We start from the raw sequence: 70,133 nt of genomic DNA, 5'->3' as shown, positions 1-70,133 counted from the left end.
CCTTAATTGGGTAGGAGAGCCTGTGGCAATGCTTGCAGAGTGGGTTTTCTTTCAGGAGAAGCTAATTTTAAATGTAGAAACCTTGCATTGTTCCAGGAAATTAACTTCAGCAGAATTGTGGACTAACTTTCCCAGGTTTAATGGAATGAACTTGATAAACTGGAACTCTTAAAATTCAAAAGAAAAATGGCATCTCAGGAATGTTTAGGCCCCACACCCTGTGAACCCTAAGGGAGATCGTGGAGAAATCAACAAATGCTTTAAAATCATCCGAACATAAAAATCAGGAAGTGAATAAAAGTTAATTAGGGGGGAAAAACTGATGGCAGTAACTATAATCAACTACTTCTACTGAAAAGGTCAAATTAGAGGCTGACGTTTTCAAAGCCTGATAAAGGATTTGGGTGGCCAATTAAAATTAATGGGAATTGTGTGTCCAAATCCCAGCTACAGTATCCTTATGAAGGAAGGACTAGAGGTGGAAAAGGGGCTTGGAAGATCTTAGAGGGGTTCGAGAGCTCAATTTCTCAATGTACCTGACTGTTTGACTGTAACTATTTTGGTTTGTCTCCTCTGTAACTGAACAGCTATTTCACTGCGTTGTTTCTTTCTGACTCAGGTTTACTTAAAAGCAAGGGCTGAGGACAAGGTGAAGCATGAAAAGAATGTCAGTCAGCTGAAAAGCGAAGTTCGTTACATGCAAGAGGTAGCTTTTTGGTTTCAGAATTAATGTACAATGTGTTGCTGACTTAACCCAACGAAAGTCTGGATTCACAGCTGCCTGTTGGAGGCTTATCTCAAGTTTTGGTGCCCTCAGCTTCCAGTGGCAATGTTTGAAGTATCTGTGTCATGGCAGAAGTATTCTCTTTGCATACAGGAATCTTCCTTCACCCCCCCCAAAAAAGAGTAGAAAATCGTGTAGCTGTTTTTCCTAAGACTAACACTGCCATAGAGTAGAGGCATTTTGCAGTGTTACATTGGATAAAGTGCAAGTCAGCTGTGTGAGAGCTGCATGACTTTTGCCTAAGCTCTCCCCAGCCACACCCAGGCATGTCACCCAGAGCCGCCTCTTAGTAGGCAGTTTTGTAGGCAAGGCTGCACCTGCCTACGGAAGTCTGATGTCAGACACTTCAAAGGTTAACCCTTCCAGTTGGCGGCCGTTATGGGACTGGACTGGGTTGCGGGTGGGAGATAGCTGGTTGTAATTTAAACCATTTCCATATTTTGCAGTAGTGGGGTCTAGGCTGGTCTGTCTGGCTTCACTTTTAAATGAAACTTAAATGTCTCCATAATGGTCTATTGTGGGGGTTTCTTGCATCTTCTCTGGGAGATGGGATATTAGGTCAGATAGCCCAACATCTGAGCAGGTAGGACAGTTCCTATGCCTCCATTCTACATTATCTTTCAGAATCTTGGCTTCTAGCTTCTCAGCCCAAATGCATTTCCCCCAAAGAAAATAAAAATATTTCCTGCTGTCTCTTCACTGTGGTAATCATACTACAGACCTGGTTGGACTGTTTGAAAGCTCTTGGAAATTAATTGAAAAGCACAAAGGCTTTAGCCGTCTTGGCTATTAGAGATAAATTGCAATGGCTCCAAGTCACCAAGATGCTTTAATCTTGGAATGCATGTGCTAAGTCTCTGGGATTTCAATTTTATTAACCACTCTTCACTTGTTACAATGAGTTCTCATTGGGTGTGTATTGGTCAGGGTGTCCCTCACTTCCAGTGATGTGCATTTGGTATAAGTGACAAGTTTCAAGAAACAGTCATGTTAATGGTGTGACTTAGGCCTCATCTAAACACAAGTTGTAGCACTTTAACTCTGTCTGTATGGGAAGGGGAATAAGCTATACCAGTAGAATAAGGAAGGATGGTCCAATGGTCAGGGCACTGGCCTAAGATGTGGGAGTGTTTAATGCCCTGCTCTGCCATAGACTTTCTGTGTGACCTTAAGAAAGTCACTTAGCCTCTCTGTGCCTCAGTTCCCTCATCGGTTAAATGGTGTTAATGCTTCCCAACCTCATAGTGGTGTTGAGAATAAATACATTAAAAGACTGAAGCGTTTTGAGAACTGCTGATGAAAACTGCTATAGCAGAAATAGGCATGGAACTGCATTTGCACTAGGGGTTGTACTGGTATAACTATATCAATAAATAAACCCCTAACAGACATAATTATTATACCCATAGAATATATTATATCCATAGAAAAACTCTGCAGAATAGGCCTTTTACCTATTACCATAGTTGAAGCAGCTCTTGTGCTTTATAAGAATCCTGAATCAGTGACTGGTGTCATCATGATATCACATGCCACGCAGCATAATCACACTTGCTGTATGATCTTGGCTCTTCGGTGCCGCAGATTTCTCTTCTACGATGAGTCAATACATATCTCGCAGAGGGGGATTGAGAGCTTTAAAGCTAGGAAAGTGCTTGGCGGTCCTTGTATGAAAAGTGTTTATCGATGCAGAAAGTAAATGCTGAAATATCAGCATTTTAGCCTTGATGTCACTATCGCTGGGTAGTGACCCTGTAAAAGTTACTGGATTCATTTTCTCTAGTGACTAATTCTGTATCACAGGTGCAATTCAAGACGTGTACTTGTCAGTAAACTCCCATATGGCTGAAGACACATGGGCATAAGATGTATGGAATAACAAGGATCTGTTAGTCACTTCTGTTTGTTGTAGTTTTCAATGTACTCTTCCAAAGAAAATTAAACGTAAATGAAAAATCAGCATACACATTGGTAGTCCCTCTTCTGTCCTTTATACTTTAGCTTTAACTATACACAGCAAGACACTTGTAGTCAATGCTGTTTGCTGGTGAATATCAAGTAAATCAGGGACTTTAGTGGCAGGTTTGATACGAGACAAAGATCTGCTTGCTTGTCTGACCTCAAATCCTGGCATGTAATGTCTTTACACCCTGTTTTTGGGACCTAACCTACATGTGCGTTTGATGTATATTGAAAAGAATAACTGACACTGTTGTCCATACAGACGAAGCTAAATTGACTTGCATTTACCAGGCTAGAAGTTCTTTGAAGAAGCTGCGGGAAGATATAAGTAGTAAACTTGAGAGCAGACAAGAAGTTAAGCCTAACCTGCAATGTGCAAAGGTAACAGGAACATTTCTTGAGTCAACTTACAGCGGCACTTCCCTTCCCCAGGGGAGAGATACCACCTTTCGATAAAAGTAACAGCAAAATATGGCCTAGAAATAAAATCCCCATGGCTGATTAAAAGCCCATTAAAAGACCTTCTTTAGAGGAAGAACTGAGAAATATGTGAACCAAACGAGAAGGATTCAGCAAGCTAAATGTATTGGCTGTTCGAATGCACTAGTGCACTTTCATTCTTTCTGAACCTGCTACAAAGAATACATTGCTTTTTTTTTTTTTTAAAGCTGTTACAGCAATACAAAGATAACGCTGATGGAAGTGTTCTGTCTGTAACGTCTGAGTCTGGTTTTATGAGGGAGGGTCACAGTTCTTGATGTTTTTGTTTTTTTTAAAATAGGTAATTTTAGAAAAACAGAATGGAATCTGGCGGTACCCTGATGGCTTGCATAGGAACTCCTTGGAGGATCAGGTATGAAACAAAAAAAAAGAAACTATATTTTGAGCTGTTAGATTTGGTTTCTTTTAAATCTTCGCTTCAGGGGCAACTTCAAACCTATAACTGCTCTAAGATCTTCCTTGCATTCCAAAGCTCTCTGATACTGTTCCGGGTTTGGTTAGAAGTTGTCTGATTTTTACATGCAATTAAGCCAGCTGCTCTGGTAATGAGCTCACATTCTTTTTAAATCTCTGCAAGCACAAGGGTCCTTTTCACATGAGCCTTTTGGATGCAGGGATAATTAAGGAGTCCATCTGGTCTGAAGTTTGTGCAGTTAGCTGTATATTGCTCAGTTTTCTGCAAACTCAGCCTGTCTCTACCGTAGTGGCATTCCATACTGCAGACTGGCACAATACAATGCTGCAGGTCTTAGCCAATAGTTTGAAAGCCATAACTAAGGGTGGCAGGATTCAGTAATCAGTCAGTGTTGTAAGCTGTCATGACTTGGTGGTTTTGGAGTACATAAGGGTGGCTCATGGCAACATTCTGAAAACACCATGGCAGGGTCTGAAAGGAGACCGAAGAAAATCACGTGAAAATGCATTATTTTAAGGGCCCCAAGAAACTGACTGTGTGGGTTGAGAATTGGTTCTTTTACTTGTTAGTTTTATTTAGACAACTTCTGCAGCTTTTTTGTAGTTACTTTTGGCCAACAACTTATAATATTATTGGCTCTTCCACATGCAGAAAAAAGAATGCATCTGTTCTTAGTGTCCAACTTGAGACAAATAAAGCTTTCATGCTGTGTTTGCAGGAGGATGATTATTCAGCAGAAGACATAGAAAAAATTCGTGAGACAGCAAAGAGATTGTTCACGAAACTGCAGGAGGCTGAGAAGCGACATCAGTCAGACAAGACAGCTTTTGAGGTGAATACACAGTAGTAATGAGTCCTTCAACCATGAATTCCCCTCCTCCTCCCCCCCCGCCCCCCCCCCCCGACAGTCTGAGATATGCTAACCCTTTCCAGGCACTGTTAGCAACATCCACATTTGTGGGTTTGTACAGCACCTAGCACAATGAGGCCATGATCCATAACTGGGGCTCCTGGCTGAAAGCACAATACAAAGAATACATTACAATTGAAACCAGGTTGGGGTTATGCAGTTGTGCTGGCCTGCGTGGTTGGGGGACGCTTCTGAAGAGATGCTGTTTAAGGTAGTTTTAAACCCAGAGAGTAGCTAGGCTTGAATGGCTTTTAACAATGATAGATTTTAAAAAATGGTGGCTAGTTCACACCAGCCAGCCCAACCAGCCTCTTCCCCAGGCGAGGTGGAAAGGTTAAATTAAACCTGGTGATTGCCATTAATGTCTTTACAGTTTACAGATTAACTAAATATGTACAATCAGTAAACACATTGCATTGGAATTTTCACTGACTGGTCTTAATTTATACAATGGCTATTTCCAGGAAATGTTAATTAAACAAAAGGTAAAATTGTAATGACTTTAATGGTGGCAAAGTGCTTGCTAAGACAAGTGGTGTTTTGGCCATTTTTGCTTAGCCTCCTCCAATTTCTACTTATCCTGTTAATTACGTACATAGGACGTCCTAGTGCTCATCACAATCATATAAGCATCTTGCATGTTGCAGTGAATTGCCTGGATCACTCAGGTGGTGGAGCATCAGATTCTTAAGCTGAGGGTCCAGGGTTCAAGTCCTTGTTCAAATGGTAGAACTCCTGCATTACGCAGGAGGTAAGACTAAGACGGTCACAGTAATCCCTTCTGGCCTTAGAACAAACTTTGATTTAGGGAAGTATTATCTCCATTTCACAGAAGGGGAAAGTGGGGTACAGAGGTGAAGTGACTTGAACAGGGTCACATAGGAAGTCTGAAGCAGAGCCAAGTATTGAAGCCAGCCAGATCTGTTGTCCAGTGTCTTCTCCACAACACAATCCTTCCTCTTACAGATAAATTTTTAGCTTGTTACATCAAGATCACGTGTTGGTGGTAAAGGGATGTGGCACAAGCTAGGCAGCAGGGATCCCACCATGTTTTCACATAAAATAACTTTTATGAAATGGAAACATGTGGGCAGGTTTATGAGATGGTGGCTGAATTCGTTTTCACCCAGCTGTGTTTGTATTTAGATATTGCTTTAGGGATGTAAGCAGATTTTGCAGTGAAAGTAACTTAAAATAACACTTCCTGTGTGCTTGGTGCTGACACAGCAGGATGTCTCCCGGTGCTCCTTTCCCCAGCTCTGGGGATTAATGGTCCCCTTTTGTTTAGGAAGAACGATCTGGGTTGCAGTGTGGCATTGTCATGTTGACATATGTATATATGGAGACTTCATTAAATGTAATGAGCTCTCGGGGATGAGGGGTCCTTGTGGGGGGATACTTTAGGTTTTAGTTCCATCATTTCAGTGGTTCCAGACTCCATTTCCTTTCATGGAACTTGAGTGAATTGTTATCTAAGAGAAATATCCCATTACCCCTGTGTGTGTGTGTGCTCCTAGAGGGAATCCTGCCCTCCTCTCCAAAGCAGGATGTGTGTTCGGGTGATTAAGAGCTAAAGGAACTAACAGGTGGGGAAACACAGGTAGAATACTTAGGTTGAGCTTAAATTTTAAGTGCAGATTAAGGCTCCTGAAAAGCCGGTGGCTGCCGCCTGCCACTCAGCTGGGACCAGGCAGGAAGCAGGCGGCTGCAGCCCGGCTTCCTGGGACTGTAGCAGCTGCCGCCTGCCTCCCAGCTGAAAGCTGTGACTGGGCAGGAAGCAGGGGAGCTGCCATCTGCCTTCCCCAGAAGCCGAGGGCTGCTGTACATCTCCCAGCTAGGATCTGGGATTGGGTGGGAAGTGGGCTGCTGCTGCCAGGCTTCCCCAGAAGTCAGCAGTTGCTGCCCGCCTCCCCTTCTCTTCCCCCCCCCCCCTCGAGTACTCCCTGCCTGTGTCTCGCATACGTATCACAGGTTGAGAAACTACGGCCTAGGGGATTGGGTGTTAAGAGCTGGTCTATACTGGGAACTTGCATTGGCATAGCTATGAAAAATCCACCCCCTGAATGACATAGTTAAGCTTCCCTAACCTCCAATGTAGACAGCACTAGGTTGACAGAAGACCTCTCCCATTGCCCTAGCTACCACCTCTCCGGGAGGTGAATTACCTATGCTAACAGGAGAACCCCTCTGGTCGGCATAGGTGGTGTCTATGCTGAAGTGCTGTGCAGCTGTGCAGTGCAGCTGTGCTGTTGTAGTGGTTCATCTGTGAAATGAGATGGTAAACGGCCATCCCGCTTCTGGCTGAGTGCTGATGCGTTTTCTGGCGTTTGGTGATTGTTGTCTCCTTTGCCATGGGATTTACGCATCCATTCGTCTGAAGTGCTTCAAAGACAGAGCTTTGTCGCGGGGCTCCTCTCTCTCGCACTGTGGGCTCTTGGCCAGAGGACGCCTGGCTTCCTTCAGCAAAATACACCTGCCGAGACGAAAAATGCCATCCCATCTTTAAAATGCAGTCACTCAGAGAGGCCTCCTCACAGTCTTTATTGACTGGGTGAGGATCAGAAACATCTTTCTTTTGTGTCCTGTGTTGCAGATGACGACCTCTCAGTACCAGAAAGAAGTGGCGCAAACCAGTGCGGCTCTGAAGAAGGCTGAGGAGGGCATGGCGGAGAAGGAAGTGAAGCTGGAGGAGCTGCAGAGGCTCATGTCAGGGATGGAGAAGGTACTGCTGCTTAGAGATCAACGTGGGGCTTGCCTGATGGCCTAAGTGGCCTGGCCGCTCTGTCAGGTGCTCGCTGAAGGGTTGAGTGCTTGCAACACGTAGGGTGCCGGATGCTGATCAGCTCTAGGGTGTCGCTGTTGTAGCACAAGTGCCTCCGCAGCAGCAGAAAACGTGCCAGCTGTCTGCCGAGTAGCCATTCGCTGATGGCTTCTGGGTAACAAGTTCCAGGGGATGAGTGTCCATGTAGTGGTAACCCCTAGCACAGCTGGCACCTGTGTTGGCATCCTTGGTGAAGGTGTGAGCCAGCCATGGAGACTGAGCTCCCCTATCCCCATCTAGGGCAAGGTTGAAGCACAGTGGTAGAGCGTGGTGTGGGGGAAACTTGCACTGCTGCCGCCCCTGTCCTGTAAGTAAATGGAGAATTTCCCTCTTCTTGTGTTTCCTTTCATGAGCACTAAGTTTCCATGAGATACGGGCTGCAGGATCAGCTTCTCTGCTGAAAGCCAAGGTGGACTCCTGGGACTGCCCAGTGCTACGGAGCCTGATGCCTTGTGTTTGCCCTGAAAGAGAGGCCAGAGCCTCTGTTGTAACTTGTCTTCTGATCTGCTGCAGGAACATCAGAATTTGCTGCTGAGGATGAAAGACAGTGAAGCAGAGCTGGAGAAACTGAGGAGCCTGCAAAATGACAAGCTTGTCGAACAGGATAGGTGAGGCTGAGCCTCGGACAGGGATGCCAAGACTCCTTCCCAACAGTCAACGATTTGGGAGAGAACCCAGGAGGCAGGCAGCTCGCTGGGGCATGACTTCACATTCTTGTGGAGGGCGGATGTAGCTGCTTGCAGAATGTCAGGGTTTTCTCAAGCAGATGACTAATCCTGATGTTCCTACTGCAACCTGCTGTGCCCCTTCCTTAGAGTTTGAGCACAGGCCTCAAGTACCCTTGTTTGGAAAAGCAAAACTCTCGCATCCAAAGCCTGGCCACGCCACTCCTGTCTCAGCTCCTTCCACTAGCTTCCTGTTTGCTCCAGGATCTAAGTGGAAGTGGCCTTGGTTTATTAGAGCACCTTACTCCAGGTAAACTGAGGCCTTGTCTTTCTCTGCTCAGTTAACATCATTGGCCTCTGTCCCTCCACTCAGTCTCTGCTCCTGTTGGTGCACCTGTTGTCTGGAGCAGCTGTCTTGTCTCTAGGACTCATTGTCTCATAGAACCCCATTTCCCTTTTACTGTCTCTACCTATTACTACTGATCCGTTTCTGGTAAGTGGCTGGGGTTCATGCATGTGTACAGAAGACACTGACTTCCATGGCAGAGTAAACACAGCTTTAGGGAGGCTCTGCAGCATCTTATTAGGGGATCCGGTGAGATGTCTATGGTGAAATGCTCAGTTCTTTCTTCCTCTGCTAATCAGGTAGATGGCTTTCTGACTCACTCGCATGTCTCCTTCCCAGGTCGGCCAAACTAGAGAAGGAAGTTGCCACCTTGCGGGAGAAGATCCATCATCTCGATGACATGCTGAAGAGTCAGCAGCGCAAAGTCCGGCAGATGATTGAGCAGGTGAGTGCCTTGCCATGGAGCCAGGGGTTAGCAAGGAATGGCTTCCCCCCCGTGTTTGTACAGCGCTGAGCACAATGGGGGCCTGGCCCATGACTAGGGCTCCTGGGGCTAAAGGAATACAAATAATACAAAAGATTGCTGAGTATGCAGAATTCGACTAGAGTGCCATAAAACTATTTTGAGACCATCTTTAAGGAAAGGCAATGCTTGCTTTTCATTGGGAGGAGGAAACCGGACCAAGGCAGTGCAAAGTGTGCTCAGTGTCTCTTGGCTGAGTTAGCATGAGCCGAACTCCATACAGAACCTCTTAGCTTGGTTCTGAATGTCTACCAGAGGGAGCTGTTTGAAAATATCACAAAGCAGTTTCCACCCTGCTGCCCTCCAGTGTGGTGATGGTCCTCAAGGGAGCCAGGTGTGAAAGGTCTGGTCTTCTAAAGGAACAGTCGCAATGATGGGAATTGGACGGGGGTGCCTGATGAGACCAGTCACTTGGAAATAAAACCAGTTGCTGTGTATATCAGCAGTGAATTTGGCCCATTGTCTGCAGTGGGGCCCAGCAATAGATCTCTGGCAGTGAAATAGTTAATTCTAGACCGTCGCCAAGGTCTGAGACTCCCTTGCCCAGAACTTTGAGTTCCTTTTCCCTGATCTAAAATGACGTAAAACCTGTAGTGAATATTATTTTTTGGCGTTAATCTGAAAAGACGGCAGGTTTAAATCTGTCCCGCTTTCTTGATAACTTGTCTAGCATAGGCACGTCTGAGATGTCTTTAGTCATCTTGATTAACTTCCCTTTGCAGCTCCAGAATTCAAAAACAGTGATTCAGGCGAAGGATGTGATTATTCAGGAGCTCAAAGAGAGAGTTGCCTATTTGGAAGCTGAGGTATGTTTGTTTCCTTAGATTAACTGAGCTGCTTTTATAGGCCTTTTGTTTTCTCAAAGTGCATGTTGGAGATAAAGCCTGCTTTAACCGATAATTGATAAGATCTATCCCCATAAACTTGAAATATGTCACATGATTATTTTGCAAGTCACTTTAACGTTGGAAACAACTAACTGGAATGTATGGCATGAACTTTGCTTTTGCTTTGCAAGCACTGTGGGCCACCCAGTCAGGGTGACAGAGACGCTGGCAAGACCTTAGCATGCAATGTGCCTGTTGCACAAGAAAGGACAGATCATGCTAGAGTTGAAAGTCTGTAGGTTTGTATGGTTTCTGCTGAACCATTTTCTTATGCTTTGCTGTGTCTTTTTTGTAGTGAAGCTGGATTAGTGCAGCAGCCACAATTTCGGTCTAGTCCGGAACAGTCTCAGAAAGCACATTTCCATAGCAATGAAGCTTTCATTTGATTTGCAAAGATGGCGTCCAAAAGGCATGTACATGCCAATAATAATATTGCAAAATGCAAAGTTGCATTCCAGGGTCCGTGATATTGGAATGTCACATTGATCTCCTTTCCCACTAAAACTGAGCATGTGCTGGCAGCTTTTAACCATTCTCTTCCCTTCATGGTGCCTTGGCATTTTGCTAATCAGTGCAGAGGAGAATGGGGCCCTGAGTGCATGTCACCCTTTTCTTGAACCTGAAGGCAGAAAACTTAAATGGCTGCCATTGGACCAGCAGAATATATTTGTCACTTCACTGTAAATATGAATGTAACTTGGATTTTAGATTAATCTCATATCTTCTTGTAGAACTGCCAAGCTATTGAAACCTTGATGGCGGGGATACTGGGGCATGAGCTCTGTTTGGATCATAAAAGCATCAAAGCACGTTCTAGGCTGCAGTTTGCATGGAGGAGGGTGAATTACAAAGCCCCAAGAAATTCATCTGCGCTTCCCCATCCCGACTCATCCTTGGGCCCCTAATTAACATGCAGTGTGTTCAAAGATGAGTTGACCTCAGGTCCTTGGCAAGTTTTACTCCCTGCATCTATTGTTTGTCCAGCATTGTGCCATGTGGTCTTCTGATGCAAAGGGTTAACATAGCGCACAGGTTCCCAAATTGTGGTAGACGCATCACCAGTGTGTACCACCATGATGGTCCATCAGTGCTGTTCACAACAATTTTTTAGGAAGGTAGTAAACCGATAACACATGGGGATTGCTGATATAGTGCTCTGCTCATTGGAGTTGATTATGCCACCACCCATGCCACCACTTTGGCCTTTCTCCCCAGACTGTACTGAAATCTTAGTCTGGTCTGTGTTTCAGAATCTGGAGATGCACGATCGTATTGAGCACCTGATCGAGAGGCAAACAAACCCTGGCAACCATAGCACCAGACCTCGCTCAAAATCAGAGTACGTGAGCAGGTAAGCAGGTGGCCTGCACTGACGTGTGGAGGAAGGCAGAGGCCAGGTTTTGTGGTGTCCAACTTCAAGCTGCTTCTCCTGCAGGGAGGTGTGAGCTAAGCACTGGCCTAGGAGGCAGGAGATTTGGGTTCTGATCCTGTCACTGCCTCTGTGTTTGCCCTGTACCAAGTCATTTTTTCACTCTGTGTGCCTCAGTGTCCCCATCTGTAAAATAGGGAGATACTTTTTTTTGTGGGAGTGCTTGTGAAGCTTTATTCACTGTTAAGCACCCAGGCCCCTGATGGAAGGCACTAGCAAGAGGCAAAGCAATCGTATCCCTCTGCTTTAGTTTCCTGGTCTGTAAAGGGGGTACAAGACTTGTCAACCTCGCAGGTGTTAGGATTGCCTAATGATCTTAGTGGCTGAAAAGTGCTGTTTATCTTAGGAGTCATCTGTTGCTGTAGCAGACGTTTTGCCATGTGTATTGTAGTGTAGTTGTTAGGGGAGCCACCGTCTTAATTAAGCATGAGATTTTTTTTTCCTAACTCTGGATAAAAATATTGGCAATAAGCCCACTGGTGGAATTGACTTCAGAAAACAAACCCTAGAAGGAAAGAGGGTCTGGTGGCTAGGCCACTAGATTGGTTTGGAGATGGGGATGGAGTTCCCAGCTCTGCCACTGCCTGCCTGTCTGACCTCTGCCAAGTCCCTGGGTCTCTATAGGCCTCCATTCCCCCACACAGTAAAATGGGGAAATATCCCTACCTCACGGGGGCGGAGGTTCAATGCATGAATATTTGGGAGATGATCAAAGATTGATGTGAGGGGGCATATAATAACCCAGATAGATCCAGAGAGTGCCTAAAGAACCCAGATTGATAGACATGCTTCAGAATTTGAGCCATAGCTCCCATGCATCGGGTTGATCAGCTCCTCAGCACTTTCCTTTCTTTGTTTTGTAGTAAAAGGCTGGCAAAGCCCCTTGGACCCAAGCCCCTCCCTCTCATCAGAGTGCTGGAAACATGAGCTCTCCTGGGCATGGCTTCTGAAATGAAGAAACTCACCATTTGCTACTGCTGCCTGAACTTTACTGCCGTTCCCTGGCCTGTGCATGCAGCCTATTGGACTGCCTCCCCCTGTGCTCCCCGGACAAACAGAGGGCAATGCCTCAAGAGAACTGAAGTGCTTCCAGGACCAAGCTGTCACCTGGGGGGAACTGGCAGAGCAGTGAGGCCTACTGAACTGACATCTCCATACTGCTGTCTGCAGTAGCTTTGTGATGAGTTATGGTATCTGATGTGGTGTCTGGCTGGGGAACATCCAACCCATGTGTGTATATAAAAGACAGACCAACTTACACCAAGCCCTAGAGTTAAACTAACTTTTCCTGGTACAAGCCTTTTTATTATTACTTCATTTGTTTAAGCTTACTGTTGCTCTGTGAGCAACTTACAGCGCTCTATGCCTTTCTTATGCCTCAGTGGAATCCTGCTTTTAAATTGTAATTAATCAATATGGACTTTAAGTTATCAATCTTCTTTTTTAAGAAAGATCAGCACCTAAAATCATGCTCTTGAAACCACAAAGATTCCCATGTTTCTCTCCCAATCTGCACCAAACCAGCTGACTCCAACTGACATCCTCTTAAGGTCCGGCTCCTCCCTCCTGTGGTCACAGCAAATGCTGCATGTGGCTGTGACTGGGATACATCCAACACGAGGCTTTTCAACAGCAGCATAGAGATGAATCTTACCCAGATCTGCAAAAGTATAAAAGCAGAGGTTGTCCAGTTCCCACTTGTATTTATATCAGTAAATTATTAGTGCCTTCAGATTAGCTTGGAAACGGGCACAAGTGCTAATGCCATAGTTTTATGTAGCATATTTAGTGCGTGCTTGTTTTTCTTATTTAAATGGAAGATAGTAACCAGTTTTCCTGCTGGGCTTGGAAGTTATTATATAACTTGTATATGATTTGAAAAGGAGCAGCCTTCTCTTTTTTTCTACGTCTCTGGCAGAGGAAAGATGTCAGCATATGACACGTATCTCTCTAAACTAGTATAGAGAGGCAAAACCAGTCCTGTAAAAGATACACCTATTGAATAATCTCTTAATGCAGAAAACCATATGCCTTACATAGCCGTCCAAATAATCTGTGGTGGATTTAATAAATGGTTAATAGTGCACATGTGATGGGATGTGTGGAATTTGTTCTGTTTTTATACATGAATTATGGGAATTTGGACGCAAGCTGGATCTAAACATTGGATGGGGACCACTGATCAGCATCCAATGGGAACAGTTTTCAGACAGTACTACCATGGATTCAAACCAGCACCCTGAAAGTGAATGGCTCCATGTCCCTATGCTGCAGCTTGTGCTGATGCATGTTGAAAGGTTTTAGGCTGATACCATTACCAATCGCCATGGCCAGCATACCTCTTGGTTAGCCTACACCTAATTCTTCCTAGAGGAGAGCCCCTGAGCTTCTTACGGGGGAAACTGTTGGGGGAGCACTGGCTGCCCTGTGCCAGGAATGTGTTTTCCCATCCAACTCTTCAGATTTTCAAGGGCTTTCGTCCCAGGGAGCACGGATACAGTGCAACAAAGGAAGGTACTCCCAGGTATCAAAGGGCCCAGAAGACTATAGAGCACCCCAGGCTGGGAGGACCTAGTGCTCAGCTGTAAAGAAAGAAGGGGAGGCCTGGCAAGTTTTTACACTTATTGGCTTGAATGTCAAGAGCTGGTGGGGATGGAGGCAGACAGGCTTTGCTGTATTGGCCGAGAACAGTGCGTAGGAAAATGGAGACTAGGTACCACGCAACTAGTACAGGCCATTGGCTGAAACAGACATGGACTCCAAATCATGTATGTGAATGGGGTGACAATGGCTTTCTGTACAAACTCTGATCTGATTTCTTGATCAAAGCCTCTTCTGAAATACAAATGAGGTTTTTTTTCTCCCTTCAAGCAAAAGACAGATACTGAACATTGGGAATGTCGCTGTGAATATCAGATTAGGCTCCTTTTAAGGAACAGCCCTTATGAGCCAACCTATTCTGTTCTCTAGCAATAATATAGTTCTTTGAATTCTAGAGGTTGTTTTAAAAATCCACTAGAAAGGATCTCAGTCTCTAAGGTAACTTTTAGAGCATCAGATGTTGGTTTCATCTGTTAGATTCTACAGAGTTTCTATTTAAAGGTTTACTTCATTGTAATAGTCCAAGTTCTTACTTGTTTCAGCAGACTGGTCCTCGTCTTCCTCTGTGTTTACTTCCACCTCCTTCCCAGTGCTGTGTTGCTGCCTCATCATCCCGTCACACCATTTCAGGGCTGTTGGTGCAAGAGCCTTCTCCGGGGCAATGGCAGCCGGTGAGCAGCCAGCCCCCAGATAGGCTTACAGAGCCCTGAGCATCCTGGAGCTGGGCCCCCAACTGCTGCCACCTCACGATGAAGAATAACTCACCAAACCTGGCCTGTTGCCCTTGCCCAAAAGCCTTTTGGCTGCTGTACTGTCTGCAGCGCCCCCTGCTGCTCCTCAGGTTCATGTAATACTTGGGGAGCTCTGAGTAGAGTTGACTCCCCGGCTTATAGAGTAATGGGCTAGGGTGGGATTCCAAGCTCGAGGAGAGGTGGGGGTGCTACCTCCCTACCCTGTGTGTGCCTATCAGAGATGCTATATACGCACTGGGGTGGCTAGGCCCTCCTGGCCACCATGACTATGTTGTATTTTTAATGAGCTAGTGTGGGAATGTCTCTCGCAAGCTCAGAATCACACCCCAGCTCCAAGTGTAGACGTGTAGCCTCAATCACTCGATTCTGTCCTTACAGCTAGCATGCCGGGGATGGCCAAAGGACCAGCCAGCAATCAGCTAAAGCTGGCTGCTCTTGGATTGTTCCTGAATGGATGTAGGGTCCAACCTCAAGAGCTTGAAGATCAGAAGGCAAGCCCCCAGAGTAATGAGATTTAAAACAAATACCAGGGCAAATGGAGTTCTTTATTAGTGCACTGTTAGGGGGTCACATTTTCTAGCTTTTCTCTGGAGTCCTGTGAACTAGAATTTTTAAGAATGCTGAGATTATCATGTAATCAGCTGGCTGCGGGCGTGGAGCCTTTAAGGAAACCCACCAAATATCTCAGGTTTTGCAATCAAACTGCAAGAGATGACTGTGCTGATGCTGTTGCTTTGATGAGTGATAGGGCATGGCAGGCAGCATTGGCTCTGTTGCGTTGGAGACCAAATGTTGAACCGAGCTCAGCTTATCTCTGAAACAGTTGGAAATAAGAAGACGGGGGAGGTGTTGACAGGGATCCTACAGGAAGGGTCTCGGCTCTGTGCAGAGGGGCTGGCCAAATTCTGACTAAACCAAAGCCGGGGGTGGGGGAGAGGAATTCTGCTGACAGCCAGGTGAGGGAAACTGAGGCAAACAGTTTCTGGCTCTTTAGTGCATCTGGCAAGAAGGCCTGTTCCCAAACTGCTGTTCCACAGACAGGGTGAGATCAGATGGCAATTCCTCTCCCTCCTCAGTGCCTTTTCTGCAATAACCCTGCAATTAGGCCCAGACTGAGTGGTCTTGTTTCACAGGAGACCATCTAGGGAAAAGAAGGGATTAAGTCAACTGGGTCGGGGAATAGGTTAAAGCAATGAAATGACCCTGCGGGAGGAAGGCATTTGCAGCAGGGATTCTCCAGCAACAGCCCCTGGATCATCCCATATGGGGACTAGGAAGAACACAATGGGAACTTGAGGGGAAGAGCTGGAGAGTGGGAGGGGAGACAGGTGCTGCAGAAGGCGTCACTTTGTGTCCCCCACTGTTACAAAGGGGTTCATAGAATGGCCGAGAATGAATCATCTGAATTTCTGGCCCTGATGCTCTGGAGCCAAGATTCATTCCTGGCTCTGGGTTGACTCTGTCCTTCATCTTTCTGAGGCAGCTGCACTGGCTTCCATGCTGCTTGCTCTTTCAGCATGATTCAGATAAGACCTTAGAGACTCAAGGCCTTGTCTGCTCTGTAGGGGTGTTTGTGATTCTATGGGGGCTTTCTGTAACAGCGGGGGCTTGCTCCAGTATCCTGGCCAAGGAGACCTTACCAAGGTGAGATGGTTAGTGGCAGTGCTAGGAATACAACCCAGGAGTCTCAGCTCCCAGTACCCTTACGCTTAGCTGCTGGACCGTATTCCCTCCAGATTGTGAGCAGAACCCAGGAGTCCTGGCTACTGTCCCCTGCTGTAACTGTTAGACCCCCTTCCTTCACAGGGTTAAGAACAGAACCCAGGAATCCTGGCTCCCAGTTTTCTGTTGTAACTACTAGACCCCACTCCCTGCCCAGAGTTGGGATGAGAACATGACAAACCAGGGGCTTCTCTGTTAGCTCACAGGCAAGGGGGCTGGTCTTCTGGAGTAGGATGATCTTGCGTTCTAGTCTTGCCCTGCCTAGAGTTTCCAGGTGGTCGCTCCTTGCAGCATAGTGACAACAGCACAGCTCCAGGTGGCTTCTGGCTGATTGACACGTTTATGGTTGCTCACTGGTTTCAGAGCGGCATGTCTGACGGTGCATAGCTCATGACCCCTGCTAGATGCACCACATGATGCAGCCTGGGAAGCTCTCCCCAGGCTGGTGCAGCTGGCATCATTTGCAAACATTAGTGGGATTCAGCCATATTAGTGCATATGTGTTGACAGTAAACACAGCAGCTGCCAACACCCACTTTTCTGTGTCTGTGGGTTTTTCTCTCTCTCTCTCTCTCTCTTTCTTTCCTGTTATTGTACAATGAGAACTTGTTGCTTCTCCTGGTGGAACAGGCTTTCTGAACTGTGGGCTCTGTTGCAATGGGTTTTTGTTGGGGGGATGGGGTGGGGTTCCCTGCCCCACTTGGTAAAGGGGGCTGGGAGGCTATATCAAAGTAAAAGGAATTTACCATCTTGCGATGTAAGAGCACGGCACCTCCTGGATGATGGGTGTGCTGAAAGGGGGGGACAGTCCAATAAATAGAGCCAAAGCAGCTGCAGCCATTTGGGAATTTTCTCGGTCACCTCATGGTGACCTCATGGAGGGGGCCTTTCCAAAGGGCTGGCCTACGGAGGAATATGGTGCCACCAGCCAGCAGGCTCTCTTGCCTCTTATGTCGTTTGTAAGCTCTGCGGGCAGGGCTCATCTATGTATCCTGTGTTTGTACAGCACCTACTGCCTGGGGTCCTGATCTGTGATGGGGGCTCCTAGGTGCTATTGCAATACAGATCATACAGAATATTAACGGGCTGTGATGGAAGCTGCAGGAGGTGGGATGCAGTGTACCAATCTCCTGGCGCAGCGCGGTGCAGGGGGAGGGCTGGATGTGCACCTGCTGCGCTGGTGTGGCGGTGGGGACATGGGGACGTGGTGATATTTTGAAAAGCCCCGGCATCGCAGCACCAGGGGACAAGGTCACGCCCCGCCGGGTCGTCAGCCCAGCCGTGTGACATCACAGTGGTTCATCATAGCAACAGGGTGACGTCATAACGTGTCGCCGCAACATGGAGCTTTTGTCACGGCGGTGTTCCACCACAATGGGCTGTCATGAGAGTAAAGGTGATGACATCACGGTGTGATGATACCTCAGTGTGGTTTGGTGACCTCATGGTTGCTATGGCAGTGAGTGACAGCTGCCATCACTGGTGAAAGGCTGAAGGGGAAGATGACCCCTGTCCTAGGGCGCCTCAGGTCAGGGCTCGCAGGCCCCAGCGAGTCCCCAAAACTACAACTCCCAGCAGCCACCTCTTCCCACACACTGGGTGGCCCTAGTAGTGGTGGTGGGGGGGTCTCTCCCAATGAACTACATCTCCCATGAGGCAGTGCCAGGGCCAGCTTGTAGAACTACAATTCCCATGAGCCTCTAGGACTGGGAGATGACTGAAATATCCCTCCCAGGATCCTTAGGCTCCCTTGCCTACATTTCCCATGGGGCCGCGCTCCCCTAGGATCCCCGGCCTACATTTCCCATGGAGCCGTGCGCCCCTCAGGCTCCCTGAACTACATTTCCCATGGGGCCGTGCGCCCCTCAGGCTCCCTGAACTACATTTCCCATGGGGCCGTGCGCTCCTCAGGCTTCCCATCCCCCCCGAACTACATTTCCCGTGGCGCTCGGCGGCTTGGCTACGGCGGCCCGCTGAGGGGATCGCGTGACGGCACGGCGGCGGCCGCGAAACTGCTCGCCAAGATGGCGGACGAGGAGGGTGAAGGGCTGCAGCGCTCGGCGCCGGCTCCGCATCGCAACGGGGGGGGCGGGCTCGGTCTGGGGGGGCCCCGCGTCGTCCGCATCGTCAAGTCGGAGTCCGGCTACGGCTTCAACGTGCGGGGCCAAGTGAGCGAGGGCGGCCAGCTGCGGAGCATCAACGGGGAGCTGTACGCGCCGCTGCAGCATGTCAGCGCCGTGCTGGGCGGGGGGGCGGCCGACCGCGCCGGGGTGCGCAAGGGGGACCGCATCCTGGAGGTGTGAGTACGGGGGGGCCGGGCAGAGAGAGAGACGCGGGGCGGGAGGACGGGCACCCCCCCTCAGAGCGAGCGGGACACTCCCCCCCGAGTGACGGGGGGCGGGGGAGCTCCCCCCTCAGAGAGACCCCGGGGAGGAGACTGCCCAGCGTGATGGGGGGCGGGAGGGGACACCCCCCCGCCCAGAGTGGCCCCGGGGGGGTGGTGGAAGGGGGACCCCCCCGCCCAGAGTGATGGGGGGGGATGGAGGAGGACACCCCCCCGCCCAGAGTGAGCACATACTGAGGGTGTGAGTACTTGAGGGCACTGGGCCACTCTGGGGAGAAGGGAAGCCCCTCAGAGAGCTGGGCTCGGGGGTGGGGGGAGCTGAGGGGGAGGGGCTCTCTCACAGAGGACCCTGGGGGAACCCTCGAAGGAGAGCCAGCCCCAGTAGAGATGTGTTGGGGGGTGAGGGAGGGGAAAGATTGCATACTGGAGCTGGGACTGGGGGGGACCTCGTGGAGGAGGATCTCCCCCCTCAAAGCCTTGGGGGAGCTGGTCCCTGGCAAGGGAGAGGTGCCATTTTGAGGTGGGGGAATTAAGGGGTGGATCCTTTGGGGCGGAAGTTGAGCCCTGAGATCTCTGGGCATGTAGGCTGGGGTGCACAAGTGGGGAGCATGAGGGAACTGCCTGATAGCAGGTGGGGAGAGGTGACCCCTCTGGCAGACCAGCAGGGGAGAGGATCACCCGGGGTGTATTTGTAGGTGTGAGTCGGGTGTGGAGACTACTGGATGAAGATATGGAGTAGGGCTCTGGCTGGGGGAGTGCAGAAGGGGTCAGAGAGACTTCTATGGGAGAGAGAACTGTGGTGTGCAAAGGGGTCTGAACATCCTGGAGAGCTGGAGCATATGCTGTTGGGAGAAGGCTAATACTTTCCTTTGGCAATGGGAATTTCCCTGACCAGGACCACAGAGAGACTTGCAGGGAGCGGAGGTGACCCTGTCCATATAGAGGGTTCCCAACCCTCTGGGACTGGAGGGAACATCGGTCAAAGTGTATAAGTGGGATTGCATCCCCTGGTAGAGAGAATGACATCCCAACCCGCCCACCCAAGCACACACTCCCTGGGGAGAAAGGAAATCCCTCTTTGGAAAGAAGTGTACATTTCCAGAATGGGGTTTCGATCCCCCTAGCCTGTACATAGACCAGGCTAAGAGTGCAGAGGGAGCTGTGTTCTGGAGGTGGGACTGTTTTTATTTCTCATTTCACATCAGTTGGACAATGGTACTGGACTATCATTGGTCCTATGCAGTGGAGTATTTAAATCCTGCAGGGGAAATGTTAAATACAACCCCCAACATCATCTCTGAATAGAGACAATTTTTTCTTTATTATATTGAGTCTGATCTCTTTTTTGGGGGGGAGGGGGGGCACAACTTTAAAATTTGAGCCTAAACTACTTGGCCGTGTCACCAATATTAATTGAGCCTCCTTTACAGCTTGTCCTTGACCTGTTGAGATTTTGAACTGAATTTCCCCCAGCACACTGCAGTTCTTCACACTGCGCCTCTGGCTGTTTGTAATATTTTCCCTAATTGTGTTCAGTTGTAAGATAAATTAAAAATATGTAAAGATCAATATGTCTGCAGAGTCAGTTAACTTGAAATACTTATTAATTATGAGTATTTTGTAGCAGTAAAAATGCCTTGATTTCCAGTCTTTTTGGATTTAAGTGTGTGAAGGAGGGAGGTGTTTGTGTTTTGTCCCACTGGATGGGAAATGTTCATGTACAGGCCCTCAGTTTCATGTTCATAACCTGTGCTGGGAGAACCGTGTGTTCACAACAGGCTTTCTGCTGTGTGACCCGAATATTTGTATTTTGATTTTCCTAGGCAGAGAACATATTCATTGGGTGAATTTTGCAGCCAGAGGATGTATTTAGAGAACAGCATTTATTGACTGAAGGAGTATTTGTATGCATTACAGGACACTGAGTCTAAAATCCTCCACCTCGTGCTCCCTGTGGAAATCAGTAAAGAGACCTGAGTATTTAAAATTATTGAGATAGGTTTCAAGGCTATGTGCTGGGTTTGAGAGCCAAGGATTTGCTCTTTGGCCAGGTGACTTGCGGGCAGATCCTCAGTTGGTGTAAATTGTCCAGTGGAGCCGTGACAGTTTACAACAGCTCCGGATCTGACCCCTGGTTTCTTTCACATGGCAACATGTAGTTTAGTGGTTAGAGAAGAGGCTTGTGAATCAGGACTTCTAGTGAGCTCTGCTTCAGCTCTTGAAGGGCCTTGTAGTCTAATAGCTAGAGCAGGAGACAGAGTCAGGACTTCTAGGTTCTAGAGCAGAGAACTGGGACTTGGAACTCCTGCTCCTGGCTCTGCCACTGACATACTGTGTGATCTTGGGGCAAATCACTTGACTCTCTCCCAGTGTCTCTGTTGTAGCACTTGTAAAATAGGGAAATATGAGGGTCCCCAATGCAAGAACGCAAATATCACATCTTACTTTTGTTAACTTAGGTGCAGAAATTGGCACCCCAAAAGTTGAATTGTTCCTGATTACTCCATCCTGACGAAATGCGGAGGACCCTATGTCTCTCCACACTCAGCTGGGTTATCGCTGGATCTGTTAATCCAACGCCTGGAAGTAATTCTAGTATTGCAGCGAGCTGGAGGAGAAACAATAACACTGACTCCAGAAATAGCATTGATTTCCCTTCCTCTCCACAGAAGCACCCTGAGTGCAATGGCTGGGAGTGGGGTTCCCTGGGAGGCACAGATTTGTACTAGGTGTGCAGTTTGCTGTTTTGGGGGCACATTGAATCCAATGCTTTCAAGTATGTTGACTCTGAAGAAATCGTTCATTCCATTACAGTGTAACCTGCTCTTAAGGAGTAATGTTAATTTCTGCAGAGGATCTTCTGATGCTGCAGAGATCGCACTGGAAGAGATGAACTGTTTTCAGACTTGGGTGTCTAAGCAAACTCATACTTAAGCACAGGAGTTGTGGAGTGCCATTTAAAGTGTGTGTGTGTGGGGGGGGGGGGGGGCATAGATTTGAACCCCCATCAGCCTGACTTCCCTGTCCATGGGCCTCTGCTCCCACCCCCTCCAAATTTGAGCAACGGCATTGCGATCTGGTGTGCAGGCTTGCAGTGCCACATCGGTTTGGCCCAATCAAAAAGTAGTTAGGCCATGACCTGGGTGACCCCCTACCCTCTCTCCCAGGCTCCTTGGCCTATGATTAGGCAATTAAATAAGGGTCCTGAGACTGAATAGGAATTTTTGAGTACTGACCAGCCCTGAAAATCAGGCCATTTATTTAGGTGCCTCAATGTGAGCACCCGTGTTTACAAACACTGATATGTTGTTTCACATCTTTGGAAGCACAGTTTTAGTGCTTTTAGAGTTGGGCCTTGTTTGGAACTCTCATAAGTTGAGGCAAATTCCCTGTGATTGAATTATAACAAAGCAAAGTAGTGTTCTTTTAGATCATGAAGCTGGGAGGAGGTCTCTTGGGTCCTTTTCCGAGCTGTTCCACTTCCTTGCTGTGTGCTCTTGATCAAGAGAGACAAGGTGGATGAGGTAATATTTTTTATTGGACCAATTTCTGTCCAATAATTAAGAAATTGGTCCAATAAAAGATATTGCCTTATCCACCTTGTCTCACTAATATCCTGGGATTGACATGGCTACAAGAACACAGCATATATGGTCATGATTAAGTCATTTTACTTTTTTGTGCACTAGCTTATCTATCTGTAAAATGAATATAAAATGTTAGAGTGGGTACCATTTAAAACAGGATATGTAGCACATGGGGTCATTAATTTGCTGCAGTATTCCTCATTCAAAGAATAGGGAATTCCATAGTAAAGAGAAATACTGGAGTGCTGTATTCATCCACTGTAAGCTTTTTGGGGTAGGGACAGTCTTTTTGTTCTGTATTTGTAGAACACCTAGTGCAATTGGCTCCTAGGTGCTAGCACAATAAAAATATTTTGCATGACATCTCTCTGAGGTTGTGAGGCTTAACATCTGTAAACTGCTTTGTGATCTGTGGGTAAGCATTATGGATTTCTAAGATGTTTATCAACAGCGTCTAATTGTGTTTTCTCTGCTTGTTATAAAGCGCTTATCTGCATGACACCTTGATATGAATCTCCCCTTTGTAACTTCTAGCTCAAAATGCTTGGTTTTGAAAGCTGATGTTGCAGTATAATGACTATGAAGTGCTTCTCTAATCTCCTTAGCATGTTGTCTGTTTATGGGAGTTGAGGGCACTGAAGGCAGACAAAGAAAGCAAATTTAGTTCCCTGATTATCACCTTGAATGACAGTCATAACTAGCTTTTAAAAAATGTCCCTCGCAGGTGTGCAAATCACAAGTTTGAACAAAGTTTGCTGGAGATGATCTAATAGATGTAGAAGGGGTCAGGTTTTAAGTATCAGTGAGCCATGTGCTGAAGAATTGCCTGGTGGTTAAGTCATTGGCCAAAGCTAAATTCAGTTCACAGACAGGAAGCAGTTGGCTTACCAGATCCAACAGGTGGTCCATCTGTGCTGGTGTCCTGTCTCCAACAGTGGTCGGTGTTTGCTATTTCAAAGGAATATGCAAAATAGCTTGAACTGTGCACTTATGGAATAATCTGCCCATAGGAAAAATTTCTTCCTAGTCCCTTTGGTGATTGGTTTATGCCCTGACACACAAGGGTTAAGAATCATTTAATCTTTCTCAGTTCCCTGTCTGTAATGTGGGGATAATACTTTCCTGCCTCATAGGGTGTTGTACGGATGAATCTGTTAATGTTGTAGGTGTTGGTAATTTGGGTCTGTATGAGCATCTAGATAGAGAAAATATTGTGGGTGTTCTGCTAATTGACTTTTCCAGTTATGCCCCTGGGATGACAACAGCCAAATAAATTATTCATAATAGGTGAGAAATTATCGGTGTCTGCAGGTTATTTAAAGACCTAGAGTACATCAGGGACAAACCCTCTGGGCTTGGCTGGACCTGTACATGTGGGTGCATACATGCTTGTGTTTTCTCAGTGTTGTCACATAGAAAGACTAGCTCCTCCTTGTTTGAATAAGATCACTTCTCTCTTTTCCCTGAAGTCTAACTTTGTGCATGGACTTGAGGCACAGAAAGCTGATTCTGCTTAGGAAAAGTATAGACACTGTCTCTAGAAAAACAAGGAGGCAGCTGTGCGCGCTGCTTTTTCAGTGTTGTGCTGCTTGCCCAAGGGCAGAATGCCAGAAAATCACCTTATGAAATGGTCAGCAGGCTGAACTCTCTTTAACTGTATGACTTTTCTGAGCCCTGCAGGGATCTGCTTTATTGCTCAATACTGTGGTAGGGGAGTGTTGTTATAGTCATCAAGTTCTTGCATTAGCATTCCCTGAATAGACCTCACTTTCTTCTTGAAATTTTGTGAATCAAAGTCTCGTAAACTTTAAAAAAAATCTTTCTGTAATTTTAGCTGATGAGACGCTTAAGGACATACCAGTGCTTTACACTGGTACAGTTATAGTGCTCAATTCCAGGCCTGTGGATGTATAAAATGAAGAAGAGGGATGCGGCGTGGTTTTGTGTTTTAACAGGAGACTGATTCACCATTTTCCTCTGTGTGGTTGCTGTTAGTCCTGTGTCGTTTGAAAGACTCCTCCACTTGTAAGTCTGTGTGCATAACTACTTGCACAGTGCATTAAGTCTGATTGTTTTACTCTCTTTGTTTCCTGTAAGAATACAAAACCAAAATCCCCCTCGACACCAGCTGATTGACTTTCTTCCTCCATAATTTACTGTTTTTATATTGCTGTGACAGTTTGTTTTTGTCTTTCTAGTAGTGTTTATAAATCCACTCAAATGAAGGGTTCTTGTGTTATGGGCTTTTCATCAAGTGTACAATTGAAAAAGCTCTTGCATTTATCCATATATGCTGACATAACATTTCCATAGTATATTTAAACAAAGTCCATATGTATGACTAGTAACACCTGAGGCTACTGAAGCTAAAATAATTTAAAGCCACTTTTCACCACTTATACAGAATTTTGCATTTGCTACAGGTTGGAAAAAGGAAACTATAGATTGGTCAGTTTCCCCTGGGTTTAGTCAGTTTCACTGTCTTGTTCTGGTATATTAGGATAGTACTGTTGTGTTTGGGCTTCCAACACTGCAAGGATGAAATGTTTTATTGAGAACATAAGAGCTCTGGGAAAACATTTTTCATATTAGGATTGAAATGTTTGTTTATTTACAAAGCCTGAACCCTAGGCTGAAAACTAACTTTATCCTTTTAAAACTAGCGCAGTATTCCAGTACTTTGCTAGCTTAATGCTAGACAGTAGTAATAAATGAAGAAGCTGGCGGGATGGGTGTCTCTAGGTACTTTTGTGGTCACAGGGTCTGGGCTATGCCCCAGCTTGTAAGTAGTCTCCTGGGAGTGATCTCTATAGTGTGCTGGTCCCCAAGGACCCACACAGTTCCACAGGGGCAGTCCCGTGGCCTCCAAGACTGGGCCTCTGGCCTCAAAGTTCCCCGTCTCTCTCCGTGGCTCCCTGCAGTGAATCCAGCGAAGCCAGAGTCCTGTGGAAGACTTGTGGGCCCCTTCTGGGCTCCGTGCTTTCAGGGAGTATTTGCAGTGATACAGGCAGCCTTTTTCAGAACAAGGGAACCATTGATGAGTCAGTCACCTGGCTACAGAAACTAAATGTCCTGGGTTAGCACAGAGAGGCAGAAACTACGCTGTAGTCCACCTTGGCTAAACCAGTGCCCTGATGAGCCAGCCAAGCTGTGATGGACTCCATCTCTGGCTCTCTTCCTGTGTTCTCCCTTTATCTCCCAAGCTCTGGGCTCCTGAGTCCCTCCAAAAGGGTCCCCCATCTTCCAGTCACCTGACACCTCTCCATTCCCACATCCAGCCTGCTGGGGTTTCCTGCTGTTAGATGTTGGGTGTTCAGAATTTAGGGCATCTTTGTTTAAGCTTAACCCTCCGTTGATTTGGGTTGGCTTGAGCCAGTTCTTCAGTGACTCTGTTCATTCCCCCAGACGGAGTGGGGGGATACACACAAGCCTCCTGCGCTATTCCAGCAGCAGTGTTCTCCCTTTTACACCCACTGGGTAGCAATACAACTTACAGAGGGAAACTGAGGCATGCCTAGGATTCATACAAATATTACAGAAAATTCCCATTTCATCACATGTGTCAAGAGCAAAATGTTGACATAAGATTTATTTTAAAAAATCCCCTCCTAAAAAAGGTTGCCTCTGAGAAGAGAATATCCGTCCATATTTGGGGAGCTGTGATGGAACTGAAAGTGGCGATGATACACTGCTAGCAGAAAGATGAGCATCAGGATGATTGAAGTCCTGTTCTCCAGTTTGTACTGCCTCTGAAGTTCTTCTGAGAACCCAATTTGTAGTTTCTGACCAAGTGAGGAGAATGCTATATATAAGGCATTCAGCCTAGGACTTTATCTACACTACAGATGCTTTACTGGTGTAGGTATACTGCTGCAGCCCTCTAGTCTGGACATAGCTTATGCCAACAGAAGGAATTTTCTGTCAACATGGTAATACCACCTCCTCAAAAGACATTGTTCATGCCAACAGAGGCACACTTCTGTTGGCATAATTTTGTCTACACTGGGCTACACATAGTTGTGTCTACGCATAGCTGTGTTGGCGAGGAGGGTGTGGTTTATTTTACACCCTGACCCATAGCGCCATGCTGACTAACTCTGTAGTGTGGACCTGTACTAAATGATGCTCTTTCCTTATTAGTGCGATTCTTTGTTTGCTTGTATAGGCTGAAAAAGTAATTGCTGTTGAGTTTCCAGAATTGATATCAAGCTTTCTTTCTGAAGTGTCCAAAAATATTTTCCCCTTTAATAAGACAAAGTATCCTTCCTTTGCTGAGTCAATACTTACTCATTTTATAGCAATATTTGTTTTTAAAGCCTTTTGAAATGTTACACAAAAAAAGCTTATGCTATGTTCTTCATAACCTTTCTCACTAGCATTAATTTAAAAAGTCTTTTTATTGCTTTCAAAATTGAAACGGAAGAATGGTAACCATATTATACTTTAGTGTTGAGCCTGTTAATGCACACACAGCTGTTAGAACTTCCTTAAATGGCTTGAGAAGCTTGTGTAAAAACAATTACAAAATGATCCAGGCCCTTTTGTCAGTGTAAGGAAAATACCAGCAGTGGGTAAAATCAGTGGACTTGAACTTGCTTATGCTGTCTCTACCTAATGAGTTTTTATCTTATTAGAAGAATGTTAAAACTAGGACTTTATTTTCAGCTCTAAAAGAGGAAGGTCAGCCTACAAGCTCTTCCTTTTGTTAAGAGCATACAAGTGCTTCCCTTTGTTAGGAGCATACTGGAGATGGGAAATACTGATTGTTTTAATTGAGCTGCCCTGGCAGGATTATGTTCTACTGTTTGTTCTCGAGTGCTCTATGTAGGGGTGCAGCAAACAGGTGGGAACTCCTGGAAGCAGTTCCCGTTGGTTTGCCTCCCCTCCCCTTGCAACTCCCAGCATTCCAGAGGTGAAGCTGTGAAAGAGGGTAGGGGACTTCAGCCATCTGTTCTTTCCAGCCACGGCAGCCTGTGGCTATGGCTTAGTGTTTTGGACGCTTCCTTCCCAGAGCCTCTGGGTGGTTGTCTTATTGTTAATTTGTTAGTGTAATTCCACCAGTCTGCTGCATCACCAGCATATCTCAGGGTGCTAATGTGTATGAGTTAGAGGCTTATGTTGAAAGAGGGGTAAGCACTCTTCATTCCTAAGTACCTCATTCTGCTGTTGTCTAGCACTCTTGGCCACCATGCGTGTTGAACTTGACTGACCTCGTCGGCTGGAACTACAGTGGGAAAATGTTGTCAGCACTGCTGGAGGGGAGCTGTTTTTGTTCTTCGCTGTCACTGATCATTTCCCTAATGAGACCTAAGAAAAGAATGGAGGGTGTGCAGGGAAGATCCTGGAGCATTTGTCATGGCATCGAGAGTCCCCATGGGCATGGGGGTGTTTAAGAAGGCTCTTCCTACTTGGATTAAATTATCTACTGCGTTAGCTGTTGAGACGCTTGAAGGTGGCACAAAGTTTGTAGACCACAAACTATTCTTTGTCCTTCTGTAATTGCTTCTATCTAAAGATTTCAACCAACAACTTTGCAAACATTCACTGAGCCTCCCAACCCCCCTGTGAAGTAGGGCTGTACGATCCATGTTTTACAGATGAGGAAATTGGGTATAGAGGGGAAGTGCTTTGCTCATAATCACACAGACACAGTTGCAGAGCTGAGAATAGAACCACCCTGGTTTCCAGACTCCTAGTCCCTTGATGTATCAGTTGAAAAAGCGTGGCCAGTTTTTGTCAGATGCACTTTGGGGCTGGCTGACATCTGGGAAAGGGCACCCTGTGGACTGCACGTGTCTGGCTGATGCCCCCCCAGCAGGTTGTGCTTTTCTCAGTGAGATAAAGGGGAACTTGTGCAGTTCTTGGTGCTGTAATTCCTTGCCATAGCAGATCATTTTGGTGCTCCAGCACATTGGGTCTTTCCATTTAAGGGTTCCACCTTAGGGCTCAGTCCAACCTTTTGTCTTGCAGATTAGATAGGAGCTGAATTGGAGGTTGAATAGTTCTCCTCTGGGACAGGGTGAGTCTGTGGAAGGATGAGGGGAACTTTGTAAAAATGATACAATGTCCAGACAAGGGTGGAAGTAAAAAAAACAAAACCCTCATGTCCAGAAAAATCCTTTAATGTCCAATTGTCTTAGGAACCAGTGTGTTTAAACTTTGTAAAACCAAACAGTTCTATCACTGAGTAAATGTTACATAGCTTGGCTATGCTGATCTCCCCCTTCTAGAGGCTTTTGATTTGTCCGGGCCATGTGATCAGGGATCCTAGAGATCTGTTTGCCGTGGAAAAATGTGGAATCTGCATTTTTACAGAGAATCTTTAGGTTTTTACATTTTGTGATTGAAAAAAACCCACGTGCAGTAGAACCCTGTTTATCCGAGCCTCCATTATCCGGCTCTGCATGTTAACCAAAATACTAGCCGCCTGGGGACCCAGCTGTCAGCCCCAGCTGGCTAGGGCTGACAGCCTGAGCCCCACAGCTGTCAGCCCCGGGTGGCCTGCGGTTCAGTTAATATGGAGAGCTGGATAAACAGGGTGCTATAGTATATCAGTAAAACATTGTGTTCAACTGATACCTGAATATATTGTGGCTAGGGAAACTAAAATTCAGCATTTCATTTTAATCATGGAAAAATGCCGATTTTTGGTTTTTTATTGGAGAATATTGTTTTTCTCTAATCACAGAAAACTAGGATCTCTGAATATGATTTACTGTTTTAGTTCTTCTTTGGTTTGGAGATGATTACTCCTGGCTGAGTTGCTATGGTGACTTTATTGCAAAGGTGCTAGTCTTCTGGCCCCTGTGATATTGCACTGCTCCCTTCAGCTCCTTCGTACTGCAGAGCTGCAGGCTAGTACAGTGGTGTGGCAGTGGCATGCTGTTGAAATCGTGTCTTGGCTCATAAAGAAAAGCCGGTTGGGTTGATATTTTAAGTGACTGGGTGGTGGGGGGCTTCACTAATGGTTACTTTTGTGTGAATGAATGATACGTTGCAATAGTAGAGAGAGAACTAGGAGTCAGGACTCCTGGGTTCTATTCCCAGCTTTGGGAGGAAATGTGTTAATAGAAGGGGACTGAGGCTGTATACATCCAATTGCGCAAGGAAGCAGCCATTCTCAGATCAGCCTTAGAGCAGGCATGGTTCAGCAAGCTCTAGAAATGGCGAGCAAGGAGAGGAGGGTAGTTGATTGCATGTTTCTCACTGGCATGACCTCAAACCTCTGGCAGGAGAGAGACGGGGATAGCTCTGGTGACTGGGAATGAGTATTGAGCTTTTTCTTGTGGGGTCCTGAGTCTTATCCAGCTCAGGTCGGGAGTGACTGAAAATTGTTTGTCTTGTAGCCCTGGTGAAATTAATTTGGTGGATCTCAGTCCAGTTCCTATTTCACAAGTGTCCATGTTACCAAAACCACCACCACAATTGGCAACTCTGCGAAGCCCAGGATTGAATGGGCCATGGTAACTGAATTCTCTCCCGTCCCCCTAACATCCTCTCCCCCGCTCGGCTTCAGGTCAGGATTGAAGCGCACAGGCGGCAGACAGTGTGAGGGATGCATGACCTGTGGGCCCCTTGGGCTGGACCTGCTCTATGACTTCAGTCTCTAAGGCTGTCCACTGCAGCACTGTTTAACAGCACTAGCTTCACACTGAAGGAAACAGTTCTTGGGTAGCATTGCTGTCTCCTGAAATAAGTGTCCTGGGGTTTCACACACCCAGAGTCGTTCTGTACAAATGGAGACGGTTTCCCACGCGTGGTAAACTTGAAGCGTATGAACTTCAGTTGCATGGAACAAATGAGAGTGTCATTTTAACGTGGCACTACATTTCAATGGTGGACAGCTTGGTTCAGTTGACAGTTATGGCTGCATTATGATAGTCACACACACACTAACCCTGTGGCAGGAGGTGTTCGGTGATGGGGAACTGAGGAGAGGGCTTAGGTAGCTCTCTGTTTTAGGTACTTACCTGGCTTCCATTGCTCTAGGGTCCGAGCGCCTCCCACTCTTTAATTATTTATCCACACAACCACCCCCATGAGGACGAACCCTGCTGTTATCCCCATTTTACAGTTGGGGAACTGAGTCACAGTGAGACTAAGGGCTAGTCTACACTAAAAGTGCTACAGCTCTCTCCCGTCGGCACTCCACGAGGGGCAGTAGCTGCATCGGCGGGAGAGGCTCTCCCACCGACACAGTGCTGTGCATACCGGCGCTTCGGTCGGTGTAACTTATGTCGCTGGGGGGCGGAGGGGGAGGCTTATTCACACCTGTGTGCAACATAAGTTAGAGCGGCATAGGTGGTGGTGTATACGAGACCTTAGTGGCTGGCCCAAGATCACATAGGAAGGCTGTGGTAGAACAAGGAATTGAACCTTTGTACTGCACCATTGTACACAAAGTACTCAGATCAACCTTCCTCTGGTGCTCAAAGGGTTTGAGCTTTCATTGTTCTGCAAAGTCCTCTTATCCCAAAAGAACCTGAAGGCAATGTGTGTGGGAAAGGTTCACTTTCTTCTTTTAAACTGATATAGAAACCCTGGCTGCATAGAGCTTTGAACAGAATTTTAACAACTGTGCCTAACACCCTCATTTAGAGGGTGTCTTGAATCTGCCTGTGACAGATTGATCCTGTCTATTTCTGAGAGTACTCTCTCAAGCACAGTTTTTTAGGCTTGGCTGAGAACCTTGGATCTGATTTGTAAGTTTTAGACAGCCTTTTCACGGATGTTCCTGTAAGTAAAAGTTCAGTAAGAGGTCATTGATATTAAGCGGCAAGAGGTGCCTTTTTTAGAGAGAATTTGGAAGGACAGGAAGCTAAATACGGTGGCTGCATTTAAAGCTGGTTTGGATAATTCTGTGAGCATTTTTTGTGTTTTTCCCCATACTAAAATGATGAGAATCCATTCTCACGCTTAAGGAGGGTGATACAGAATTGCCCGAGGAGGGTGGTTAAGAAAGAATTCTCTTCCTCTGCTTGCCTGGGCAGCGTTTCATAACTAAGTGAACACAGCTTTTCTTTTGTATTCCTCCAAAGCATCAGGTGTTGGGCATGGCCAAAGGCACAGGATATGGGACATGATGGACAATTAGCATGATAGGATATAGCAGTTCTTATGTGTCAAGAAAACAAATCAGGGTCTAGTTTTGACTACCCTGAGATAAGAGGAGTTCCTCATCGTCCCATACCTGAGCTGTCTAATTCCGTGTTCATGTCCTTCTAAGTGTGTGTTTTTGAGCAGCCTGCATAGTTAAGGAAGAGAAGGAGGGCCAGTCCTTTCAGATGAGACCTGAGCTCTATCTGGAGCCTGCAGCCCAGTTCCAGTGTGTCTGGGCTGATATGCAGGGGATGCAGCTCAGACTGTTCCTGTTTATACAACTGGATGTTTCAGACACCAAACCCTGACAGAAGCTATTCTGATGACTTTTATGGAGGCTTACTGCTAAATTTAGTTCTTATCTACAGGCTACCCCTCTTTTCCCCCCCCCCCGCCTCCCCCAAACTGGAAGAGAAAACATAACAGCTACAGTTGGGTGGATTTGATTTGACTCCAAAACAAATGTCTTTAAATCTGGTAACCAGGTGTGGTCTGTTATCTCTTGGAACAGAACTTAGCAAGGGTTAATTGTCCAGTGGAAGTTACTGTGCGAGCAATAACATCTATCGTTTTTAGGGACCACTTAGTGTCAAGAGCTTCAAGCCTTCGGTTTTTTTACATTTGGCTTTTTCCCTAACTTTCTTAAATATTTGCTCTAGTATTTTGCCCATTAGTTATGGGACTAGATACAGAAATCATTGGATGAAATACTGTGGCTGGTGTTGTGCAGAAGGTCAACAAGGTGATCATAGTGGTCCCTTCAGGCCTTAAAATCGGTTAAACCTGTTTTCTGTTTTGTGGGGTCAACTTTCCCTGCCTGATTGGAACAATGCATATTATTCATTATAATATTCCCTGATCTTGGACCTCCTTGGATTTGTGCTTTAAGTGGAAAGTGACAAATTCATCTTCCAGGAACATATCTAGCAATGAGCATTTTGGGAAGGTGAAGAATTGTAGTTCTCGTATCTAAAGCCTGTTTTAAAAATTACAGGGAGCATATTAGGGTTTTTAAAAAAGCCTTAACCCTAAGACAGTATCACAAACCGATCACTGATAAAATCAAATGGGCTTTTTACCATCAATGGCTTTCTTTTACTTTTTGGACTTCACGTAAGTGGGAGAGTGAAACTAAACTGGTCAGTAGAGCTGAGCGACTAATTGATTTTTTGATCCAGGGGCCAAACTGAAGAATGTGATGGTGGGGACTAGGTTTGGTTTGACCCATAACTGATTTTTTTGTTTTGTTTTTCTGCACCAAAATGAAAAAAATTAAAACATTATTTGAACCCAAAACAAAATGTTTTTGGTACTTTTTGTTTTTTGTGTCATTTGGGAGGGTCGAGGATCCCACTTTTCTTTTGTGTTTTAGAAAGAAATTTAGTGAAATTTCTAAATGAAATACAACTTCTCATTTTGAAAAGGTTCAAACTGTTTTATCTTCTTTAAAAAAAAAAAAAAAAATTCCAGTTGACTCAGCCACATTTGATCTGAATTGGGTAATAGTTTTGGGTGCCCTGAAAAATGGACTTTTTGGCAAATTTACTATTCACTGAGAAAATTTCATCCATCTCTACTGATTTGTTCTATTCAGTTCTCTTGCCTTGGCACACGACAAGGTAGTATTTGTCTTTCCAGCACTGCAATGGAAGGGTTAAAATGCAAATCCTATTTCCTCTGCCATAAAACTGAAATCAGTTCCATTCATCAGGAGGATTCTTAACCCTCCTTTTTATTTATTTTATTTGTTTGCAAAGCCTACATTTGGGAGCTAAATAGATATTGGCTCAAATTTAGACTGGAGGAAGTCACTGAAGGGAGATTGGATGTCAGACTGCATGACATTAGGCAGCGTCAGCTAACAGTGTTGTAAAGGGAGCAAATAAGAACAGCCGCATTGTTTTCACACTTTTTTGTGCTGATCCTGGCTTGGTTTTGAGGCTCTTTAGGCACATCTGCCTTGCTTACAGCCTTATCATCTTTCCCTTTCCAGGAATGGCGTGAATGTAGAAGGGGCAACGCACAAGCAGGTGGTGGACCTGATTCGAGCAGGAGAGAAGGAGTTAATACTGACAGTGTTGTCCGTTCCTCCCCATGAGGCTGATAACCTTGACCCTGCCGACGACTCTTTGGGGCAGTCATTCTATGACTACACGGAAAAGCAAGCTGTGCCCATCTCCATCCCCACATACAAACACGTGGAGCAGAATGGCGAGAAGTTTGTGGTTAGTATTGGCTTGGTCGTGCCTAGTAGAGTCCAGAATTGGTTTGTTTTCCTGCCGATCAGGTCCTAAACCATCAGAGTTTTCAGAGAGGCCTGGTTTTTAATCTGATCCCTGGTTCTTGGTGCTAGACCCTCTCCCCCAACCCCGAAGAGGCTGTAGTACTGACCAGATCTTGGAACTCCATCTCTCATGATTTCCTTTAGTTTTAGTGCATGTTAAAGGGTGATTGACAGTCTTATGTATGAAGGTCTCTTTACGCCATAGAGCAGCTGTAATGCAAGCTTTCCTGTGTATAGGGTCTCCCCTCACCCTCAAATCATCGTAACAGAGGAATCTCCTCAAGGGCTGAGATGACCTTGGCCTCCATGGTTCATTCAGTCCTTTGGCCCCTCTGCAGAGTCTGCCAGCAAGAAAGCCAATTCATGTCTGTTATGATGGTGGTCTTTTGATACCAACATGTTCCTGTTGATGTCAGGACTGGGACTAGCTCATTCAAGACTCTCCTTATTCTCAGAGATATATTACTTATACTGGCCCCATACTGACCCTTTCTGAACTGGGTTATCGGTCAGTTTCCAACTGGTTCCTACAAGTGGGGTAACTCTGAGCAGTGGGGCCCAGATGGTGACCGTGACAAATGGCCTTTGGTTAACGCTTGCTGTTCAGTACCATCAGTTGGCTCATATATGCTTCTATATCTATATATTTTGTTTTATATTAAATGCCTGGAATGTCTGTGGTAGATACCTAAGAAGTATGATCATTTAAGAAAAACTCTCCTTTTCTCATGCTTCCCAAGCAGCAGAGTGAAACTGGAGTGATTGTTTTGGTTTCACTCTGCTGCCTTTCTTGAGAATGTGCTGTGTGTATGAGTGATCCTTTGCTACTGTTCAGGGATGGGGCCAAATATTTCACACATAGGCATTAAGGTGACCTGATTTTCACAGTTCCTGAGCATCTGCAGCTCCCATTTAATTCAGTGGGAGCTGTTTGCATGTTCAGCACTCCTGATAAGCAGGCTGTGAGTGAGTAACCTCTTCTCCATGCGCTAACAAACGTGTGTGTGTGTGTGTGTGTGTGTGTGTGTGTGTGTGTTTCTTTCCCTTTCTGTTCCCATTAGTTAGGGATCAGCTGTGAAAATACCACCTTCCTCCTAGATGGAAGAACACCTGCTTTCCCCTCCCTCCCCCCGCTAGTCCCCGGCTGCATTCACTAAGGGAGCTGGCGTTCATTCTTTCAAATAACATGGTCTGTCTTCTAACTATTGCCTAAGCGGATGCATCCTCTGAGGCTTGTGATTGACTCTGGCTTATCACCGATGCCTGGCTGCAGCTTGGAATGAAGGCACTAGCTATTTTGCATGTTTCCAATCTGGTTCCTTTCTCCCAGAGATGTTGGGGGGAGGGGAAGGGGGGGACCTAATTTAATTTGTGGCTGATAGGGATCCACTTCCCCTCCACTGTTTAATTTTGGGGGGGAAAAATCTAATTGCTACATATCACAGAACTCACTTTTATTTTGTAATTTGTGGCAGTTAAACCTTACTGATCGTTGTTGTTGGTTTGGGAAAAATCTGTTAGTCACGTTTCCCCGCAAAGACTGACTGATTTTGGCTGTTGCTGGCAGCTAGGTTGCATGTGTTTACATCTAGTTAGTCTTGCTGGTGTGCTTCGAACTGAGGACGTACCACTGACTCTGAAAGCAGATTTGGGGCTTATTCGTAACAAATCCACAGAGCAGTCAGAACTTGGGGAGGGAGGTGGAGGGGAGGCTTAAAGATTGCTCATAGTCAGAACAGCAATGGATGATGTAAAAATGGCACCATCTTACCAGATCAGCTCCCTGTGTTTGAGTCGTGTCTATAGACGTGACTAACGCACATTTTCACTTCTGTTAGCACTTCAGAGCCCATATAGATTTGCCAATGCACATCTGTCCTCATCTGTAGCATGTCCTGCAATTCCCACTCTGGGCCCCCCTGCATCTTTGCCAGTGTGCCTCAATCCTTGCCTGCAGCACCCTTGCAATTCTAGTAATACACCCACAAGCTTCGCCTGTTTACCCCTACAACCGTCACCCCAATCTTAGTCTGTGGCATCCATGCTTTTGCAGCTCTTGTATCCCTACAAACGCTGCTCATGGACTTCAATCCTGGCCCATGGACTCATCTGCCATTTCAATCCCAGGGTGTTTTTGAACACTCTTCCAATTGCTGCTGGGTTGTGTGAGTGACTGATTCTTTCATGATGTGAGATCAAACTTGTTCTCACTTTTGAGCTGCCATGTCAGGTCACACGTGAGAGCTTGGGCACTCCACGTTGCAGAGACATGAAGTCATAGTAATTTTAACATGAGCAAATGGAGATGGGAATATTCCTGGTCACCGCTTCTTTAGCGTTCACCTACGGCATGGCTGGTGAGGGCTCCAACCTGTCAGAATTAAAAGTGAGGCATCTGATACAAGTGGAATAATGGCTTGGAAACAACACAGAAAAAGACCTAAAACTGTTAACTGGATTAGGGCAAATTTATACTGAGAATCACACCTTAATAGCTTACAGGTCCCAAAGTTTGAACCACAAGAGAAAAATCAGCAGAGAATCTTAAAGCAAAAAATGAAGAAATTCCATCTGAGCCTTTGGTTTTCACTAAGTGATTGTTAGAGACAGAAGCCAGTCACAAGTGCAATATTCTTCCCCCCTCAAATAGGCACTTATTGTCAAGAGAACAGTTACCAGTCACCAGCTCCTGGAGTTTAGCCCATAGATGGGTGTTGAAGTGAAGATTCTCACAGCTCTGATTTCCAGTACTTAAACATAGATGCATCTATGGTCCTTAAAAGCTGGTTATTAATACATTGCCTGGGGTGGGAGAGAAATGATGTAAAAATTGGATTGGCCAATTCACTGCCCAAATTGTGGCTTTCTTTCTCTGTTTTGCCCATATCTTATCACTTTACCCAGAACCTTCCCTACACCTGCCTAATGGCTAGAGAGCTGCTGTTTCAATCGCAGAGAGCTGGACATACAGTTGCCGATGGTCTTGATGAGATCAGAGGTCGGGTCAGTTGTGGCGTTGCTTTTCAGGTGGGATGGAGGGGTATGCAAGGCAGTCATCCACTGGTGAAGGGCTTTTTAAAGTAACTCAGCTGGTTTTTGAATTGTTCAACCCACTCTGAAAGCATGGCTTAACCAGAGCAGTCCCATCTGTGTGCATTGCAGTTACAGTTCTGAGTGTAAGGAGCTGACAGCCAGATGACAAATTGGTTCCCGGTTTGCTACTTTTTCCCTTGCAGCATAGAAAATGGAGGAATTTTCCCATGGAGAACATGACACAGTGTTACTGTTCCAGGAACCCGGCAGACACACAGAAGCATGTGTGTTTGTGGAGAGGCTAGGGCTCGAACTTGGTTCATCACCAAGAAGCAGAATCTAGTGTGAGGCTTGCAATCTAGGACATGTATCACGTGCTTTTAAATGGAGCAAAGGATTCAGGGCAATGACCAGACATAGTGCGAACAATGAGTGTACAAGCTTCCCATATCACAGTACTATCCTGTCGCACCCCCTGCTATTCCAGCTCTGGGCTCCACACCCACACCAGGCAGATTGCTACCTTCAACACCCAGTTATAGGACAAGAGTGATAGAAATATGAGTCTTAGTGTAAAGAGAAGAAATCTTGCAGGGAAGCTGCAGCAACTGTATCAGTGCTCTGCGAAGCCTGTAATCTGGCTGGAATGAAATGCAGTCTTAAAAGGAGGAGGCAAATGCAACATATGCTCTCAGCTGGACAGAGGACAGATATTACTGATCTCACCTCCTCGTTTTCCCCCTCCTCTGGGGTCCTCCAGCATCATGTCATGCAATGCCAGAAGGAATGAATATATGCTTTTGAGCAACGGAAGAGTTGTGCTTTAAAAAAAGTCTTTTTTTGGGAAGGTCACAGCCACAGGGCAGTTGCTCCTATGGCTAATAGCTGAGAACAGATCGATAGTTTAGGATTCTGAGACCACACCCTCTACAGATCTTGGAAGCGAAGTGGGACTCAGCATTCTTTGGCTTTCCAAGAGCTGTTGAAGGTTCTTTTTTGTGTATACTGTGGTGCCTTTTGGGATATTCTGCTTCTCTGACCTGCCAGTGCTTTCAGTGTTGGAAATGCAAGGGGGAATTGATGTATAACTTTGGAAAGATGGTTGGTGTTGCTCAAATTTCTCTTGCACATCAACGAAAAGGTGTACGCGTGTTTATATCTTTAGTACATTCCTTTCCTCCTATGAAGCAACGTCCCATCGTTTGGTGCCTCTTTATCACTGTGGGCACATTAGCAATGCCTAAGACATTCACAAAACTGATAGTGTGGTTTCAGTTCTTTATGCTCCGTGGGTGGTAACGCTGAATCCCTTGCTTATCTCTGAACCTCTTAAGAGTGTTCTTTGTAAAAGACCTTGCCATATGTAGCATGTAGGACTAATTGACCTTAAAGTTGGGGGCTGGCTGATTGTTGTAGATGCATTAGTTCTTTGAAAGATACCCCCCAATGTGATGACTCGACCCCTCCCCTTTGCTCTAGAAAGTTTTCTATTCCTTTCTGATGTCAAATTTCCCTCAGGATACAGTGGCTAAATCCCATTTCCTGAATGATTTTGGGATGACATCAGAGGGGTGTGTGCAGCATGGAAGCTAGTTGGGCAGCAGGGTGTTTCCAAAAGATTTGAACCCCTCTCCCCTGCCCTGCTGTCTCTTGTGCAATTGGCTGTGCCTGACAGCAGCAAGAGGTTCTTTTCAGTCACGGAGTCTAAGCCTGGTCCTCGGTTGGAGGCTGTCTTTGTGCCCTGAATTAATGTTGTATTTTAACCAAGGCCTCATGTATTCTCAACCTAAACATTGCAGCAAAGGCCCTGGATTTCTGTGGCACTGTGCTGCTGAATTCTGCAGCAGACTGGAAATTCAGCCATAGATTTAAATGTTTGATGTGGGTGGGGGTAGCTATTGGCTATGGAAACAATTGATCTAATCAGTACAGTATTTCTTGTTTGACGTTCAGTTTGTGATACCTTCACATTTTCTTGATTGTAGAAGTTGTCCGGGTAGAAGCTGGATGCTGTGGCATCAGGGTAAGGCACAGTCGGGGCATTGGGAAAGACGGTTGGGGGGGCATTCCTCTTTTTGTAGGCGAAGGACAGCTTGAACTTGAGCAAAGTTTTTTTCCTGAGGTCAGCTGTTTCGTTGTCCCTATCCCAGTCTATTGCTGTGTCAAATAGTGATGCCTGGAATCATTAGTTGGTGTGATTCTCTGGCCAAACAATTGGCAGTGACATAGCGAACTATTTAGATTGCTGGCAGTTTTCTAACCTGTCATGAAACTTCAAAGTCAACACCCCATTGAGGTGACTGAGGCAGTTCACATCTCTGAGCTAGTTTCAGGCTGTCTGCAGACTCAAGATCGCAGCACTATATCTGCTTACATTTGGGTAGTTTTTCATTGCACTGGATGACTTTCTTGTCCTTCTCTTCCCTCTGCATCCTGGTAGGTTTACAATGTTTACATGGCAGGCAGGCAGTTATGTTCGAAGCGGTACCGGGAGTTTGCCATCCTGCACCAGAATCTGAAGCGGGAGTTTGCCAATTTCACATTTCCACGCCTGCCAGGGAAATGGCCCTTCTCCTTATCAGAGCAGCAGTTGGACGCCAGGCGCCGAGGGCTCGAGGAGTATCTGGAGAAAGGTAAGAGGCCAGCTGAGCCAGAAGCACAAGCCCAGAGCTACATTGAAGCTGTTGGCTTCCCAAAGATAGTCTTCCAGGGATGGCAGTAAAGCCTACCTACAAGGAAAAGAGGCTCGTTTGAAAGCAGACTCAATTTTCCAAGTGAAACACTGCAAGAAAAACCAAACTTCACTTGATTTAATGGCACGTGTGTTGTTGGCTTGCAGAGCACTTACAACAACAAACGCATAGTTAGTTTTTAATGCATGGCGGGCCGTTATTTATAGCGTTGTATCGCTTGCCAGTAAATGCAAAGATGCTGGATAGAGCAGGGGTAACAAGGAGATAAGGGAAAAGTTGTGGAGAGAGGAGTTCTTAAGGTCTCTTTCTTAGGGTTTCCCAGCCAGACTGCTGTAACTTGGCCTTGCCATTGCTATATGTTTTAGAGGATAGTAGCATGTCTTTATTCAAGCTTTTGTGACTTAGTGCCTGGAATCTTCTGTGGCTTCAGTTACTTATGCTGCCTAGGTAGCAACGCTGACTCTGAAACCCCTTCCTTATCTGTGGCCCTAATAAGTGTTCATAGTAAAAGACCAGGCCCCACGCGTGCTGATCAAAGCGTTGTAAATGGGGAGCAGGAAGGAATTTTCATCCCATGTTATAGCCCAGTACTTCACTTGCCTTGAAGCAGCAGGGACCGGCTATTGCTGGGTGAGATGGACCGCGTGTGCATGTGCGTGTGTGTGCGCGCGCGTGTGCAAGGTGTGTGCGAGTGTTTGTACTAAGTGCCAGCTTGACAGCCTGAGGATTCTCTGTGCAGAATGGGTACAGCATGGGTATTAGCACAGCAAGTTTCTCTCACAGGTGGCCAATATTTCAGTCCTGCCTTCCATGGCCAATTGAGTAGTCAGCCTCCCTTTTAAGTCTTGCAAGAAAGGAATAAATCAGCAGGGTCTGTTAGCATTAGGGACCCTGTCCTTAGGGGACTGGGCTGAGGTATTAACAGTGACTGAAAGTTATCTTCCCCTCCCCCAGCCTCCGTTCAAGTCATCCCCCAAGGAAGGCTCTTGTGCCTTTTCCAGGTACGATCCCTAATGCGGCATTCTCTTTCTCCTGCAGTGTGTTCGATACGAGTCATTGGGGAGAGCGACATCATGCAGGAGTTCTTATCGGAATCAGATGAGGTAGGTGGGCGTGCTCTAGTCTAGGCTATGCTGACATGCTAATCTGATGCTGCTTTTCTTAATGTTTTCTCTTTCACAGCTATTACCTTCAAACTGTTGGTTGTAAGAAACGAAACCCTTCGGTAAAGTGTGGCCAAAGAGAGCAGGTGCACTGGCTGCTTAACTATCTCTTTTTGCCCAGTTGCACAAAGAAGATCATGGCAAAAAAGTAACAGATGTATCTGAAACCCCAGAAAGCTGCATGTTTGGCCACTAGGTAGCATCATAATGGGGACAAAAGACTTGTCAGAGGTTGCCCTGTGCCTCTGTTATATCCATCTGCTATTGATACAGCTGCTCCAAGGGACTATCTCTCTATCTCTGCAGTGAAGAACAGCTCTGATGCCCTTCTTGTGAGTTCCTAGAGTTCAGATCTCTACAAAGCAGCAACCAAATGCTCTCAGTAGTGGGCCCTAGCCTTTCACATCATGTCCCCATTGGCAGGCTGTAGAGCCCAGTATAAGATCCATTCATTGTGTGTGTTGCTGGCAGCTTGTGTTAATATTGCGTCTTGCAGCACTGCTGGCTTTTGTGTTGCCCCTGGTAGCTCGAGGAGCTTTGTATTTGCATGTTGTTCATATTTTATGCTGCAGCCTTTGGGAGCCAAAGAAACAGGTGTTATAAACATTAATTCTTTATCTCTTGGAATAATTTAGTTCTGGTTGCAAGTCAGCAATCATGTGAGTTGCTATTTGCCCACTAGCTGTTGCTTTTTTTCCCCAAACTTCTTGTGGTATGTAGAGCTGAGATATCCAAGAGCTTTTTTTCCTTCGCTGGCAAACTTAGAATGCATTAATTCAGGCAAGTGGAAAATCCTACCCACTCATGACCTGAAGTGGTTCACTCAAGTTCCTGTCTTGTGAAGCAGCTGGATTCACATCTTCCTTTTTTTCAAAAGTTGCCTCTGTTGCAATCAGAAATCAGTTTCTGAGCCTTGTAAAAATGATTCATTTTGAAATGTGGTTATATTTTGAAAAGTGACTACGCACAAAGGACCTCTTCCTATTCAGCAAATCTGTATTTATCCATAGTGATACTTGAAGCCTTTGACTCCAGTGAGTCCCATGGCTATGAGTGCGAAAACTGGAGTCCGTTCTGTCTCACACAGCCTCAACAGAACGATTAACCAAGTTCCATTTGTAGGATCAAATTTTCTCTCCAGTTACATCTATGCACACAGGCCAGGTTTAGTCTACAAAACCCTTAGAGAGGGACGATGATGGTCCTGTGGTTAGAGTACTAGTCTCGGGCTTGGGAGACCTTGGTTCAATTCTCTTCTCCACAGCACACTTCCTGTGTGGGAACTTGAGCAAATCACTTAATCGCATTGGGCCTCTGTTCTCCCTCCGTACAATGGTGATGATAACTCTGCTCTGCCTCCCAGGGGTGTTCTGAGGATAATACGGTACTGCTCATGTGGGGCTCAGATACCATGGTAACGGGGGCCAGATAAAATAGATATTGATGGTGATAAGTAAACCAGAAAGAGCCAGTTTTAATTCTTACATCCTGTTGTGGGTTTGCAGGACTGGCTATTAGAAAAATAAATCTTGTAAATTGAGCAAACTTAATTTGAACTCATGGAATGCATATGTGCAATGCCATTTCTAGGTCACTTCTCTGGGGGTAAAATAACTCCTCTTTAGGACTGTTATCTCGCCTGCCAGATCTAGTGATCCAGATCTAGTGATTCCTGGTTGTATGCTCTGTGGCGTGATGGGAAAAAAAGACTCTGATGGATTACATGTTTTTTTCTTTTCCAGAATTATAATGGTGTGTCAGATGTGGAACTAAGAGTAGCGCTACCGGACACAACAACAGTGACAGTCAGGGTCAAAAAGAACAGCACTACAGACCAGGTGTATCAGGTAAGGTGCATATTTGCCTGAAGCTTTCTAGTTATCTGAAATAGATTAATGGGGCTCAAACTTGAAGCAAGAGCCTACATGTGGAAAGAGACCTTTCCTATTGCTGTTCTCCGTGGTGGATGGGTTCCAATGGAACTGTTCCTGCAAGAACACAACAGAGAAGTGAGTGCTGGCGAAATCCAACCTTATGGCTTGGTGAAGTGGCGTTTTCTTTGACAGTTTCACCTGCAAGGGCAGAGTCGGCTTTGTTAATTTTCACTGATAATATCTTAAATCTGGAGCAGGATTTCTCTTTTTACTAGACAAATTCTATTTTGTGGCTGTAGAGACGGAGCTGCAAACCTAGCATGTGATTCTTACTGCAGCTGTCTAGCAGGGCAGTGACTTGAGTCTTAATAGTAGCTGTTTGCGTTGGGGAAATCCTGGGTGTGGGGTTAGTATTTAGCTGCCTTGTACAGTTGGACTAGTAGGTTTAAGGCCTCACCCTGGGAGGGCCTGATCCCGCTCAACTCTCATCAAAGTCACTGCAACATCCCACGCCACAGTGATCTTAACTGGTTCAGTGTTTTGTGAGTATGCCTAGAGTGTGGTGCTGCTGTCCAGGGATCCATTTAAAGTAGGTTAACAAAATACTGCTGTAACTGAGGATGGAAGCTCATAGAGAATTAATGGGGGAGACAGGTTCAGAAGGAAACCTCAACAAACAAAAGTGTTGCTGTAAGTAACAGAGCCAAAGGATTTGCATGATAGCAAAGCCTCAGGAGTTTGAGATTTCTACAGTGAAAATCTGTGCTTGTCGGATCAGACTCTGTATATTAATGCATTTAGGACATAGTCTATTGAATTGCAAACTAGTATCAAGGTCCTACCTAAGTCCTGCTCTGTTATCAGCGTGCAGGGCTGAAGTACTGCTAGAAAAACTGCTAGGCGAAGCGGGGGAGGGTGTCTGTGCCTGGTGTATTAGGAACTGAAACTTGATGCATCAGAAGAAAAGATGACCTAATTGTCAGCTGTTGCACTGCTTGAAATCTGGAGCAGTTTACAGAAGGAAAGAGCAAGAGACTTTGAACTCTAGTGAAATAAAAAGTGTGATTGAACGGAAATAGTGTTTAAGCTTTCCTTGGTGACGAATGCATGATATCGGTAACTTGAAAATAACCCGTGTGAAGCTGGACTGGCCCTGTCTCTGACAAAGGCCAGATTAGTGCTGAACGCTGTTTTGCTGATGCTGTTTTTCCTTTTGGTTGCACTTTAGGCTGTGGCTGCTAAAGTAGGAATGGACAGCACTACAGCAAACTACTTTGCCTTGTTTGAAGTGATCAATCACTCCTTTGGTAAGTCTCTTAATCCTCTCGACCCAACCAACGAAGCACAAGTTCTGTAGCAGCCAAGCCTGCTGGCATTCTCATTTAGCTCTTATCTGCTCTCCAAATCTGGAGCCCCAGGGGAAATCTGCCAGGCGCTGGAGACTCTGATAATGAGGAGCCCTGTAAGTTTAAGAGTTTTTGCTTCTGCTAATGCTTGACTTTCCCTCTTTTTAAACTGTTCAAGGAGACTAAACTGTGGGAAACTAAAAGATGTTTTAGTTTTTAGGATTCCACTCTGTTTAAGATGCTCTTTGTATTGCCTGGGAGGATGAAGGGCTGAGAACTCTGATGGTATTTGAGCCTTAGTTGTGGGAGTCTCAGTGGGTTTAGATTATGACACCATCCCCGCCAGCTAACGATAAGTAAAGCATGCTGCTTTTACCTGTGATTCTTCAGATCAGAGGTAGCAGTGCTTCTGCTTTTCACTCAGTTTCAAACTGGATTTGCAGAAGCAGAAGGAAATCCATTAACTTAGAACTCACCCCACAGATGAATGTATTAGATTTTATGTGATAGGCTTTGAGCCATGGGGTCCTGATTCCTAGCCCTGTTCCCAGAATCTGTAGGTTAACAACTTTCTTATACAGCTGAAGGTGTGCCCTAAAATCCTTGTGGCTTTTGTGTTATGTTGTTAATTGTGCAATATAGTCTGAGACGGCACAAACTGTTCCTGTTGGCTTTTGCTTTTTTTGCTTCGGAAGACGTGTCTGGCTTGGATTACAGAGGTTTTTTTTTGTTTGTTTTTTTGTTTTTTTTTGTTTTTTTTTTTTTTAAGTAAAGCGCTTCTAAAATATCCCTCTGACAAAGCAGACTAGATTGACATGCAGGTTTTGTTCTTGAACCATCAAAATTTAGTGGTTCATCCATGTCTCCGGTGAAACGGTCTCAATCACAAAATGATCACTCAGTGCCACTGAGTTGACAGTTGCTTTACCAGAGATACCTGGCACTGACGTGACAGGACAAGATCCCAGGGTATTGGCAGATGTGTGTGTGGGGAGCCTGGGACTGGGATAGAAGAGCATGCTGCAGGACAGGATTGACGTGTATCGGCAGAGTTATGTAGGGAGCCCAGGTAGGAATGTCAAGGGTGCTGGAGGTCAAGGTTGGTGTTTTGGCAGAGCTTCACACTGCCTGATTCTAACCAGTGCTATATAAGAGCTAGGTATTAATAATTATTTCTTATTTTTACAAGTGCCATGCTTCTCAAACTGCTGAAAAGTAAACACTCTAGTTAACCTTTCTGGCTGTATGTCATTAAAACTTGCTCTGAATAGCCACAGTTCTACATATACTGTACACACTCCTGCAAACAACTGAACTCCATCTGTGCTAGTGCGATGACAATGTTCCTACCTGAATGTGGGGCTGAAAGGTCACTTGGATGGGGTCATATTGGCTCACACTGTGTTTTTCTCCCTTGCTGTTTAGCAAGACACTTTTTCAATACAGTAAACACACAACAAAAGAACGCTGTCTATTGTACCAACCATCCAGAGCTGATACAGATTAGCCTGAAGACAGTTCCTTCATCACTGACCACTGCACGAGTCTTTGTTCTGGTTCTGAGGGCAGGCTGCCCAGACAGTGTGAGAGATCCTCCGGTCGCTTGGGAGAATCTTAAAGCCGCTTTACAGTGTGTGTGCAAATGTATTGTGCTGTTCTGAAGTGCTCAACAAGAGACCATAAGAACGATAGCCCGGTTAGGTTCCGTTTTGTCCATTCCCGTAGGCCAAAGCAAGACCCTTCCCTGTCTTGTTTTCTCCAGCGGCTTGAATGCCCCAGTGCTCAGGCCACATACCCAAAATCTATGGCCTAGGCAGGATAACATCACATTACTCTTCACAAAGAGTAAAAGCAAACCATGATGGTCTGACTTCGCTGAGTGTGGCGGCTTTCAGCTGAAGTCCTGCGTACACAGCTGCTTTCCCCACACACTTGAGATACAGCAGCTGGGGAGCAGGGTTCCCCGGACAGCAGGTCAGGCATTTGACGAGTGGATTCTAGTTTCAAACGAATTCCTAATGGCTGTAGTACCTCTGTTGACCTGATCCTGCAAATAACCAGCCTAGTAAAGCTCTGACATTGTGAAGGCAGGTGTTGAAAAAAGTCGGATGGGGGAAGGGTCTTGGAAAAAGTAGAGCTGGGGTCTTGATCCAATAGGCTCGTTCCCTTGGCTTTGCAGTGTTGTAGCTGAGGCATGTAATTTCCCAGGTGATCAGTTACTCATCTGTGTTGCGGTAGCGCCTAGGAGCCCCAGTCATGGTGCTAGAAACCCATCTTGTTAGGCTGTACAGACACACAACAAAATGATGGTCCTTGCCCAGAGAGCTCATCCTCCCCTTCCCATACATCTTGCAGTGCGTAAACTGGCGCCCAACGAATTCCCGCACAAGCTCTACGTACAGAACTACACTTCAGCAGTGCCGGGCACGTGTCTGACTATCAGGAAATGGCTCTTCACTACAGAAGAGGAAGCCCTTCTGAATGACAATGACCTCGCAGTTACCTACTTCTTCCACCAGGTAGGTGCATGTGAATTCCTTGCCTCGAAATGCTGAACTAACTTTATCACAAGCCACTTAAACCAGCTCTCACTGATGTTGCCATGGCTAAGCGTCAGCTGCTATGGCTATTTTGAATTCCAAGACATTGAATACCTCAGTGCTAGGAAGAGCTTGGGGCTGGGAAGGCCCCAGCCTATGTGCATTGCTGCTGTGTAAGAAATGGAAATTGGTGGTGGAGTGATTTTGCCCAGTGAATCTGTGACAGAGTCAGAAACAGATCACAGGACCCTGCTGCTACTTGTCGCTGGGCTCAGGCCCTCAGAGAGCAAGCAGAACAACTCAGGAGTCCAGACTCCCTGTCTCGTGTTCTAGCCACTGGATTCGCTAGGACTCCTGGGTTCTCGTCTTCTTACTGACCCATTGTCACTGTTGGCAAGTCACTCCACCTGTTTTCCTTCATTTACTCCTGTGTGAAACCAGTGTGTCACCTGCTGCCCAGGGTGCTGGGCACTGAATACATGTTTGTAAAGCACAGGGCAATCCTGGAGAAGTGTCAGGTAAAAATACTGCATTTCAGACCAGTAAAGACATCCCTTAATGATCTCTCGAAGACTCAATTCTGCTCTGTTTCCTTCCCCCTGTTCTGCCGTTTAGGCAGTAGATGATGTGAAGAAAGGTTGCATCAAAGCTGAGGAAAAGTCCTACCAGTTACAGAAGCTGTCTGAGCAAAGAAAGATGGTCATGGTAAGTTTGTTGTTCTCTCATTACTTGGAAGTGGCTGTTTCCTCTGGCAAATGAAGCCTGGTGCATTGGCCCTGGATTGTGCCATTCCGGTCTGCAGTGCAGCTATAAAAGTACCACTTTCCAAGGGAAGCTGTGTTTGGAAGAGGTAAACATCAAGAGCACTGTAGGTGTACTTTGACTTGCATTGCTGTGCCGTTCCATGTGTGCCAGGCTACCACATTGCTAACCAGTAGGCGCTTCCAAAGCATTCGGTGAGTTAGTTTGTATGCGGCTTACGTCCATATGCCAGGTCATGCGTTGTATTGAGTCAAATCCCTTACTCGTGTGGTGTGCGCCGCTGGGGCAGGACTCCGTTCTTGTTTAAAAACCATGAAGCAGGTGAATCTACAATACTTGAAGACTTTTTATCACTCACTCAGTTGGGGTCCTTTTATGGTAGCTCTTTGCCTGTTTAGTGTTTGGTGGGCAAAGAGCTGTTTCATCCTGATCTGTTCTAAGAACAGGAATTATCTGACCGGGGTGCATCTCATCCCACATCCACTCTCTCTCTGGCCAGTGCCAGAAGTTTCAGGGGAAGGTAATAAAGCCCCATCACTGAGCACTCTGCTTAGCTAGTGCTTGTGACGCTAGTGGAATTTTACTTACACATCTCTGGCTTCTGAGTCTGTGCCAACAAGGCTGCGCACGAGCAAGCTGCGTGTTATCCTGGCTTGCACATCACCAAAACCATGAGCTGGGGCTGTCAGAGGCCAAAAAATCACTGGGCTTGTAAATGGACTAGCGTACTGAATTGCTCTGGGATCACTGACACTGAATAAACATGGGGCCTCCTGCTGTCATTTATGACTCTGAGCTCCACCCTCTCTGCTTTTATGTCCCTGGCCACCTTTGGTGGATGCTCACAGCCTCTAGCATTATTTCCTTTGGTGCCAATGGCCTCCCAGTTTGAAATCATCCCCGCAGTTAGTCTTCTCCAGCTCTTCTTATGCCTCGTACTAACGGGAGCCCGGTTGACCCTGTTTGACTGTAACAGTTGTCACAGGTCATTGCTCTAGGAACTTGAAACACCTCTGCATGGACCGTGAACAGGTCACCTGAGAAGCTGTGGTGCGTTAAGCCAGGAGTTTGCATTCTAATAACTCCCTAATCCATGTGTTTGTTTATCCTGGTGAATATTAAACGTTCCCTCCCCCTACCTGCTTCACCTGAGCAGGTGGGACACTCCAGTGTGCATAGATATGCACTGTTTCATTGCTGGGTTTTGTACTACTACTACAAACACCATAAATAGCATTAAAGGGCTATTGTCAAAATAATATAATTAGCTAATTAATAACTATTCCTATTGCACCGATGAACTTGTTTGGGCAGCCAGTTCTGGACAGGATTTTCTATAGGGCTTCATGGTGTACAGAGTTGAAAGCTTTGGAGAGGTCAATAAAGGCCATGTAAAGAGGTCAATTTTGCTCATGACACTTCTCCTGAATTTGATGTGCTGTAAGATCATGTCCATGATTCCTCGAGATGGTCTGAAACCACTTTGAGATTCTGGAAGAATTTCTTCCGCAAGTGGAAGGAGGCGGTTGGCAAGGATAAGGGTGATGACCTTCCCAGCAGTGGCCAATAAAGAGATGCCTTGGTAGTTTTTGCAATCAGCTTTGTCCCCTTCTTAAAAATGATAACCATCAAGGCATCCCTTAGGTTGGCTGGGATTTCTTACTTGATCCAAATTTTAAGGGCGAGGCCATGAAGCTGACTCGTAAGTTGTTCTCCTTCTTTGAAAATCTCTGCAGGTATTCCGTCAACACCGGCTGCCTTATTGTTCTTCATTTTCCTGATGGCACTTCTGACTTCTGCCAGGGTAGGCGGCAAACCAAGGTCTTCACTGATTGCTTTTTGTGGGATGTTATTTATCTTATCTTCATTGACAGTTGAGTCACGATTCAGGAGATCCTGGAAATGTTCTTTCCAGCGAGCACTGATGGATTCTCTGTCCTTCAGGAGTATTGTTACATCCTTTGATCTTAGAGGATTGAGGCCTTGAGTGCTAGGGTCATAGACAGCTTTGGTAGCACAGAAGAAGCCACGGGTTTCAGCAGAATGTTGGATTTCCTTTGATTTCTGAATCCACCACTCATTCTTCAGTTCCCGCGTTCTCCTCTGCACCTCTGACTTTGCTTGTTGATGTGCATTTTTCTTAATGGCAGAGTTGATGTTATTCTTCCAGACACAGAAAGCTTTCCGTTTTCTATCAATGAGACCTTGAATTTCAGTGTCATTTTCATTGAACCAGTCTTGATGTTTCCTGGTCTTGTACCTTATGGTATTTTCACAGGATAAGAGAACAGCTGTTTTGAGTCCCATCCAATGCTCTTTGACTCCTTCTGAGTGTTCTGTTGGTAATGTCTTACTCAGGAGTTGCTGGAATTCTCCGTTTGAGTGGGTCCTTCAAGCACTCGATGTTTATCTTGCGACTGATCTGCTTCCTTTGCATTTTATGTTTAGGAGCAATCCTAATGGACATTTATGAATGGATGAGGCGATGGTCAGTCCAACAATCATCAGCGCTAGGCATGGCTCTCGTAATCAGGACATCCCGGCGATTGAGAGTCCGAACAATCACGTAATCGATCAAACGCCAATGTTTTGATCTAGGATGCTTCCAGGACATCTTGAACTTGTTCTTTTGACGGAACAGGATATTTGTGATGACAAGTCCATGTTCTGCACACTTCGTCAGGAGAAGGACCCCGTTAGCATTTAAATTTCCAACACCACCTTTTCCGATTGTGCCATTCCAGAGTGATGAGTCTCTTCCCACTTTGGCATTAAAATCTCCAAGAAGGATGATTTTGTCTTCCCTTGGGATATTTAAGTGAGTAGAAGTTTTCCTTCATGATTTCGTTGGCATTGAGGTTCAGGGCATATGCACTCACAATCGTCGCCTGTTGGTTTTTGGCGCGTTTCAGACGGAGAGTCATAAGGAAAAGATTGAGCTGGACATTTGGTTTGAGCACTACTATGCCCAGTGGGGCTGTCAGGGGTCAAGGGCCTTCCCTGGCAAGGAGGGCCCGGAAGGGCCCCCACTTTGAGTAGGATATGGACATTAAGTCAAGGGGCACGGGGAAGTAACCCAAGGAAGCTAGCAGCTTTCCTGAACCCACAGCATGAAGCTGCTACTTGTAGGGTCCCTGGGTTGGGGCCTGGAGTCAAGGGTGGGACTGGGCCCTCCTCCCCCAACGCCACTGGCCCCTCATTGGAGGGGCAAGAGCCCCAGTGAAGAAGCAAGGGCCTACAAGAACCAGAGACAGGACTGGGAGCCAGTAGGGAGTGGCCATCTTAGAACGGCTGTATTACCCTCACCCACCACTAGAGGGTGGAAGAACACTAATGGATGAAGGAGTTCCCTGACCTACTGCTAGAAGGAAGCGCTTCACCATGCAGTATTGAGGTCATGATTATCTAAAGCCAACTTCGCTGGATAGGTCATGTTGTTCACATGCCTGACTCCCACCTCCCTAAGAGAATCCTTTTCTCAAAGCTGAAAGAAGGTCAGAGAAGTCACGGAGGGCAAAGAAAGTGCTTCAAAGACACCTTGAAGGCAAACATGAAGAGATACAACATTGACATCAATACTTGGGAGATCCTTGCTCAGGACCGTCCAAAGTGGAGGAAGGCTCTGTCAGAGGGATCTCAACACTTTGAAACAGCTCATTGACAGGTAGAAGAGGAAAAGAGGAACAGGTGGAAAGAACATCAGAACATTCAACGCAGCAACACTGTGCCTATCTCTCCTGGAAACACCTGTCCTTATTGTGACAAGACGTGGGTCTAGGATTGGACTATGGAGCCACCTGCGGACCCACTACTGAGATCCCTGGAAGACAATCTTACTCGTTCACAAGTGATCGCCATCATCATTCCTATTGCAATAGAGTCTACAGGTCCCAGTTGCAATTGGGGCCCTATTGTGCTAGGAGATGTACAAAGTCACTGGAAGACATGGCTCTTGTCTCCAAAACCTTACAGTCTAAATATAAACCACTTCATGGTCTAAAGTTAAGGGGCGAAATTAAGGTTCATATTTGGAGCACAGGACTCCTGAGTTCTTTTCCCAGCTCTGGCACTGACTCCCTCTGTGGCCTTTGTGAAGTCACTTGAAACTTTTGTCTTAGTTTTCCCCATCTGTAAAATGGGAATGTGACAACTTACACTATGATCTAGAAAAAGTGTTGGCATAGCTATACTGCTAGCCCCTCAATGAATACAGCTTATGCAGGTTTATACCAGTTTGCTGAACAAAATAACCGAGACCAGTAAAAACACTTTTTTTCTGGTATAGTTGTTTATGCCCCAAGACTTTTACAAGGGTTAAAAAAATAATTGCACCTCTAACCAGTGCTTCTACACTGCAAAAGTTTTAAGTTTAGATCTGGTCTCAATGATGTGCTGTGTTTACAAAGTGCTTTTGAAGTTCAAAAGTGCTAGGTCGTATTTAATGTTTCTGGCAGTGGACTGAATGTGGTGGCATGCATATGGTAAGTGGCGTAGGGACCTAATGGGAATGGTCTGTTAAGAGCAGGGATGTCTCTCCCAACAATGAGGATTGCAGAGGGTTGCGGTGATGGGGGATGATGCCTCGCATTTGTTAAATGAGCCAACATGTCACTTTCTCGCTTTTCTCCAGTATTTAAACATGCTGCGGACATGCGAGGGTTACAATGAGATCATCTTCCCCCACTGCTCCTGTGACTCCAGGCGAAAGGGTCACGTGATCACAGCCATCAGCATCAAGCACTTTAAACTCCACGCCTGCACAGAGGAAGGTCAACTAGAGGTAATCCACGCGAGGGCATGGCATGCAGGGCTTGCACAGCGTAGCTGGGTCTGAGGAAGTTCAGCGTTGCTGCAGGAAGAGGCAGAACACTAGTTCTCCATTCCTGGGGGGGGCTGCAGCTGCTGGAAGAGTAAAATTGAGAGCATGAAGAGGTGGCTTTTTACACAGGGGGGCGTGTGTAAATGTACTAGGGTGTGATTCCAGGGGCTGCTGCTATGTGGGATTCCTATAGCAAGCTCGGTGACATTAGCAGAACCTCTCTGTGTCCCCTCTTCCCTGTGCCTGCCGATCTGCAGCCTCCGTTGTTCTCCCATCTCTCCCCCTCCACTCTGCCCTCCCCATTCAGATCTGCTCTGCAACGTTTCAGGAGCTACCTTGCCTCCTGACTCGGCTTTCAATCCTTGGACAAGACTCTCCCAATTGGAGCATGGCCCACTCTGGACCCTGATCTCCTCTTCTCTTTAGAACCAGGTCATAGCATTTGAGTGGGACGAGATGCAGCGGTGGGACACGGACGAAGAAGGAATGGCGTTCTGTTTTGAATACGCACGAGGAGAGAAGAAACCTCGATGGGTTAAAATCTTCACCCCATACGTAAGTGACCTTGTTAACTGCAAATGCGCTAAGGGGAGTGACGGGTCCAGTTTTTAGAAACTGGTGTAAAATTCTCGTTGCTCTGATCTCTTGGTGTGAGAGAAGATTTGACTCTCAACTTTTCCTTGTGCTGCGTAACCAGACAGCCACTAGGAGGAGCCAGAGGTACAGCAAGTTCTTGCTGGGGAGAGCTGGTACCTCTTCCTTTCCTTGCTGTACACAGAAGCTGGGTGTACAGCTTCTGACTCCTGCCCTGCTCTCTAATGGACGGTTGTTGGCTCGGAGCTGCGCAGCGCTATTGCTACTGCACATTATGTCAACCTGAGAGGCGGCTGCTTTATCTTTGCAGTTCAACTACATGCACGAGTGCTTCGAGCGGGTGTTCTGTGAGCTCAAGTGGAGGAAGGAGGTAAGAGTCTGTAACTGCACAGAAATTGCTTAACACATTTCGGAGTTGACAGTAACCCTTTTCTGGCGAGCTTGCATACTGGTTTGCAATATCAGCTTACCGCCCACACTGGGAAGGGGAGTGTTGTGTAGTGCTAAGAGTGGGTGGGGCTGATAATGGGGACTCCTGGTTCTATTCCCTGCTCTGGGAGTGGGGACCTGGGAGTCATTCCTCAGTTTTATGTGCAGCTGTTGCAGGGCAATGTTGGGTAGTGATTAAAACAAGGGACTCCCGGGTCCCGGTCGTCTTGTCATTTGTGCAGCGTAACTCCTTTTGAAGAGGTGGTGGTGTGCGTGTGTGGTTGACAGAGTAACCATCCCGCCGGCTCTGCAAGCGACTGGCTGTGAGACCTTGGGCAAGTCACTCCCTTGCCCTAGTCTCCTGCTCCATTAAAAGGAGAGAGCAAAATCTTCCTCTCCCCGAAGGGTTAAGAGGACTGCTGAATGGGTCATAAAGTGCTTTGAGATCCTGCAGCAGAAGGCTCTGTAGAAATGCAAAGTATTGTTTTGAATTATTCAGTTTTTAGGTGCGGCTCTGGCTAGTGCCGAGTCGTCTGTCCAAGCCAAGGAGACCGTAGCAAATAAGCCCACCCCACCCATTGCTTGCTCATTTATTTGTATTCATTGTTTCCTGCTTTTTCTTCCCACACCTCTCCATCATCTCCTGCTCCTTAGAGGAGATGTTTGGCTACCCTTCATCCACCTGCCAGTCTCCCTATCCCCACGTGAATGCTGCCTGGCTTTGTGTCCCCATGGTTCAGCTTCCTGCTACAGCTAACTTGCAGGGTAGCAGGGAGCGGGCAGAAGAATGTAGCTGGCAAACTGGCCTCCAGGGAGTTGACTCAGAGGAGATGATGCAGAGTTACTCTGGTTAGGGTGCCGAGGTCTGATGTTAGCAATGTGCTGGGCATCGTCATGAGTAGTGTTCTGAATAGCCACAAGGGGTCTGTGGGAAAACTTGTGCTGCTCTATTATCTCAGTGATTCTCAATCATTCCAGTACATAAAGGGAGATGGTGCCTTCCTTTTGAAGCATTGGATATAAGTAAGTGCTGGAGGCAGGATACTGCACTGAATGGACCATTGGTTTGTTCTGTGATTCTAAACTCCTCTGCTCCCATTACCACTGAGGATCAACTCTGTCACTTCGATAGTCTCTTGATCCTGAAGCAGGCAGACTCCAGAAGTGACTGGCTTTGCTTATTAGAACACTGTTGGGTGCCATCTCTGAACACAAGCTGCCTGTAGCATCAGATGGGTTTAGCGCAGTCGCGTGTTTCTGTAAAGGCCGTTGTTTGTGTGGGCTTCTGAAGCTGGTATGTGAATGCGCTCTGGCACTCCGGATAGCTCTCATCTGTACACGGCCATGCCTTTGCCGTGTACACGGCAGGATTTCCGAAGGGGCAGCTTTTGCTAAGGTGGCGAGCAGGGGTTTTGGCTCTTAATCACATGCAACCGCATGGCACTGTAGGGAGAAGAGACACTTTGCTCAGTGTATGCAGACTCCTAGCACCATCTATTACCATCTCTTCCTGCACTCAGGTCAGAGCCGGGCTAGCTGCAGCCATGTCCGAGCACGTGTTATGAACACAGCTCTGATCCTGGCTTAGTCAGTTCCTAAGAGAAAGAGCAATCGGCAGTTGGATTTCATTGCTGGGCGTTGTGGGGTGCTGTGGCGTGCCTATTGGAACCTCCCAAATCCCATCCCTAAATTCGCCCTCAATGCACCGCTGCCATAAAAATAGTTATTTAGCCCCCCACCGGTTTTTATTTATATCCTTTATATTTTTTTTCTCATAAAGGTGGAGGAGGAAGCGACAGACAAGGATAACAAGAACTGCAGTAAAGACAATATGTGCAGCAAGGTAACTGGGGTGAAAGCAAGCAGCATCTGTGCTCTCTGAGCCAGCTGTACGGTGGACTTACTGTTTACTTCCTGCTTCTCCCCTCCAATTCCTGCTAGTGTAGAAGAGCATTCAGAACAGTGGCAGCTTGTCCTTAAAGGAAACTTGCAAAGCAAAATATTTCCTGCTGCTGTATGCTGGAGAGAGACTCCCATGCCGCTTTAAGAAATGTTCTTTGCTTCCTTACATTGTAAATATTTGGGTCTGATGTGTCCTGGTCAGTGGCAATTTTTGGAGGACTTGGAATGAGACTTTACAAGTGAAGCTCTCTCCACTTCCCCAAATCAGAGGGAAAGGGGCAGTAACGGGCAGACACATTTTTTTACTTTGCAATTTCTTTAAAGGATCAAAGGTTCATCCCGGAAACTGCATGTGAACGTTTACCATGGTAGTGCTGGAGAGGCCTCTTGGTACCACTTGATTGGCAGGTCCTGATCTCTTTTCCATCTCGGTAATCAAGGGGTTAATTGAATAGTGGGGAGGGGAAACCATCTTGTGTAGCTGAATCTTTTAAGCAAAGCCACCCTGCTATTGTCCGCCCAGCAGTTACACTGAAGCATTTCTCACTGGTTCTACAGAGAGATTTAAACCTTTAGCCTCAAATTCTGCTCTCAGATGCACCTGGAAACTTCCATTGCCTGACTGGGGTTTTCTGTCTTAAGCCTGGTCTGTGCTTAAAACTTAGACTGGCATAGCTGTGTCAGTCAGGGGTGTGAAACCCCCCCCCCCATGCGACATAGTTATGCTGGGAAAACCTCCAGTGTAGAGAAAACTACACCAACAAAAAGGTGCTTCCGTCGACATAGCTAATGTCATTTGGGAAGGTGGTGTTCCTATGCCAGCAGAACTTCTTTGTCAGCGGATGCTATATCTCTGCTACAGGCTATGTTGGCATAGGCTCTGTAGTGTAGACGTAGCCTGGGTTTTTTTTTCTGTTGCCCGCACCTTAATGTGCTACACAGGTGCAGCCTACAGAGACAGCTGTGACCAAGAGACAGCAGTGGATTCTGGGAGCTTTCGTTTCATAGATTCCAAGGTCAGAAGAGACCACTGATCGGTTAGACTGACCTCCTGTATAACTTCCCCAAAATCATAGTTTCTGCAACTCTACATACTCCTGTGTGGGCAGTAGTATAAAACTCCTATATTAGAAGAGCAGCCCACAGAGACTGATCTGATTAAGATGCTGCATTGCATGCTGGGATCTGTAGTTCTTGCGGGTTGCATCTCTGTACATTTAAGGGTTGCCGTAATCCTCTGTTGCAGAAATTCATGAGGTGCACCTTGGCCTCTGCAAACCTGTTACGTTGTCTCTCTCCTTGCTGGCTCACCCCTTCTGAGTGTGTGCCTCTTTGTTCCGGCTCCTAATAAGTACTTGTAGTTCTCTATACCATTTGCACATACATTAAAAGGGAATTTAAAAAGAGAAACACTGCCTCTGTTTGGACCTTGTAAAGCACCAAGTACATGTATTACTGGTCCCCAGTGTGATTTGGCGGTCTGTAGCAGACACCAACTAATACCCCATCCTCTGCCTTGTCTGTTAGGACATTGATCCGTAAGCATTCAAGATGATTTTCTTCCAGGTTATCAGTGACTCAGAAACAGGTAATGCCATTTTTGACATAATGCCACTTCCTCTCCCCTTTTTCCCCACTCGCTCCTTCCTACGTAGGTTATAGCCATTGATTTTCACATTTCAGTGCTGGCAACTAGATGAAATTTATGCTCATAAATGAGCAATTCCAGTTCCCCTCGTTTGTTTCCCAGGCTCCTGGCACTGGTATATTGGCAATTCAAGAATTTCTCCTCTTTGTGTCCTTTGGTTTCTTGATTACTTTTATTCTCAACATTTGATTTTGTGCTAAATATTAGGGAACAGGATTACTGGGTTCTTGCATGGCTGACATAGCCCCACTCCCACGGGCAAGACCAAGCAGTGCTATAACACGGACCCACTTAATGGGAAATGTGCTGTGAACAGCCTCTGCTTGGCCAGTTACTTATCCCCCAAGCCGCGTGAATGTAATTTTTGAGATTTTATTTCTGTCCGCAGCACGCAGATCAAAGAACATGAAACAGTAGGGCTTAAAATTCAGAGCAGGCCCAGCCAGACATGTCTTCTTTACAAGCCCAACTACAAGTTCTATGGGAACCTGTTGGTAGAACATGGTAGTTCTGTTCCTGCTTCTTTGCTAAGAGCATTCATGGCTATCTGGTGGGGCAGCCGGTGGTTAGCACAGAGTCAGTGTGGAAAAGCATGAGTGGCTACAGAAGAAGAAGGCTGTGTTCAGGGTAATAACTGTTAGTGGGCACTTGAGCAGGGTGCATGTCAATGATCTGTGTTTGGATGGAAGCTAGGGAAATTACTTTCCCTTCTCTCTTAAATGGTCTGTTTCCTGGCTCTAAATATGCAATTACTTCCTAGCCAGGAGACTGGATTTTTCTCCCTTCTTCAATGTGTATATTTTTCTGTTTGCATGATTTGCTTCAGTATAATGGGGCTTGCTGTTTCCCTCTGCTTCAAGTCCTCAGTGTGGCTTCTTCCCGCTAGACTCTTCACAAATCCATGTCCCCGAACTCCACACCCTTAAAAAACTAAACAGGCAAAATAGCTACTGTTGTATATTTCTCTCTCTCTCTCTCTCTCACCCCACACCCCTGGCCCTCCCCCATCTTCCTCCTCCTGCTGTCCAGCTCCCCCCCCCCCCCCCCCCGTGGCCTCCCACTGCCCCATGTGCATCTCAGCCCCACATCAAAGTTATCCTCCGCCACCTCTGAATAGCATAGACGGCACACTCAGCGCTGAGACTGCCCGAACCCAGTCCAAGTGTACACAACACAAATTACACATGACGCAAATCCGGCACTTGTCCCACCCTAGGCCTTTGCTTTCCTGCCTGAGGCCCTGTCCTCACCCATTTTCCACCTTGCTTTAACCTCTGGCCGTGGTGCAGTCTCCAGCCTTTCAGCCGAGCCAAGGGCTCCTAGAGGGCGTCATATGACTCCTCATTTCCCCATCGCGGCCCTAAATGCACTCGAGCGTTCATTGGTCCACGTTTTAAAGGAGGCCGGATGAGTTCAGTTGAAGGCTGTCCAGTGAGCGCCAATTCCCATCTAGCTGCCTTGTGCTCCTCCTTCAGGGTTAGAGCCCGGCCAGCTTTCGTGCTGAAGTAAAGGTCACTGGCACTACCCCTGTAAGCACACGAGATTGCCCCTCCCCACCCTGCTGGGTTTGGATGCAGCGTCTGTTTCTGCATAGGCCCGCGCTGTGGACTTGCATCTATATGTGCCAGAAAAATCTTGCCAAGGGAAGTCTCTGCATGTTGCTGCAGCCTATCCCATATGTGTAAGGGTGGAGGGGACACAATTAGCAGCAGGGAATTTCCATGCTTGATCTGCTGGCCTGTAAAAATTGCTTCCTGTATTTCTCTTTGCCCACAATGCCCCTTCTGGCTCTGGAGCGTTCAGCTCTAGATAGCTCTCCTCGCTACGGTTCCAAATGTTCTTGTATTTGCATGTGATGCCTTCCACTTAATCGCTCATGGGTCCTAACCTAAGCCACCAAGTCACTTAAACCTCCACAGCCTCACAAAACTACCACTTCCACTTTTTATTTAGCATTGAAACAGTTCCAGTGACTGCTGCTGAACGTTACTGTAGTTAGCTTGAATGGTTCCCGCCGTATTCCTTGAGCTTAGAACGTCGGATGTCACGAATGCCATGGCAATGAGCATCGCAGCACAGAGGTAAATGTCCGGCTTGCCAGGGTGACTGCTACGCAGTTGGACTGGTCAGTTGCTGGCTGTAGAATATTGTCAATAATAAGGCTAGAAAGGAGGTTGCAATTCATGGTTGTTCAGGCCTTGGGGACGTCTACACTGCAATAAAGGTCTCAGAGCCTCGGTCAACTGGATCAAACTACGGGGCTAAAAACAGTAGTGTAGACGTTCCAGGTTTGGCTGGAGCCCAGGCTCGGAAATTTGGGAAGCAGGGAGGATCTCAGAGCCCTGGCTTTAGCCTGAGCAGGAATGTCTACACTGCTATTTTTAGTTCCCCAGCCTGGGCCCCACAAGCCTGAGTCAGCTGACCTGGGCTGTGAGACGCATCGCCATGGGTTTTTCTTTGCAGTGGAGACGTACTCTGAGTGTCATGTGGTGTTCAGGCTGTTAGGTGCCTCCTAATAATTGTGTAGAGATCAGTAGCTTAACTCCGCCACAGGGATGATCAGCACTTAAAGGCAGTGGTGATAAAGCACTAAATCAGAGACACTCTGGAGAGGTGGGAGCAGCCTGGACTGGGGGAGCCGTGTGTTTCCATTCTCTCTGCAGGCTCCCAAAGCAATTCGCAGTTATCCTTGGAGAGGGATCAGTTCACTACTGAACTGCAACCACCTCTGGGTGGGGGCTGCGAGTGGACAACTTGGGCACCCGTGCACAGTAATGATGGGTTTGGGAGGGAGGGAGTTAGACAAAGGACACCCAGGCAAATCCCTCCTCTTGTGAGATCTTTAATGACCATTCAGCACAGCCAGGAGCCTTGGATTTTGTCAGCCCTGTCCAAAAGAACCAAGTGCAGCAAAGCACCCGAAAGTCAGATTAATCTACTTCCGAGAGGTGCAAGGTGTGTGAAACCTGTCTGGATTCCCCTTTCTCTCTTGGGAGTTCACCTATTTCAGGCCAGATGCTGGGTCCCCTCAAGAACGCAGTTCCTATGCCCGCTTGCCGACCCCGTGCTGTGATGGTTCAATCTCTATCGAGATGGGAGTATAGATCCCCTCCCCTTCCACTTCCATCAGACCAACTCCTGACTGCAGCTTCAGCGAAGGCCCTCCGCCATCCCTGCCGTGGGGTGGGGAGGGGGCTTTAATTTACAGCTGCATGACCAGGGGCTATAGCTGTCTGCCACAGAGCTGTTCCCACTTCCAACCCTTGCTTCCAGTGATGGAATGGTTATTGGTGTCATCCCTCAACCCTGCTTGTGCTGCTGCTGCAGGGCGTGCAGTGGGAGCAGTGAATTGCAGCCTGCATGTCCTGAGGTGCTGGGGATTGGAGCTGAGAGTACCTGAATTATTCTGCACCTGGCGCTGGCAAGAAATCAATGCATGTGTCTGGAGATCTGCTGACTCTCTCAACCAGAGCACTGCTGTGTTCTTCCACAGACAAACCTAGGATGATGATGGGTTTGGGATCACGGGGGGGGCTGCATGTTGCGGTGGGTTAGAGCACCCGTCATTTCCCTTGACAGTTCTGTTGGGGGTCACGAGCGAGCGGTTGATTGCAGAGTCTCCATTTGGTTTAGCTTCACTCCCAGACTGTTCTCAGGAGAGGCCTAGTATTGGATTACAAGGCTGGGGAAGGGAGGTTGCAAGTGGGGCTTCAGGCGTTGGCATGGCCCAGGGGGCGGCAGGTACTGGTGTGCCGGTACTGGTGTATTAACGGTTAGTATTAAGGACCATTAGCAGAGTGTAATGTGACTAGCCCCAGGAGGTTTCTAGCCATAGATTGCAAGGCCAGAAGGGACCACTGTGATCATCTAGTCTGACCTCCTGCGTAACACAGGCCGGAGAACTGCCCCATAGACATTCCTAGAGCAGAGCTGTTAGAAAATCATCCAATCTTGATTTGAAAATTGTCAGTGACGGAGAATCCACCATGACCTTCGGGAAATTGTTCCAATGGTTAATTACTCGCTGTTAAAAATGTACACCTTATTGCCAGTCTGAATTTGTCTCACTTCACCTTCCAGCCATTGGATCGGGTTATCGCTGTCTCTGCTAGTTTGAAGAGCCCACTATAAAATATTTGTTCCTCATGGAGGTACTTACAGACTGTGATCAAGTCACCCCTCAGCATTCTTTGTATTAAACTAAATAGATCGTGCTGCTTGAGTCTGTCGCTGTACGGTGGGTTTTCTAATCCTGGTAGCCCTTCGATCATGGGAGAGAGTTTAGTCTAGTGGTGAGACTGGACCACCTAGACCCAGAAAAGGGGAGCGGTATCGTGCTTAGATTGGGGGACTGGGAGTTGGGGCTAAAACCCAGGGATCTAGTCTTGGCTTTGCTATGGACTTTTCAAGTGACATCGGGGCAAGTCTCAGCCCCTCCATGCCTCAGTTTCCCCTTCTGCAAAAGGGGCTGCCATCTGTCTAACTTGCTCTGAGAGGGTTGATGATTAGCAAGGCTGCAAGATCAAACCCAAAGGCTAACTGTAAGTAACATCTTGTTTTTAATTTCCCTTTCTTCTCTTTCAGAACATCTTTCAGATGGCCAGGTCACAGCAGAGGGACGCCGCCACTTAGCCCCTCCTGTCGTGAAAGAACATAACCCCCCCCCAAAATTAACACTTAAAAAAAAGAAAAAAAAAATCTGTTATTGTATTAAAAGCCCTTAAACTAAATATTATTAATAACAATACCATTTGTGAATTTCATGGTTATGGAATTAAGCAACTAGAAAAAAACCAGCAGGCTTATCAGAGTAACAAGAGGGGAAAACTTTTCAACAACAGACAAAATCCACCCAAGGGTATTCTGTTTTTCTTTTTTCGTTTCACTTGGGTCCTGCATTGGAAGATGGACTGTGCTTATATTATATTTTTTACAACTGGAAATATAAATGCCATCCATTTGCACTGTTCAGACATATATATGTATGTATGTAAAAAAAAGAAGAAAAAAAAAAAAGAAAAAAGAAAGTTATATATACAAAATACCACACACGTATATACATATATATATTTCTTTTAAAATTTCATATCAGCAGCAGTACCTTTTCTAAGCTTGCGTTTTTACATGCATCTCTTTCCTCCGAATCCATCGTGTTTTTTTAAAAACTAATTTTAATGGGGAAAAAAAAGAAAACAAGTTACATTCCAGGGAAATACCTCTCCTCTCAAAGGACCTTTACACGTTTACAGGTTTTTAATTTTGGGTTTTTTTCCCCCATTTTTTGCATTGAACCTTTTTGAGAAGTGTGTAAAGCAGCTGGCTTCAGAACTAGCGGGACAAGGCGAGGGGGCGTTTTGTTTGCTGATGGTCCGATCCTGCACCCTAACCTTGGGTAGCGCATAGCACTGTTAAAATCAGTGGTGCTGCTCACAGAAGTAGATGTTCTCAAAGGCTCTGATCCTGGATTGATGGGACTCAGAAGGCCATGGACTCAGAGTTGAGCCTACAGGCATGGAGTGGTAGGATCCCGTTTGAGCTGGAGTCTTTCTATTGACCTCAATGGACTTTGGATCTAAGGAGTGAAATTATCTCTGTGCCAAAGAGCCAGATTAAGGCATATTCTCAGTGTAAGGCCCACTGCAGCCAGAGTTTGGAGCCGAAAAGCAGAATCTGTCACAGCCAAAGAGCGGGTGTCTTTCTGACGGGCTTTGTCTGCTCCCTGGAGCTTTCCGGGACAGAAGCAGCATTGCTTGTGTGCAGTGCTGATGTCTGTATTTCACTAGCAGTCGGTTGGCCCGGGCAGGGTAGGGGAGACAGTCTGGCAGTGCAGGGTGGCTCCGCTGAGCGGGGACGAGTTTTAAACAGCCCTGTCTCTGTGACCATTTGAACTGTTCTAGGCAGCCAAGGAACAGCCTGGGTAATCGCTCCCCTTTCCTGCACGTGCCCTCGGCCTGCCCTTGAGTACACCTCAGCGTGGTGCCACTTCCCCGCTTCCCAGAGCGCTTTTCTGTAGGGGACGGGGTTCTGGCCCAGTAAAGACCAGAGTGTTATGAAATCCTCTTGCTTCTCCCCCACCCCTCCACCAATGCATGGTTCTAGGACAGGGCGCAGGGGGCCGACTGCAGCAGAGTGAAGGACCCGAGGCGGCAGCTGGAGCCTAGAGAAGGACACTTGAGTTAGTTTGCTAGTGAGCGGCCAAGTCCTCCTTGTACTGTTCAGGCTGATTTATCACCTCGACTGGTGTGTTGGCAACTTGTTCCTGTGTTGATCTAGGCTGGGATCCCTGTGAATCATAAAGGTAACTCTTCACTCGTGTCCAAGGAGACAATGCCCATTCCAGCTAATGGCAAAGGTACCTTTGCCAGCGACTTTCTCTGCTGAGCGTGATGCCCGGCGGGCATGGTAGCAAGGTAGAGCTCTGCCCTGCTGTGGGAGTCGGGCATTGGAGGCCCCTCTCCTTGTCTTGCCTTCTGGGCTGACAGGGCCCCCAGCCCCACCTCTGAGTCAGGAACATCAAAGGGAGCCTGGTGACCTTTAAGGCAAGGGAGTGGAATGAATTAACAATCAGTTGTGAACAGGCAGAGAAGAACGGAGGGAAATGGGAGCAATGGAACTGGCTTACCATCTTCAGAAAGAAGTCTAGGAGAATTGGCAGCTTTTCTCTGAACTGTGTTGTCCGTTCCCTGTGAATCTGAGAAGCTGCAAAATAAGACCCAAAGCTGAGGCATGGACAGAGCTTTCTGTTTGCTCTAACTCGGTGGCTTGGTAAACCCTAACCGTGACGAATCCAACTCCAATCAGCCTTTTAAAAAAGCGGGACAGCCCTTAAGGCTTGTGGTACCTAGCTCGTCTCGTGGGATCTGACACTGCCTGTCATGGCGTGAACCCAGCATGGCCTGCAAGTACCGTGCAAGAGGCTGCTTTAAAGTGCGGGCCAGGAAATGCTCTCTAAAGATAGACTGCATCCTCTGATGAATAACTTGGAAGCGGGAGCCGTGGCCGTTTAGGAGAAGGCTCGGCCTTGCACTTAGAATCCGGTGTTCTGTTGGCCTCTACGTTTTTGCCGACAAACATCGTATTTCTGTGTGTGAATTAGGTAGCTGAGGTATGCCAGCCTGAGTGCAAAGAATTAAAGGCTGAGATAGAAACTTTGGCTCTGAGCTTTAGATCGTGGATCAGTTGTGTTCCTTCTACAAAAAAAAAAAAAAAACAAATGAATTGAGCAGAGGAAGCGGGAGGCTTTATAAGGGGCTTTAATACCTTAGCCCAGTGGAGGACTTGGGATGCAAAAACCTGCCTCCTTTAATTTGGTGTTGCTAGACGCACCCTAAGTATCTCAGCTGACCGGTTACGCAAAGCAGCTTTTGTGCTCTGTAGACAGCATGAGGAAAAGCACCTTCCTAGTTTTCTCGGTCAGACCTGGATTTGAAATGCACGTGGCTCGCTCGAACCTTATTAAAATAAGAGACTTTTGGGGCATGGGGTCAGTGCTTTTAAAAGCAGCTGAAGTCTAGATTCAGTGCTGCTTTGAAAGCGTTACCATTTATATACACTTCACGGTTTTGCTTGCAATTATCCCTCTTTCCTCCCGTCTCCTTTCCTGGTCTGTGCCCTCTAGATGCTGCAAGGCTTAATTTCTTCACCCTTGAATCATTTCGTTTAACCCTTGATATAATACAAGCACTTCTTCACACAGTGCACAGTCAACGTGTAGAGCTGACTGCCAGGGGCTGCTTTGCACACCGAAAGCATAACTGGGTTCAAAAAAGAATTGGATACATTCATGGAGGATAGGTCCGTCGACAGCTGTTAGCCCAGACAGTCAGGGATGCAACCCCATGTTTTGGGTGTCCCTAAACCTCCAGTGGCCAGAAACTGCGACTGGGTGAAAGGGGCTGGATCACTCGAAATTGCCCTGTCCTGTTCATTCCCTCTGAAGCATTTGCCACCAGCCACTGTCGCAGACAGGACACTGGGCTAGTTGTATCCTTGGTCTGACCCAATCTGGCTCGTCTTATTTTCCAACCCTGTGTACAGAGACATTGCATGTAATGTAGGACCTAATTAGTGATGGAAGCACAAAATATTGGCTGGAACATGCAGCGAATTATTTTTACACAAACTTAGAGCTAAGCTGGTCAGAGGCTGGAGGGGTTTGGGGAGCAATTTTAGTTTTTTTCCTACAATCCCAAGCTGCTAGTGGCTCTTTGGGCCACAAATTTATTCTTTGTTCGTTTAAAAGAAGCTTTTTGTGTATTGTAGCAGCTGCTACTCCATGCAGAGAGCAGCTTATCAATGTACAAACCACTGGCCGTGGGCAGACGACACGAGGTTTTTGTGTGTGTTTGAAACCCGTTGAGATGTGGCTGGGGGCACGGGACAGGTGATGGTGGGTTAAAAATGTTTGTATCTTTCCAAAGTCGCTCTCCCCTAAAGCATCTTTGCGCAGTGCAGTATTTTCCTGTAGATGTGCGGTTTAGGCTGGGAGGGGTGTGGAGTTCAGGGTCTCTCTACCCAACTTCCTGCCCCTCATTGGAGGCAGGAGCAGAATTGGAAGGTGATAAGAAAAACTACCCACAAAAGGACCATCCCCACCTTTTGTCAGATTCCTTGGACCAGCCAGGGCAAGTGCTTCGATAAGCTAGCTTGCTTGTTTCCCTGGGTTAATCTTTCCTCTGCTTTCACTTGTCTCCCTCACACCCGAGGGAGCCCTTGGCATTTGGGACTGTGTTAATATCCCCTTTTGCTGCCCATTCAGAACACGGCACAAGCCGTTGTTGCTGGAACCTGCTGTTACCTTTCCAGGTGGCTCTACCAACCTCTGCTGGCATTTTTGTCCCTCTGTGCAGACAGCGAGGTCGTCACAGCGCTGGCGATCGCATGCCACACTGCCAGTGCAGTAATGGGCAGCTGGGCTGACTCACTGGAGTGTGTATCTGTCAGTACAGGAGCCCTTCAGAGGACTTAGAGCTTGGAGATTCCCCTCCTGATGTCGTTTGAGGTAGGCAACTTGTTCTAGTGGTTACAGCAGGGGACTGGGAATCGGAACCTGTGTTCTATTTCTGACCCTGCCACTGACTTTCTGAGTGACCTTGGGCAAGTCACTTCTCTCTGTGCCTCAGTTTCCTTATCAGTAGACTGAGGCATTCGTACCCGACTGTCTAAAGCACTTTGAGGATCCGTCCGGGAGGCATTGTACAAGTGGGCAGTATTAGCCTCTCCAAATAAATTACCCAAAGGACTGAATAAGCTATTGACAGTGTCTCTCACATGCATGGAGAGAGACGATTCTCTGAACCCCAGTATCAGCAGCAATATATTTCCTTCTGTTTTAATCAGAACAGAGATGTGAAGAGCTCAGCAGCAATGTTCAGATTCCCCCCGGTCTCTGTTCGTTAGGCTCGGCTACTCAACAGGACTCAAGTCAGAGGAATTCGATGGGCTTGTGTCACAGGAATAAGCTCTGAGTCTCTCGTGTTCCAGCCGAGGTCTGTGTTAGAGGGGGAGGCTTGGATCCAGAGAGCTCTGCATGCGCGACTGGCTAATGTAACTTTGCTTTGCTGACAACTCTCCGCACACAGCCAAGCACCTGGCGAAGGCTGAGGAGAGAGCCCTGGAAAGCTGTTCGAGGGCTGCTAAGCTAGGCAGTTCCTAGGGACCAGCAGGACCGTTGGTGCCCAGCGGAGTGGGCGGTGGCGGTTAGACTTGCTTTGCAGTGTTATGTGAGGAAAGCACATTCTGTTCAACTCGTATTCTCCCAGTATTCGCTCCCATGACATCCAGTGCAGTTGTGCGTGTGTCTGTTGGGGAGCTTGTCCTGCTGTAAGGAAATAAGGGAGCCCCAGAGAACTGGGAGCCACGTTGGGGCCTGGAGGACCAATTATTGGGGTCATCAGGTGTAATGTGCTAGCTGTATTGTTGGGCAGGAGCTGGTTTCCATGCGCAAGAGGAGGCAGTTTTCATCACACTTGTTTCCCCAAAACAGGAGCCCTCACCCCACATGCTTAACTCTTCCTCCCCTGCCTGTAATGTATTGCAGCTGCATGATTCAGGCTCCAGATCTCCCCTCCCCCAGTGTTGGGGTGCATCTTGAGAAGGTTTAACTAGCTTCTGCTTATTCCCTAAAATCCTGGCGCGGGGAGATCCCCGATATTCCTTATGATCCTTTTAGCTCAGTAATCACTCATTGTTTTGCCAGGTTTCTCTCAATCCACTGGATTTAGGGAAGGATTTATGCCAGTACTCTAATTTTCCATAGCTAAAAAACCTGGAAATCCCTTTCCAGCCGTGTGTTCTGCAGCAGGACCCACGTAAAAAACAGAATTGGAGTGAGTCAGAAACATGGAATTTCACTGCTGATGGAAGTAGCTCGGTTTAAGGGCTAATAACTTCCTCCAGTTGACTGTTGTTTCTTTACAGCCACAATGAGCTGTTCTGTGCTGTGATGTTTAAACCATTGTTAGCTACGTTGCTCATTTCTAGCTGAGAGAGAGCCAGAAAGCAAATATCTTTGCTCACTGCCAAGTGTGGGACTTTGAGGCCTGAGGGGGGAAGAACTGAAATTTCCATTCCCATAGGACTGGTCCTGAAATGCTGATTTGTGTGTGTGTGTGTGTGTGTGTGTGTGTGTGTGTTTAAATTTGGAAAGAAACGGGTATCCCTGTCAATTTATCTTCCTTTTATTTTTTTTAAATCCTTTGCTGATTTAATTTGTCCTATTTCTGGTGACATCAGAAATAAACAAGGAGGCTGCCTATATCTTAACACAGATCACTTTTTAAAAAGAGCTGCAGAATGTAAAAATGTCCTTCAATTTCCAGGCTCTTTAATTTTCAGACTTTTTTCATAAATTGATAGGCTATTGTTGCTGCTCTGATGTCAGATCTATAAGCTTGAGCAGAAGTTAAATAGGTCAGGTTGAACTTGGTATAACAACTGCTTTCCTCAGATGCTCTCTGAATTAAATAGGTAGAAGATGCAGCTGATGAGGAAGCCTTAATTAGAGGAGAAATAAAGTTTTCAGGCTCCCTTGCTCCCCTGATCCTGATGGTTTGTAGTAATGTCCAGAGCAAGGTAACTGCTTCTTTGCTGTCTTGCAGATTTTTCTTTTTTGCTCTGTCTTTTCCAGGTTTATAGAGACAAGCGGGGGGCGGTGAGGTAATATCTTTTATTGGATCAGCTTCTGTTGGTGAGAGACACAAGCTTTCAAGCGTGCATAGAGTTCTTCTTCAGGGCTGGGAAGCTAACTTAAATCAGGTTAAGAGCCATAAATCTGCGTTGGAGTGGCTTAGATGGCCACGCGCTTTTGGGGGAAAATGACATTTTTATTTGTGCAAAAGCTTTTCACCGCCTGCAAACCAAAGTTGACGAGTGACGCATTTGTAAAAACGCAGTGTCTTACAGATTCCTCCCCCCCACTCCACACACAGCCACCTACCTGGTTTGGAGGTGAAGTGCATTTTATTAAAGCCGGTGAAGCGTAGCTCATGGAGACAGCTGTTCTATTTTTCTAAATACATTTGTACAAAGGTTCCATAGCCCTCCCACTTTACCAAGGAATCCTGTATTCTGCCTGCACAACTCTGCAACCGAGTGTGTGGAGCTTGGCCACTGGTGCTGGAAAGGACTCCAAACAAGAGGTTGTTACGGGTTTACAGAGCACTGCCCCGTTGCATCGGAGTCTGCTGCCCTCTGGCCCAGGGCTGTGCAGTGTGGCTGTGAACAGAATTTGTCCCTGTTTGAAATAACCGGTGGGGCTAGGACTGATTGTGTGGGGGAGTGGCAGGTGGAATATTTCTCACCCGAGCAGGGTATCCGAGATGTAGTTGTCCTTCAGCATGAAGCTCTTCTCCTTCCAGTTAACACGGCAGATTGCACTAAACCAGTTCAGCAAGCCGGTAGTTTGGATACGCTGAAGTAGCTTCCCATTAACAGAAAGGCCCCTTACTTGTCCCTGCACACCCTTCTCCCTGCTGGTCTGCAGCTCCAGGCCCTCTCTCTCGTTCATCCCTTGCACGCACACCCCTACAGGTAGAGAGGTGGAAATCCCACCTTTAAAAGGTAAAACAGCAGTGGCTCTGCAGCTCTGGAACTGTACTGCTCTCAGCCTGTGGAGAGTCCCCAGACCCCAGTCTGCATGCGGGACAGACACTATCCTAGCACCTTTCTCAAGGGAATTGTATTTAAATGCAGGTGTGTAGAAGATGCTAACACAGCTTCAGAATTCAGCTTAGAAAGCGTCAAGCTGCCATGTCTGCTTTATCCCTTGACCCTCTCCAGCCATTGTCCTTACCCTCCCGACTTAGGTTCCAGCTGCTCCAATTTGGTACAGTTCCCAGATCTGTTACCCTGAAGCTCTCAGCCAGTCGCAACAAAGCAACCGTCCTATAGCAAAGGCCACAGACCGTTGTGTTTGTATAAGTAGGCTGTTGCATTGAGTTTCCGGCGGGAGAGGGGAAGGAAATGTGCATCTCTGTGTCCCCGTTCATCCCTTCCTCTGCATTTTATACCTTACCCCGTCCATCCCTCTTCCACCCCAACCCTGGGTTGAAGCATGTTATGCAAAGGCTCATCCGTGGAAGGAAAGCAACAGCTATAACAGCAATAATACATCAATCAGAGCTTTTGATGTAAGGGGGTGGGGGAGTTCCCCAGCTGGGGGAGAGATTGAACTGATGCCTGCTACTAAATTTACAGAAACTTTGTATCAAGCCCCCTCTTTTTTTTTTTTTTTTGAGCCAGTAAAACGACCCAGTTTTCAATCCCATGCACATTCTTTTTAATTTATTTGAGAGAACTCTTAATTGTATTTTCACGGCAGTATCTTGTATTTTTTATTTTTGTGATTCAGAAATGTGAAGAAGAAAACAAAACAAAAAACCCGATTGCTAACAGTGTTTCATTCCTTGTTCTATAGAGCTAACCACTCTAAAATTGTTTGGTAAAGTCACTTAGTGTAATTAATTGTAACATATTCTTTTAAATAAATTGATTTATTGATTAAACTACTAGTTAAACCTCTCCGGCCCCCTTTGTCTCGTGGGGGAGGGGTTTGGGGCTGTTCTTTGACCTCTGGGTGAAGAAGCTAGTTAGAGGGCTGACTTGATTGTTTTAAGACAGAAAGTCCTGCCTGCATCACTGACGCTTGGAAATAAAAGTAATTAACTCAGTCTAATATTCCTGTTTATGTCAGGTTCAGGGCCCCCATTCTGCTGGGTGCTGCCTTGAGGACAGAGAGAAGAAGAATTGTTATCCCTGTGTTGCAGATGCGGAGCTGGGGCACGGAGAGACTCATTTGGCCAAGGCTGTAGCAGAGCGAGGATCTCCCAAGTCCCCGTGCAGGGACCGTCCCATCCTGTCTTCTGCCTTTTAATTGAGCGTGGTCAGTTTCCTTTCCTGGTTCCTCATGCACTGGCGCAACAGAGCCCAGTGGTTAGGACACTAGACTGGGACTCAGGACACCTGGGTTCTCTTGCAGTCTCTGCCACTGACCTGCTGTGTGACCTTGGGCAAGTCCCTTCACTTTTCCACGCCTCAATTTCCTCAGCGATACCTGTTGTTATAAAGCACTTTGAGACTTTACATATGCTAATTAGCGCAATACTGTTATGTGGTGGAGACTCCAGCGGGGAAATATTTCAATATAGAAAACCTCTTTGATTTGTAATTCATGGCATTTGATAACCCTCCTTTCAAACA

At 46.6% G+C, this 70,133-nt stretch overlaps 2 protein-coding genes across 8 annotated transcripts in view; both read left to right on the top strand.

Annotated features, from left to right (window-relative positions):
- TUFT1 (tuftelin 1) overlaps positions 1-13,336 on the top strand; it is a 23,711-nt gene extending 10,375 nt beyond the window's left edge. Inside the window, exons 4-13 of one of the 3 annotated variants that reach the window (XM_067569522.1) lie at positions 620-706; positions 3,038-3,127; positions 3,528-3,599; positions 4,381-4,494; positions 7,166-7,294; positions 7,907-8,001; positions 8,744-8,849; positions 9,650-9,733; positions 11,065-11,153; positions 12,107-13,336. In XM_067569522.1, coding sequence (XP_067425623.1) covers positions 620-706; positions 3,038-3,127; positions 3,528-3,599; positions 4,381-4,494; positions 7,166-7,294; positions 7,907-8,001; positions 8,744-8,849; positions 9,650-9,733; positions 11,065-11,153; positions 12,107-12,170 — 930 coding nt within the window. In that variant the 3' untranslated portion in view covers positions 12,171-13,336. Of the gene's footprint in view, positions 1-619; positions 707-3,037; positions 3,128-3,527; positions 3,600-4,380; positions 4,495-7,165; positions 7,295-7,906; positions 8,002-8,743; positions 8,850-9,649; positions 9,734-11,064; positions 11,166-12,106 lie in introns of all 3 variants that reach the window. The other 2 variants (XM_067569521.1, XM_067569523.1) reach the window with 2 other exon arrangements.
- A 4,994-nt stretch (positions 13,337-18,330) lies between these two features.
- On the top strand, positions 18,331-69,445 carry SNX27 (sorting nexin 27). 5 transcript variants are annotated; one of them, XR_010924129.1, is made up of 15 exons: positions 18,331-18,617; positions 33,342-33,573; positions 39,106-39,298; positions 40,397-40,461; positions 42,264-42,368; positions 43,624-43,702; positions 46,097-46,260; positions 46,897-46,986; positions 51,674-51,823; positions 52,289-52,417; positions 52,767-52,826; positions 54,666-54,728; positions 55,112-55,218; positions 56,315-56,375; positions 61,020-69,445. XR_010924129.1 is itself a non-coding variant. In XM_067569728.1 (14 exons), the coding sequence occupies exons 1-13, from the start codon at positions 18,343-18,345 to the stop codon at positions 55,157-55,159; spliced, it is 1,653 nt and encodes a 550-aa protein (XP_067425829.1). In that variant the 5' UTR covers positions 18,331-18,342; the 3' UTR covers positions 55,160-55,195; positions 61,020-69,445. The 5 variants fall into 5 exon arrangements, 3 of the variants coding, with proteins under 3 accessions (XP_067425829.1, XP_067425828.1, XP_067425830.1); XR_010924128.1 differs by lacking the exon at positions 56,315-56,375; XM_067569728.1 differs by lacking the exon at positions 56,315-56,375 and having other exon boundaries at positions 55,112-55,195.
- Positions 69,446-70,133: the final 688 nt, after the last annotated feature.

Source organism: Emydura macquarii, unplaced genomic scaffold (genome assembly GCF_026122565.2).
Source record: "Emydura macquarii macquarii isolate MOO-44397 ecotype Brisbane River unplaced genomic scaffold, CSIRO-AGI_Emac_v2 contig_2924, whole genome shotgun sequence".
Lineage (NCBI taxonomy): Eukaryota > Metazoa > Chordata > Testudines > Chelidae > Emydura > Emydura macquarii.
The sequence above is the reverse complement of the archived record's forward strand: the minus strand, read 5'-3'. Positions and strand labels throughout refer to the sequence as shown.

Excerpts from the sequence above, each read along its gene's own strand:
- SNX27 (XM_067569727.1), top strand. The coding sequence starts at position 18,343 with ATGGCGGACGAGGAGGGTGAAGGGCTGCAGCGCTCGGCGCCGGCTCCG. Across the intron at positions 39,299-40,396 it reads CGAGGAGTATCTGGAGAAAG|TGTGTTCGATACGAGTCATT; the intron begins GTAAGAGGCCAG and ends TTTCTCCTGCAG. Across the intron at positions 42,369-43,623 it reads CTACAGACCAGGTGTATCAG|GCTGTGGCTGCTAAAGTAGG; the intron begins GTAAGGTGCATA and ends GTTGCACTTTAG.